The 72,089-nt window shown below is 38.0% G+C and overlaps 4 protein-coding genes, 1 long non-coding RNA gene and 1 pseudogene across 8 annotated transcripts in view; 3 read left to right on the plus strand and 3 right to left on the minus strand.

The window, feature by feature from the left end:
- Positions 1 to 11,082: 11,082 nt before the first annotated feature.
- LOC126784000 (monodehydroascorbate reductase, chloroplastic/mitochondrial-like) lies at positions 11,083 to 16,861 on the plus strand (annotated as a pseudogene).
- A 6,423-nt stretch (positions 16,862 to 23,284) lies between these two features.
- LOC126782910 (uncharacterized) lies at positions 23,285 to 25,592 on the minus strand. The gene is made up of 5 exons (XM_050508265.1): positions 25,417 to 25,592; positions 24,971 to 25,100; positions 24,686 to 24,886; positions 24,159 to 24,326; positions 23,285 to 23,937 (listed from the first exon to the last, which is right to left on the minus strand). The coding sequence occupies exons 1-5, from the start codon at positions 25,578 to 25,580 to the stop codon at positions 23,467 to 23,469; spliced, it is 1,134 nt and encodes a 377-aa protein (XP_050364222.1). The 5' UTR covers positions 25,581 to 25,592; the 3' UTR covers positions 23,285 to 23,466.
- A 333-nt stretch (positions 25,593 to 25,925) lies between these two features.
- Positions 25,926 to 35,911, plus strand: LOC126782906 (small RNA degrading nuclease 5). Its single transcript, XM_050508262.1, has 14 exons — positions 25,926 to 26,056; positions 26,295 to 26,351; positions 26,440 to 26,505; positions 26,840 to 26,973; positions 27,067 to 27,179; positions 28,042 to 28,149; positions 28,256 to 28,326; positions 31,289 to 31,348; positions 33,352 to 33,407; positions 33,952 to 34,012; positions 34,137 to 34,404; positions 34,851 to 35,032; positions 35,108 to 35,403; positions 35,663 to 35,911. Exons 1-14 carry the CDS (start codon positions 25,937 to 25,939, stop codon positions 35,784 to 35,786), a joined length of 1,716 nt encoding a protein of 571 aa, XP_050364219.1. The 5' UTR covers positions 25,926 to 25,936; the 3' UTR covers positions 35,787 to 35,911.
- A 1,377-nt stretch (positions 35,912 to 37,288) lies between these two features.
- LOC126782905 (scarecrow-like protein 1) lies at positions 37,289 to 40,965 on the minus strand. 3 transcript variants are annotated; one of them, XM_050508260.1, is made up of 3 exons: positions 40,656 to 40,965; positions 40,300 to 40,440; positions 37,289 to 39,216 (listed from the first exon to the last, which is right to left on the minus strand). In XM_050508260.1, the coding sequence occupies exon 3, from the start codon at positions 39,170 to 39,172 to the stop codon at positions 37,424 to 37,426; it is 1,749 nt and encodes a 582-aa protein (XP_050364217.1). In that variant the 5' UTR covers positions 39,173 to 39,216; positions 40,300 to 40,440; positions 40,656 to 40,965; the 3' UTR covers positions 37,289 to 37,423. The 3 variants fall into 3 exon arrangements, with proteins under 3 accessions (XP_050364217.1, XP_050364216.1, XP_050364218.1); XM_050508259.1 differs by having other exon boundaries at positions 40,300 to 40,965; XM_050508261.1 differs by lacking the exons at positions 40,300 to 40,440; positions 40,656 to 40,965 and adding an exon at positions 39,674 to 40,147.
- Positions 40,966 to 57,345: 16,380 nt separating this feature from the next.
- On the plus strand, positions 57,346 to 58,928 carry LOC126782912 (transcription factor MYB1-like). The gene is made up of 2 exons (XM_050508269.1): positions 57,346 to 57,554; positions 57,928 to 58,928. The coding sequence occupies exons 1-2, from the start codon at positions 57,386 to 57,388 to the stop codon at positions 58,833 to 58,835; spliced, it is 1,077 nt and encodes a 358-aa protein (XP_050364226.1). The 5' UTR covers positions 57,346 to 57,385; the 3' UTR covers positions 58,836 to 58,928.
- Positions 58,929 to 60,960: 2,032 nt separating this feature from the next.
- Positions 60,961 to 72,089, minus strand: part of LOC126782921 (uncharacterized) — a 22,566-nt gene continuing 11,437 nt past the window's right edge. The window contains exons 1-3 of one of the 2 annotated variants that reach the window (XR_007670820.1): positions 62,916 to 63,037; positions 62,403 to 62,466; positions 60,961 to 61,159 (exon numbers count right to left, since the gene is read on the minus strand). This is a non-coding gene — a long non-coding RNA (uncharacterized LOC126782921). Of the gene's footprint in view, positions 61,160 to 62,402; positions 62,467 to 62,915; positions 63,038 to 72,089 lie in introns of those variants that run through there. The other variant, XR_007670821.1, reaches the window with a different exon arrangement.

Here is a 72,089-nt window from a genome sequence, read left to right on the forward strand (position 1 = left end):
TATTTTGAGCAAGCCCAACATATAAAATCTATCCCTGAAAATCTGAAAAGGCATCTTAGGGGCATTACTTGCATCATCTGGGCACCCATCTTAGGATAGAAGTAGATAGCATTCCACTAGCATTGTTTTCCAACAGCACCTATCCCGACCAAGCTAAGCACTATCATGAGAGGAACATACACCAAACCATCACCTGACCCAACATTGGATGACAACCCAACAATGCCTGATATCCAACGATTTAGAGGAGCACTAATGGCTCATTTTGACCTATGGGATGACATCCATCTTAACATGTTTTTCCAAGATAAGCATATGAAGCTTTACAGCAACATCAGCTTACCAGGCCAACAAATAGATTTGATCTTTGACAAAATCAAACCACCAAGCAGGTGTATGAGTAATTGCACTCAAAATGTTTCCAAGTACTACAGAATACAAACCCCATGAATAATAATAAAGCATGCCGAGAGAATGTAGCAGATGAAGAACTTCACAATATTCTCAATATGATGGAAGACTAACGAAGAATCCATTGAAAGAAGATATGAGCAGTAAGAAAAATCAACTCATTGTTCTCACCGCTCAACAAAAGTAGCATTTCCTTTTGTTTTATTAAGAGTAGCATTTCCCTTTATTTGTATTTGGAAAAATAAAGCGGAAAAGTTAATGTAGACTTTTCAACTTAGATTTTTATCTACTAAATAATGTAAAACAATAGATCCAATAATCAATGACAGAGATGTAGTCTGCATGCGTTGCAGCGCTGCATAACAGATGTACCCACAAGAGCACAACTAGATTAATAATGGTTGAGCAACTTTGAGAAAATTATGGTGATGGTGAACTCTATTATACTTCTCATTAAAACGATATCTTTGTTAGAATAGAGTGAAACATGTCAAAGTTTATCCTCAACAGAGTCAACATTCCAAGTGAGATTGCAGCCAATTATAGAAAGAACAAAACAAAAAACATCCTGAGGTAAATATAATGAACACGATTAACAAAGAAATTAAAAGATCTCCTAATCAAGCGATTTGTTTCTTTTGTTGAACTAGATTAAAGGATGACCACACTTAAACAATTTTAGTTACAAAACAACTGCCACCTCTCTATTAAAATGCACAATGATATCTTAGGTTCCATTATACACTTGATTGAGAGGAATTATGGGATTTAACAAGGTAATTTTGGGTGTATGCACCTTACTAATGATCCTTGGTTCTCATGTTTCTGAAGCTAGAAAGAAAGGTCGCCATGGCCACCATATTTCCCAGCAAGACAAACCCCAACAAGACCAGACTAATGAACACAACAAAGTTCCTGGAAATATACCAACTCCCAACCTGTAATAACCCTAAATTTTAAACAATGTTAGTTTGATTTGGAATTCTATAAAATTTCGAATTTTATTAGAATGAACGTATTTGGTTGCGACGTTAGTAAATGAGAAACGGAAACGTTCTCGGAACGTTTAAATTGAAAAACGTTACATTTCCGTAACGTTTATATCGACTTTTATTCCGTCGATCGGTTGCGAAAACTTCCTTCACGAAAGTTGTAGAGCTCGTCGATACGAGTTCGAGAGTATGTGACGCGTTCTAATCGGACGACGTACGTGAAAGTTATTAACGACGGAAGTTAGTTTCCGATTTTGGGAGGGGGTATATAAGTAAATGGTTGCAACTAGGGTTCCCATATTTGGAAACCCTTTCACCCTCTCAACCCGCCGCTCTCTCTTCTCTCTCACTCTCTCGACTTTCTCTCTCTCTCCTCACGACTCTCTCTCTCTCTCCCCTGCCCTCCGACCTCAGCCCTCCGTGGCTCACACAGCCACACCCTAGGCCACCGCAAGCTCGACTTCCCTCCCTCCTGGCCCGGACGCGACCGCCACCGTCGCCAAGAAGCCACGCCGAGCTCCTGCATCTCCTGCAAGTTCGGCACCGATCTCCTCCGCCACCACCGAGCTCAAGGCGAGCTTTCCACCATCAATCAAGGTGAGATACATGCTAGGAACGATTGTGTGATTGCTGTAATGAATTTTTGATGTGTTGGAGTGAGATCGGAGGAAGATAGAGGGGGAGGGTTACCGCCGCCTAGCGGTGGCGCGTGGGGGAGCGTGGAGGGTGTAGGAGAGGGTCTGCCGCCGTAGGAAGGAGGAGGAAGAGATGAGGGAGAGTTTTGGGGCGGCGGTGGCGTGATACGCGCCGTGGTTAGCCTCGGCGCGTGTGCCACACGCGCCGCCGTGCGAGGCGGTGTGAGCATTTTCGACGGAAGGGTATTTTGGTAATTTACTGTGTACGGTAAATGTAAATGTAAATTTTATTTACGTATGGTAAATGTAATTAAATGTTACCTACGGTAAATGTAATTTATAAATTACTTTCAGTAAATGTAAAAAGTAATTTATAAAAGGGTAATTTAGTAAATTTTATTTACTGAATTTGTATTTACATTTAAATCGTACGTATACGTACAGAAATACGTATTAATATTTATACGTACAGAAATACGTATAAAATATTTATACGTACAGAAAATACGTATATAATATTTATACGTACAGAAATACGTATATAATATTTATACGTACAGAAAATACGTATATAATATTTATACGTACAGAAATACGTATATAATATTTATACGTACAGAAATACGTATATAATATTTATACGTACAGAAATACGTATAAATCGTATATTTGTACAGTAACCGTGAATAGTAACAGTGAACAGTAATTTCGTAAAACCGAAAATTGCTGAATAGTAACCGATTATTATTGTTTCGGCATTTAAAGGTTTACGAAACGATTCTAAATGCTTGTCTTATCTTTTCAAGGTGATCGCTAAATCGAGGAAAGGAAATATCATCGGGAATTGTGGAATTACGCTCGAGTCGATAAGGTGAGTAAAATCTCACTGAATTACGAATCTACCCTCGTGGTGATTCAACATTTTTGCAAGTGTGTTTATCAGATGAATTACAACATGTATATAATTTAATGGACTACATATATACAGTATAATGGTAATAAGTACATATATATATATAGTTCATTAAATTACGTACTGTTATTAATTCATTAAAAATAGTCATTTCAGTGACAGAAAAATTTAGCATGTGTATGTGATTCAAATGGTACGATATGATGTGAGATTATCGTACGTAATTTTCAGGTGTTTATGAAATATGACATGTATAGGATATAGTGGACTATGTATATATTGTATAAATGGTAAATAAATACGAATATATATAGTTTGCTATATAATATACTGTTATGATTTTATTGTGGTTATATCGTGAAAGTTTTAAAACGTACAATATGATGTGAGATTATTGTACGTGATTTTTAACATTGAGATTGTTTAAATGTTGATTTGTCTTCGGATGTGATTGGTACAATATGATGTGAGATTATTGTACGTGTTTGGCAAGTCGGAACCTAGCCTTTGGCCGGGCGAAAGTTACGATACAATTAGAGCTCTAGTCTGTCAGCCATAGTACTTCATGTGAGGTAACGGGTGGTTATCTACTCATGAGTACTCAGATTGTTTTGGATGTTGGGTAACGGGTGGTTACCCAATATCACCATAGTACTTCATGTGAGGTAACGGGTGGTTATCTACTCATGAGTACTCAGATTGTTTTGGATGTTGGGTAGCGGGTAGTTACCCAATATCAGAGTAGTACTGCATGTGAGGTAACGGGTGGTTATCTGCTCATGGGTACTCAGATTGTTTTGGATGTTGGGTAGCGGGTGGCTATCCAATATCAGCGGTGTATTACGAGAGGGGTAACAGATGTGTACCAGCGTTCTTGGTACCCGTATTATAAATGCATTGGGTAACCAGAAGGGTTACTTAATTTCCTCATGAGCGTTTTATTTCATATTTCTTGGGTCAACCAGATGGGCTGACTATTGACTCATGAGGGCATTTATATTTGTTGTTTTGTGATCTTTCGTATATATTGATATGCGAACTGTATTGTGATTTTACTCATACGAGCTATAAGCTTACCGGGTTTGTGTTTACAATCCCGGTGCACCAATTCGATGGTGTAGGGGATAATTCCGCATGTGCTGATTAGTGGAGGTTGGGTGACGACTACAGAGGCTTGAAGTCGTTCATATTCTACTTGCGGTGAGGTTTTTAGTGTGGACTTGTGTGTGAGAATTTGTGAGTGATCTGTGAGGATTATTACATTTCCATTTGTGTATGGATTATAATTTGGGTTGTAATAATTGGTTGTCTGAGTTGTATTGAGAACTCAGAATTGATCCGCTGTTACACTTTAATGATTTCTATTTATTTGAGATTATTTTGTGTTTAACGACTTTAGAATTCTGAGTTTTTAAGCTTGAAATTTTAGGGTCGTTACAGTTGGTATCAGAGCCTAAGTGCGTATTTGGCGATTATCAATACCATCCAGGAGCGATGATCCGACTGCAGGCGGGCTCCCATCACATGCTCCTCGGTATAGATATGTTGTCGGGTACGCGAGAGTGTTAGGAGCCATACCTTATGGTTTGGTCCTGTATAGAGTATTGTGACAACATTCCAATGATTCACCTTCTTCTGAAATTTCATGATTGATATTGGTTGGATCTATTTTGTCGAATTCGAGACTTCACATGTATGACTGAGTGTTAATTGTTGAATGGTGATGAATGTGGAAAATGGTCGTGGACAGGGTCGAGGCCGAGTTAGGGCTGCAGGCCGAGTCTGCAATGGGGAGAACCTTTATGAGGAGGCTGCTCCACTGGAAAGACAAGCGATTTTGTTGCTATCGTTAGAAACGATAGTCGTGTGTTGAGGTGATCAAGGACATGAGTGAGCTGCTAGTGCTGTCATTTCATGACGCTTGGATCATGTGGTAGCGGACCATTGGATCGACAGTATTGGGACTTACTCGGTAATGATTGAGTACTCTGAGTTAGAGAAGACGATGATAGCCACATTCATTTATTGATAGTTGGCAGTGGAGGGGTTAGGATTGATTCCCACGCCTATGGGAACTCTTTATGTGTCACTTCGCTTTTGGAGTGTTCCTCGAAATTGGAGACAATGAAAGGCTTATCCTCTTGTGATTGGAAGTAGAGAGTTCTCTGCTTATTTGATAGTGATTCCGGACCACACTATGATGTGATCTGAGGAATCGATTGGTTGAGGCCGCAGTACGCGGTGATTGATTGTTTTGACATGGTGGGTTCTTTCGTAGACCCAGGAAACCAGAGTGTCGTATCTCTGACTCGAGTCGGATAATGCCATGAGAGCTTGAGTCATAGCATATGTTGAGTATGTGGATCTGAAGTAACTATCACAGATCGTTGTGATGTTTGAGTAAAGTGAGACGTTCCGGAGACACTGTGTTATAGCACCTATAACGAAGACGCCGTATGGATGGGACAAATGAATTCCAAGACTTAATGACTGGTGCGATCAGTTTAGAGAGGCTACAATACTCTCTGAGTTTGACAAGCGATCCAGATACTGGAATGCTAACAGGTTTGAGTATATAGTTTCCTATCAGGGCAGAGAACTATCAAGGAGTCTTGACAGAGAGCGTTGACCCTATATTGAGGGATGTTCAGTGTTCAAATGTTGAGGACTAGATTTTAGTTATGCAACTAATCTAAGTTGAAGCCTAACAAGGTTGAGATATTATGTTCAGGTAAGAGATGTGTAGACCATAGGTTGGAGGTGGTTAACGAAAATTTTCGTGACTAACATCTCTAACGCTATTGGTAACAGAGTGGTAGGGTGTATGATACGTTCATAAAGTGGTAATACAATTATTGAATTGAGATTCACATTTTGTCGACGTGACATTCCAAACTTGTTTTGGTTCGGCTATAGACAATTGATGTTACGCATTGTTCTTGGCTGAGCAAGAAATATAAGGTGATGGAGAAATCTCAATGTGGTGATATGAATTAAATTATTTGCTAGATGAGCATTTAAATGAGAACGCTGATCTTTCAGGATTAAATTATTTTGGTGTTGGGGATTGGAACTTCACAATGCCACAGGTCCAAATGAAACGCAATGGCGGTGAAGTGACTCTATTGAAGGTAAGGTATGAGATGACCTTAGCTTAGTGGTGTTTTGATGAATTTTTCGTGACAAGCACCTTCCAACCGGTAAAGAAATGGTTGAGAATCAGATTTTCTTTTCAAGCAAGTGGTGTTAGTATTCGAGACTTAGATGCTCTTTTTCCCTCTATGCATCAAATTATTATTGTTGGATAAGGAGATGTGGCCTCAAGTGTTCAACAAGGGATAAATTTTACGATAAGAGAGTGATCAATTATATTGCTGCTTGCATAGGAGTTATTTTGGCCGAATGCATTGGCCATGAGGGTTCTTAATGAAAGTAAAGAAACAACTGTTTAGAGTGGTGGTATAGCGATCATCTTGGGTTAGTCTGGAGGAGATGGTGGACCCAATATCAGGATTCAGTTGTTGAATTGTTTACTGAATTTATTGTATTACGACTGTGGGAAAAAAATCAATACTATGGATGATGCCACTGGGGCGTTGTGTGGGACCATGTGTCATACATTTGAGGTATGCATGAACCAAGGGGTATGGTATATCTCAGTTGTGGTTGTGTTTATTTTGCACTGTAATTCCACCTAATTATCATGTTCCACTATCGGGAGATAAATATTTTCTTTACCTGTCCTGCGACTTGAAGCAGATAGCTGTAACTTCTTTTTCGACGGTGAGTTTTGGTGAGGGTGATAGGAAGCATGATGCGTCGCTCTTGTGATAACGGTGGTGATTCTCTACTGGCTTGTGAGAATAGTAGTCAAATCCCTGGGAACTGTTCGAGAGTAATTCTTAGTCAAAGGTAGGGTTATGTTGTGGTCGTGGACTCAGTGAGTTAAGACCCTTATCGAGTTACCATTACAAAGGAGGTGCTGGATGAGTAACATGCACAACAACCTTTGATGATTGTAAAAGATAATCATGAACGGAGATTGTTTGTAGATTGGAAGGAATGATAGATTCATGGTTCTAGTGATGGGTTGAGGTGAAATCATAACGGTACTGTTGTGGATATAAGTACGATTTCCTTGGAAACCGATGTGTGTGATGCAAGTAGTAGGTATATGTTAAATATTTATTTTGACTCGTGTTAGGTATTGAGAGTCTTGACCATGCATAGTGGGTGGGCAAGCTCATGACGGGAGAATTGTCTGATAACCGCAAGGGAGGGGTGAATTAGACAAAGGGGTATGTTGACATCTCTACCGAGACCACCATTATATTTTGGTGACTCACATGTGGCGGTTAATGTTAGAACACGTGACAGATTGGGTGTTTGGAGGAGAGTTGAGGCAATGGAGGACATGCTGAGAGCATATATGCTGGATATTATAGGTAACGGGGAAGATCATTTGAAGATCGATTGAGTTGCTTACAACAACCGTTACCATTCTAGCGTCGGCATGGCACCTTATGGGACTCCTTATGGTAGACAGTGTCGATCACCTATCTCTTGGGCCCTTGAAAGTCTCGAGAAGGTAGGAGAACTAGCATATCGACTAGCCTTGCCTACTAACATGTTGGGTATTCACAACTCCATCCACATTTCCATGTTAAGAAAGTAGGTACCAAATGAGTTGCATGTGATTGATCATAGCATCATGGAGGTGAAGAAAAATGCTACTTTTGTTATTAAGCCGGTTGGAAATTTGGATAGACCCACAAAGAAACTTTGGAGGAAAGAAGTTGAGCTAGTCAAGGTGCTGTGGAGTCACCATGATGAGGGTGATGCATCTTGGGAACTAGTGTCAGACATGATGACTAGATATCCACAGTTGTTTGTTGAGGGAGTTTGAATTTCGGGACGAAATTCCTTTAAGGGGGGTAGATTGTAATAACCCTAAATTTTAAACAATGTTAGTTTGATTTGGAATTCTATAAAATTTCGAATTTTATTAGAATGAACGTATTTGGTTGCGACGTTAGTAAATGAGAAACGGAAACGTTCTCGGAACGTTTAAATTGAAAAACGTTACATTTCCGTAACGTTTATATCGACTTTTATTCCGTCGATCGGTTGCGAAAACTTCCTTCACGAAAGTTGTAGAGCTCGTCGATACGAGTTCGAGAGTATGTGACGCGTTCTAATCGGACGACGTACGTGAAAGTTATTAACGACGGAAGTTAGTTTCCGATTTTGGGAGGGGGTATATAAGTAAATGGTTGCAACTAGGGTTCCCATATTTGGAAACCCTTTCACCCTCTCAACCCGCCGCTCTCTCTTCTCTCTCACTCTCTCGACTTTCTCTCTCTCTCCTCACGACTCTCTCTCTCTCTCCCCTGCCCTCCGACCTCAGCCCTCCGTGGCTCACACAGCCACACCCTAGGCCACCGCAAGCTCGACTTCCCTCCCTCCTGGCCCGGACGCGACCGCCACCGTCGCCAAGAAGCCACGCCGAGCTCCTGCATCTCCTGCAAGTTCGGCACCGATCTCCTCCGCCACCACCGAGCTCAAGGCGAGCTTTCCACCATCAATCAAGGTGAGATACATGCTAGGAACGATTGTGTGATTGCTGTAATGAATTTTTGATGTGTTGGAGTGAGATCGGAGGAAGATAGAGGGGGAGGGTTACCGCCGCCTAGCGGTGGCGCGTGGGGGAGCGTGGAGGGTGTAGGAGAGGGTCTGCCGCCGTAGGAAGGAGGAGGAAGAGATGAGGGAGAGTTTTGGGGCGGCGGTGGCGTGATACGCGCCGTGGTTAGCCTCGGCGCGTGTGCCACACGCGCCGCCGTGCGAGGCGGTGTGAGCATTTTCGACGGAAGGGTATTTTGGTAATTTACTGTGTACGGTAAATGTAAATGTAAATTTTATTTACGTATGGTAAATGTAATTAAATGTTACCTACGGTAAATGTAATTTATAAATTACTTTCAGTAAATGTAAAAAGTAATTTATAAAAGGGTAATTTAGTAAATTTTATTTACTGAATTTGTATTTACATTTAAATCGTACGTATACGTACAGAAATACGTATTAATATTTATACGTACAGAAATACGTATAAAATATTTATACGTACAGAAAATACGTATATAATATTTATACGTACAGAAATACGTATATAATATTTATACGTACAGAAAATACGTATATAATATTTATACGTACAGAAATACGTATATAATATTTATACGTACAGAAATACGTATATAATATTTATACGTACAGAAATACCGAAAATTGCTGAACAGTAACCGATTATTATTGTTTCGGCATTTAAAGGTTTACGAAACGATTCTAAATGCTTGTCTTATCTTTTCAAGGTGATCGCTAAATCGAGGAAAGGAAATATCATCGGGAATTGTGGAATTACGCTCGAGTCGATAAGGTGAGTAAAATCTCACTGAATTACGAATCTACCCTCGTGGTGATTCAACATTTTTGCAAGTGTGTTTATCAGATGAATTACAACATGTATATAATTTAATGGACTACATATATACAGTATAATGGTAATAAGTACATATATATATATAGTTCATTAAATTACGTACTGTTATTAATTCATTAAAAATAGTCATTTCAGTGACAGAAAAATTTAGCATGTGTATGTGATTCAAATGGTACGATATGATGTGAGATTATCGTACGTAATTTTCAGGTGTTTATGAAATATGACATGTATAGGATATAGTGGACTATGTATATATTGTATAAATGGTAAATAAATACGAATATATATAGTTTGCTATATAATATACTGTTATGATTTTATTGTGGTTATATCGTGAAAGTTTTAAAACGTACAATATGATGTGAGATTATTGTACGTGATTTTTAACATTGAGATTGTTTAAATGTTGATTTGTCTTCGGATGTGATTGGTACAATATGATGTGAGATTATTGTACGTGTTTGGCAAGTCGGAACCTAGCCTTTGGCCGGGCGAAAGTTACGATACAGTTAGAGCTCTAGTCTGTCAGCCATAGTACTTCATGTGAGGTAACGGGTGGTTATCTACTCATGAGTACTCAGATTGTTTTGGATGTTGGGTAACGGGTGGTTACCCAATATCACCATAGTACTTCATGTGAGGTAACGGGTGGTTATCTACTCATGAGTACTCAGATTGTTTTGGATGTTGGGTAGCGGGTGGTTACCCAATATCAGAGTAGTACTGCATGTGAGGTAACGGGTGGTTATCTGCTCATGGATACTCAGATTGTTTTGGATGTTGGGTAGCGGGTGGCTATCCAATATCAGCGGTGTATTACGAGAGGGGTAACAGATGTGTACCAGCGTTCTTGGTACCCGTATTATAAATGCATTGGGTAACCAGAAGGGTTACTTAATTTCCTCATGAGCGTTTTATTTCATATTTCTTGGGTCAACCAGATGGGCTGACTATTGACTCATGAGGGCATTTATATTTGTTGTTTTGTGATCTTTCGTATATATTGATATGCGAACTGTATTGTGATTTTACTCATACGAGCTATAAGCTTACCGGGTTTGTGTTTACAATCCCGGTGCACCAATTCGATGGTGTAGGGGATAATTCCGCAGGTGCTGATTAGTGGAGGTTGGGTGACGACTACAGAGGCTTGAAGTCGTTCATATTCTACTTGCGGTGAGGTTTTTAGTGTGGACTTGTGTGTGAGAATTTGTGAGTGATCTGTGAGGATTATTACATTTCCATTTGTGTATGGATTATAATTTGGGTTGTAATAATTGGTTGTCTGAGTTGTATTGAGAACTCAGAATTGATCCGCTGTTACACTTTAATGATTTCTATTTATTTGAGATTATTTTGTGTTTAACGACTTTAGAATTTTGAGTTTTTAAACTTGAAATTTTAGGGTCGTTACACAACCGTCCCCAGCAAGACCAGCCTCAACAAAACCCAAGTAATGAGCAGAATAAAGCTCCCGTTCAGGTACCGACTCCCGGCAATCCCCACCAAGACTTCATTGATGAACACAACAAAGCTCGAGCGGAGGTCGGTGTTGGTCCGATCACATGGAACGAGACGGTAGCTACGTATGCACAAAAGTATGCAGAATTGAAGATCGAGACATGCGAAATGGTACATTCTGAAGGACCGTATGGTGAGAACTTGGCTGAAGGTTTTGGTGAAATGACGGGTACACAAGCTGTGAAGTTTTGGATGACAGAAAAGGCTAACTATGACTATGCCTCTAATAAATGTGTTAATGATGAATGTGGGCATTATACACAAGTGGTTTGGCGCAATTCTACTCAGCTTGGCTGTGCTAATGTCAAGTGTAAAAATGGATGGGTGTTTGTAATATGCAGCTATTATCCTCCAGGCAACTATCAGGATGAGCGTCCCTATTGAAAACCATATGTATGGTGAGATACCGAAAACATCTAATGAGTGATGTTAATTACGTTGCATTATGTACCCATATATCATAAATTCTAGGGCGCTTTAATTCTTTTCAGCAACCATCAGCTAGCTTTGTGAGCTTTGTCTTTCTTTCTTAGCTTCCATCAGTTCCATGTACGAAAAAGATTTATTGCTCAAGTTAAACCTGCAAGTACGTACGTTTCTCTTATATATAAAGTTTTAGGCAAGGTGATCGATCATCCTCCGCCGTTGCTTAGCTGGAATCTAAGAGATACAATCTGCAACATGCATGAGGCTTCATCGTTATCTTTCTTCTTAGTTTAGTTAGCTGTACCAGGGGGTAGCTACAATGTTGCACATATGGTTTACAGCTTGTTACAGTCTAACACTTTTTTTTTATTAGTTGAGTGAAATGAGTATATATTATCATTGAAGGGTGGGGTTTGGACCTTTTAATATGACTAATATCCAAGAGCTTCAATTTAAATTGTCTAGAATGGTGTTCAAGACCTTGTAATATTCCTTTCGTTGTTCGAATTCTGACTTTCACGTACAAAAAATTTCATCCTTTTAAGTACATCGTGCATGAAAATTATGGCAAGGCACAATGCATCGATGTAGTTAATTGATCAAGATCTATTAGCTTATTCAGGAAAAATTAGCATTTGTAAGCTGATTGTGAAACTTCGTCTTTAGTGGGTGAGATGGTGTTAAACACAATCCTCACCTTCCATTATGTGACTGGAATTCCATACCACTGAATGATGAACTATCGTTAATTCGTTATCCATCGTACAAAAGGATCTATACGTACATACGCTTTTGTCGACCAGATTTGTTCCTCGATCAGCTTTGTTTCCGTTTACAACTCTACAAAAATAAAAGCCAAGAACTAATTAATTAAGAGGCGATCGATATGAAATTGTAGGTGGAAGCCAGTGCGACTTTCAGCTAACCAATTAATTTGTACCCAAAGAAAAATAATAATTTCCACGCTTGATTCAGATTCTTTCGTTTTCTTCACTAACACTGCTTGGTGCAGCGTCCCCCCAGAATTCGAAAGCATGATTTTTACTTTTGAATGTAACGTACGTACTGCTCATGTGTATGAAATTCTTTCTCGAATAATAAACAACAATATGAAAATACGGAAAATTCTATTATACACGTATTCCTTTGCTGGGTTTCGATCATCTCATGGCACTAATGCAAGCATTCTTCCTTCTTTGAGAAGTAATTAATTAAAAATGATTAACTATATCATCTCATGCATTCTATTATTCATCGATCTGCATGGTTACAGATAAAAAGGCGACGAATGTATGTTGAAGAGATTAAAACATTTCAGACCAAGAAAAAAGAGATTAAAACATAAAATTTAAAAGCTGCTGAAAATACCACGTACACTCGATCTAATCGTGGTGCTTGAGCTTGAGGATTGCCTTTATAATAATTAGCTGATTACCAAGAAGACTTGGGATTGCTTTTATAATTGTTATATAATTAGCTGATTACCAAGAGGACTTGTGTGATATAAAGGACACATGAATCTATTGTAGATTTTACTATAAATTTGTTTGAGCTCATAATATTATTGTTTAGCTGACGCGACAAGCAAGCTATTTGATGTCAAGGGCAAACGTAGTTGTATCCTTGGATAAATCTTCGTGTAGCAGGGGCCACATGTTTCTCTGTTGAAGCCAGGAGGTCCGGGTGGAACACGTACAATTGCAGCGGTGACAACATACCATGCATGCATCGGTGCAGCCTGTTGGAAATTGATTGGCTTATATTTGAGCCATTTGGAATTTCACATTGAAAAAAGTGAAGAGTCATCCTTGGGTTATAAGGATTGCTACCATACACACTAATGTCAAGGCCTTTTGTGGAAAACCCCATACCCGAACTCTACCGGGTGGCTAAAGTGGGGGGAGTATCGGCATTATTGGATCCGTGTGTGTGAGATTGTTGGCCGCTTCCGCACAACACAACTTTTTTTCTTTCCGATGATATACGCATCTCCGACCACATGACACTATGCAATTTGCATGCCCCAAGCATCAATTGAATTAGCAAATGAAATAACATACCGTTCGATATATTACACCCATGAGGAAGATACGTGTATATGTATTTACCAATTCTATACGTAGTAGGGATCAGGGGCTCTGGTGATGCAAATTTGGTAGGCCGTGGCCGGAAAATGGGGTGATGGGACTTGATTGCTGGAATAGGGGTGGATGCGTTCATCACAAGGGAAGGAGATGGTGCGTCGTCTAAAGAAGGGGATGGAGCCAATATATTGTTATCTTCAGGTGAGGGAGATGGTGACACTTCTTCCTTCGGTGAGGGTGGTGGTCGTGGTGATGCCTTACTCTTAGGTGGGGAAGGTGGCGGTGACCTTCTCCGAGGTGGCGCTGCTCTTCTTTGAGGTGGTGGAGAAGGTGGAGTCGAGGGTTTGATCGGAGATGGTGGAGCACGGTATGGGCAGGTGCACCTACCTGTACTCGACGTTACTACTTCGATTTTAAGGTCTGAGATGGTTTTTGCAATACCCACTACAAGAAATAAGGGCTATGGGAACATTTAGTTTAGGGACATTTGAACTAGTGTTCTTAAATCTCTTCATTTGGGGACATATATTAGCATGTGTCCTATTTAAGCAAAAGACACACTTATGTGTCCCAAAATTCTTGAAACATGACTACAATTGTATATAGGAACACTTATGTGTCCCTCTTTTGTATAAGTTTTGTTTGATGGTATACATGTATATACCCATAGTAGAATACCAAATTGATACCGTGAATCTGGACCATTGGATTGCTAGAAAAGGGATTTCAAAAATCCCTCGCCATTCTCAGTCATTTCTCTCTCATCTCTTCCGCGAGAAACCAATACCAAATCATTCAAATTTCTCGAAACCCTAGTTCTTGATTTGGGGATAACACTTGCCAGATTTACGTCGAAGCTCATGGGCCAGCTTCTCTCCCCGACGCCGTTACCACCTTCATCGATCTTGTCGCTGGGATTGTTGACGATTCGGAATCTCCAAAGCCTGGGTAAGCGATTCAGAGGTTGTATGCTCATTATATTTATACGTTTTATGGGTTTTTTTTTACTTTGTATTGCTTCTTGTGCTTGGAGATTGAGGTTTGTGTTTGCGCTATAAAATCCAGCAATTGGGATTGATTGAGATACATGAAGGGAAGTAATCATTGTTGTTGCCAAGCTTTTTTGGGTTTGAAGATCAAATCCTCAAGTTCCCACTCTGATCAAATTGATCGTAAGGTGAGCAAGTCTTACCTTATCGTTACCTTAATCGTAAGTTAGCTCCTTTTCCTCAGTAATTGTGCCCGAGTTTCTCTACTTCGGCAGCTACGACAACGTCTCTCACTCTGAGCTTCTCAAGACTCAAGACATCTCTCGTGTTCTCAATGAAAGCCTCCCAACGTTTTGGTTTTGATTTTCGGTTTCTGTGTTTGTGTGTTGGATTGTTACACATTGTGTCTATTTTGATTAATTGAATGCTTGGAGATTTAAATTAGCACAATTATCGGATTGAAACTAGTTAGTGAATAGCAACAATAATGAAGGATAAGATGTTTCACTTGGTAGGTGTTTTCAACTTCAAGGATGTTTAAGCGCGTAAACTACTACAATTTCCCCCATTAGCACCCCTTGCATAGACAAAAATCTTTAGTCGGTGGCAAAATTGAATAGTGGCACACTAATATAAAAGATCGGTGGGTATATTTTTCCTCCCACTGATCATTGGTGTGCATTGTATACAGTCAGGTGTAAGGCAATACTTGTTTATTCATTGTTGTAGGGGTTTAATATATGTGTTGGATCTGGTGGGGAGAGGCAGATGCCTGACTAGTATAAAGAGAAAGGGATAGAGGTAAGTTGATTCTTGTAGCTGCTATAGTGATATTCTTTTTGAATCGGTGCGACTGTGGTGTTTAAGTGTTGTCATGTGTTTTCAATGTTCTGTATTGATGTTTTATGAGGATCCAGTTACACATGTTGATGTCGAGAAAAAAACCCGGACTACTAATTAAGGAAAATTGTTGAAGTATGGATCACTTATAATTGCTACATGATGCACTATCTCAAGGTGCTCTTCGATAATCTTTTCCATTTATTGAGTAGTTTTGCTATGTATGCTGAGTTTTTCTAGATTATACATGCTTAAAATTGAACCAAACTGGTTTTTATGGATTATAATTTCTTCAGACTGCCGGAGAATATAGGAGGAAGCCAACCTGGTGTTCATTATATAAACATTTGAATGTTGGGCATTAACTTAAATACAAACTACAGTATAGTTTGTGTACAAGGTTTGGTTTGTTCAATAAGAGTATATCCATTCTTTTGCTAAGCAAGTATGTGATTTTCTTGGGGCTGTACAGCTAATTCATTTCTCTAAAACTTTACATATTATTTCTCAGGAGAAAGCACAGAAGGTGGTCATTATCGGTGGTGGTTGCTGCAGCAGCAGCTGTTTGGAAACTTGATACAACAGTATGTATTGTGTTCAATTGCTACATTTATGTCTGTGGGGATGTGGTTAAAATAGTTGGGAAGTGACACAGTTGCTAAATTTTGTAATTTGTCACATAATTTTCTTCTCTGTTCTTACTTCAATTCTGTTTATGAAGATTGTATTTCCAGAAGACCATCTTATACAGATATTGTTTACTCCTTCACTTGCCCGGAGATATGAAGAATTCTACAAAGAGAATGGTCTTAAGTTCTTCAAGGTTTTCCCTTTCTCTGGTACCTATATTGCATGTGAGAGTTTTCATTGAACCTGACTTATTAAGCATATTCAATTATGGACCAGGGTACCTCGCTAAAAATATAGAGGCTGGTTCCAATGGACGTGTAACTTGTGTGAAGCTTGAAGATGGATCCAGTATAGAAGCAGATGCGGTAAGTTAGTGTTTTCTACTTCATAGATATCTCCTGATATTAGGTTGATATATTTATTTGTTAATCTAATTTTGGCTAAACGCTGCAGCGCGTACATCTTGTAATAACTTTTTGTCCATTTTTCACCTTTGCAGGTAATTGTTGGTATAGGAGCAAAACCTGTTGTCGGCCCTTTTGAAAGAGTGGGATTGGCTTCCAATGTTCGTGGTATATAGAAACTGTTTTGAATTGATGCTGCCACAGTTGTTGCCTGAGTATGTTAGCTGTTTACATCCACTTAGCTGTATATTGAACTATGACTCATGCACTTTTAAGTATTATAATCTTGAATAAGAAATACAAGTAGTACTATAAATCATGTGTAGGTAGGCTTTTATGTTGTGCTACGTTTATGGCATATTTAAAATTTTAACTACAAAGCTATTTTTTCTGTCAAGAATCTTATGAAGTATAAGTAGAATGTCTATTTACTTATTCTGCTATCTGTAATTGCAATTTTTCAACCAAGGTTGACGGTCTGTTTACTTATTATGCTATCTATTTACTAAGTTGATGATGTGTTTCTGAAATCGATAGCGCTTAAAATTAGCTCTTTACTTTCACTCTCTTTACAGTATGTTATATCTATAATAACTTTTGCCTTCAAGTTTATGTTTGTTTTTATATAATTTATATTGTTAACATCTCTCTCTCTCTCTTCCTTTTATTATTTTGCCTTTCTTAAACTCAATGTACTGTATTCATGTAGGAGAATGAAGGACTTGCAGTTAAAGAGATGATTATGCATCCTAAATAGTATAGGAGGCAGTAGATATTATTTCATGTTGTATTATATTTGATATTGTATAAGAATCTAAAGGAAGTTAATGTTCAGAAAATGTTGGAGTCTTGCAGTGGTTGCATGTTGAACAATGTCAAACATGGACTGGTATGTTTGTACATTGTAGATACTGAATTTCTAAAGCATGCATTTATTTAGTCTGGATGATTGTGAAAATTGGTCATGTCTACTACTTTGAATACATGGTTGCCAGAGCAGATTTGTTTTATGGAATGTAAATGCAGGCTTTAACTACTAGAAATAAAGGTTGATCAGTTGCAGTAATTTTTCAATTGCATAGGAATACTGGGTTTCAAATTTTGTTGATATATTTATGAATATAAAATTTTAATGGCAAATATATAGAGATTGTGTGATTACTTTTTTATTGTTATGATATTTTATATATTTTATTGGGATTGGTTTGTAATTACTTCCTATTATAGGGACTAAGAGCAAAAATGTAGTTATGTTAATATGCACATATAAGTGTCCCTAATTGATGTAGTGTATCTATACACATGCATGATATTTGTACTTTAGTTTATGTTTGAGATACTATGGGACTCACTCTTTTATTTGGGGACACATGAATTAAGTGTCCAAGTTAGCAATAGGAACACCTTCAAAGGACACATTTGCACTAATTGACCCATTTGGCCAATAGAGACATATATATGTCCCTATAGCTAGCAATAAACACACATAATATATGTCCCCTCAAGCCTAATTTCTAGTAGTGACCACTGCGAAGGATGGATGTTCCTCCAGCTTTAGCTTTGTCAACAGGAGTGGGTGCGTTCGCTAGTGGTGAAGGTGATGATGGCCTTCCTTGAGCTGGTGGAGTTGAGGGTTTGATTGGATATGGTTAAACCGAAGAGGTGCTGGCTGGAGGACGGTTCTTCTCACCAGAAAGGCATCTACACCGACTTGAATTTTTCTTAGGGTTTGAATCTTCAGGTGTATGACCCTCACCCTTACTGCCTCCTCCACCACCACCACCACCTCCTCCTCCTTCTCCTCCACCACCACCACCATCTAGAGTTTATATAACCAATACAAGATCAGCGACAACATTATATATAGTTCATGCTCAGTTGCTCACACTAAAATGAACCTATCCATGATAACATCCTAAACCTTAGACTCCCTAGAGAGCTTAATCACAGCACAATTGCAGAAGAGATAAAGCAAGAAGAAGAAACCCGGAGCAAGTTTTTTTCTCTATTCATATAAAATCCCAAGATATAAAAGAAAATACACAGAAGCAAGACTATTTATAGTTTTGGAAATACAACAAATATAGAAAAATAGAATCCCAAGATATAAAAGAAAATACACAGAAGCAAGACTATTTATAGTTTTGGAAATACAACAAATATAGGAAAATATCTAAAGAGAAAATTCATATAAGCATATATCAATTCCAATCGTTGGAATCTGTCAATACTGATAGCATAGTCAACATCTCCCCTCAATCTTAGTAGGAGATAACACGCTGAGATTGCCACAGCTGGTCTTGACTTTGTCAAGTATTGGAGAGCACCAACAATGCAGTTTACAGAGTCCAGCTTGAGCTCATGTTTACAGAGTTTCAGAACTAGTTTCCTTGTGTAACCAACATTCTCTACATTACTACGATCTTATTTCTCCTTAATGACAAGTAAATTAGATAATCCCATTGTTACATCACCAAGATGAACAATTGCACTCTTAAGCTTCTCAAACCATAATTTCAAAAGAAGAATATGTAGATCCTCCCTTGTTATCCTTCTAACGACATCAATATCATGGCCATTGACATCATCACCCTTTTCCTTCACTTCGATGTACTCAGAACTCTCTTTGGTAACCTCTGTACTTTGAATTCCCACAACAATACCAATATTGACTTTCACAACTTCTATCTTTTTATCAGAAAACATACAAACAACAGAATTATTACAGGAAACTTGATAAGCTCCAATGAGATTTCTCATTAAGTCTGCAAAATGACCTGATGTGCATTGAAGACAACCTCTAAAAGAATACCATACCTTAGTAGAGATCCTTTGGAACAAGTTGTACATGTGAACATGAATGAAAACCCTCAACACATTAAACAATATTGCAAATAAAGCCAATGCGATCATGACCACTCTTAACAAGTTTGAATGGCTATACTTGGCGAACTGTAGTATCCAATGAACTTGATCAATATTGGCTTTCCATTGAATTGCCAACAAAGTTATCTACACCAATAGAACCAACATGGTTGTCACCAATATAATCATCAGCAACATAAACACTATCAATATTATGTCCACTTGAGTTAACACTTCAAAAATTATCTTCATCAATCATCACCAAAACCAATTCCATCACCAGAACTATTCACCTTATTACCAGAACTATCACCAACAAAACACATAACACCGACATTGATTCCACAAGAGTTAACATTTTCTTAACTACCACTATCACTATTATCACTGGAACCAAATCTATCTCTAGTACAACCATTCATCTCACTTTGTTCTCCCCCCTCAATCACAATAAGAGAGACTCCAATGTGGGTGTCACAAATGTCACTAGTAGAAGAACTGATTGGACGAACAACATAATCATTAGCTCTTTTAGTGTTTTCTTCTTCTTGAAATGCATACTCTAATCTACAATAATAGTGTAAGATTGAATGTCCCTTCAGACCACATATTTGACAAATGACGACATACTGAGACATCTTTGTTCTTTCAATAGAGAAGGCTAATATGTTATTAAGAGGAGCCTTTTTTTCTATGTCTCTTTCAGCTGCTAGTAATTGGATTTGCAAGTCTGCCATTGTAATTAGGGATATTATTTCTCGAATAATTGCTTTGTTGAGATTATATTCTGAAGGAAAACCATTAAGTATAATCACAACAATGCCTTCATCCTCCATTCTTACTCCCAATGCATCCAATTGGTTCCTTGCACGTGTGACTTTCTGCAAATATTTCTCAATTGTATACATTCCCTTTATAATTGTATATAGATCAGTTTTCAACTGCATAACATGTGATCTTGAAAATGTTTCATACCTATCATTCAACCCCATCCATGCTTCTCTTGATGTCTGGCTGCCCACCACATAATCCATTGTATCAAATGAGAGTGCAACAATCAGGAGACTTAATATAGCCTTGTCAATCTTCTTCCACTCTTTATAGTTCTTAGTTATATCACATGTAACTTCTTCATCATCAACTATCACATACTTTGTAGGAGATAGAGTACTGCCATCAATACAACCAAAGAGGTCATGCCCCTCTAAAAGGGTTTTGGAATTGGTATCTCCAAGTAATGAAGTTATTACCATCCACTATGCTCATCATCGTACTGAGCAACATATAAATCTGATATGAAGTTTGACTAGTCACCATATATGTCTTTCCGCTGAAACTCCAAGATCACTAATCACTAACCAACTGTTAAATCAATCTAAGAAACCATTCAACTATTGCCAAATGAGATGGCACTGAATCTGTCACTTGTACATCAACAGTATCAATGAAACTTCCAAATGCAGAATCATCACTTGAACACCAAAACTAATAAGAACCAATAGTTCAACCTCAGCAATCCACAACGACACAACCAATCCAAATATGTTTTCTCTGCACTTCTATTCCAGAATCCATAAAACACTGATCAAATTTTCACTGCTAAATAGAATTCACCAACCACTTCACCAAATCTTGAACCTAGCAGAACACCTTTACTTCACAATTATCACCAAAACTTTGTTCAACGTTCACAGTTCACTCTACAAACTCCACAATCCACTCCACATATTTACTTCTACAATTATAGATCTCTACTATTAACAAAGAAATGGCCTGATGTATCACACAACAAATTACAATCCATCCACATAACAAGCTACGAAAATTCTCAGATCATAGAAAAACTAGCATAATGGCTCACTGGAAACATGATTCTAGCTCCAGATGAAGGTAATAGCACTGAAAATCCAAATCAAGGCAAACAAATAGAATCAACTACAAGCTTAGCGAAGCCTCAGGATCAAAAACTGAAGAACTTTGCGATGCCTCGAAGATTGGGCATGAAATCGAGAACAAGGGGCACTGGGCTACTCCATTTAAAAGCTTTGGGACTTTGATTTCACAAGATTGGGCATGCAATCGATTGGATTAAAGCTAGGGTTTTGGAATTGGGGAAAACAAAACCGATGGCTACTGAATAACAGTGGAAGCTAGATAACATATAAAGCATCTATAGCATGAAAAAGTCCATAGGATCAAGAGCCGAAGCTCTGATACCATGATAACATGACATCTATAAACCCTAGAGAGCTTAATCACAACACAATTGCAGAAGAGATAAAGGAAGAAGAAGAAACCTAGAGCAAGCTTTTCTCTCTATTTAGATAAAATCCCAAGACATAAAAGAAAATACACAGAAGCAAGACTATTTATAGTGTTTGAAATACAACAAATATAAAAAAATATCTAAAAAGAAAATCCATATAAGCATTTATCAATGCCAACTATTGGAATCTGTCAATACTGATGGCATAGTCATAGTCAACATCCCACACGATTTTTTTTTTGGGGTCAATTTTTCACATCACTTCATTAGTAAACTAGTGACAAATGGGCATCCTTCTTTGCTTAGCTATATGTGACCCTCGTAGATTTATCTGACTTTCGTAAGCTAAGGTTCATACATGGATTGTCTGATCTAATTCAAGATGACAACATGCATGGATATAGAGATTAGTTAGATTAAAGTCGTTCTATTTCTAATTACTAGATGGTATCCACACGGGCATTGTGTGAAAATGATTAGAAATAGTTGATGATGTGCTGCAGAAGAGGTGTCTTTGTGTCATGAGTCATGACCTAAATCACAAATATGTGAAGTTGAAAGCTCGATCACCCTCAGAAAACAGAATAGGATTAACAAGCTGGTGAATCAGTATGATGATAATCCCTACGTACATTAATCTAGGTTTATATCTCTAATAGTCCAGGAACTTTTGGGCATCGATCACAATCCACCTATTAGTATCGTATTAGTTATGGTCCTTAAACTGCTTATGGAGCTTCCCATGGGTTGCGTGATAATAATCTTGGAACGTTTGGGTATATCGTTCCATATTGCAGTAAATACGGAGATCCGTATGAGGTCATAGCTTATAGGTATGCTGCTGGGTTTTTAAACTAACTATCCAGATCCATATGATGCCAGGACATATGCAACGAATGCAGGTAACAACTAACAACTCCGTAATCCGAAGCTAGATAGAGTTCCCAGATGATGTTACTGCTGCATTGATACTGTCACGTCTCGGAGCAATTGAGATCTTGACAACTGCTCAGAAGATTTGCATGGCATGGCGCAAAATCAATTTGTACCATTAGTCTATTAGAGTTAATTTACAAATTTGATGAGCATACGAAGCTCGAGAGATTTGCCGCCACGCCCTTGATCGTAGCTGTTGTAATCTGGTCGATATCACTATATCAGGTTCCAGAATTTAGGCAATGATTCACTTCTTGAGTATATCAGTGATTAGTAGTGTATATATATGCATCAAAATGAAGTGCCTAGCATATTTAGAATTTGTTGTGTGTGTATTTTGTGTTTGTGTAATGTCAAACATTGGTTTTGTAACTGTCTACAGTTAATAACCTAGACAAGGGTTTAAGTAAAGTGGCTTCCAAACTTCTTGCTGGAGAAATTTTAAGGTACTCACAGCCTCATGCGAAGCTTTAGAAGCAATAAAGCGTCTTGCCCTCTCTTAACATCGCTCAAGTATAAAGACGTATGACAGGTATGGCACACAAATAGCTCTTTGCCATACCGGACAGTTTATGCCATCTCCAGCTTTTCAAAAATCCAGACACAGATGAAAGCTTAGGCAATATATCGATTGGCTTGATCGGGAGGAGATCTGGGGACTATATATATTACACAAGTTAACACACTTGAGCTTGATCAGTCTGAACAGGACTCTCAATCATAGTATCAGAGATAATATCACCAGTCAGGAATATTACAGATCTATTAATCAAAGTCCCAGCTATCTTGTCCAAAAACTAACCTTAATTCTTTCTCTTCAGCAGAATATATTCATGCACCAGCTGAGGCAAAATTGATGTATTTAAAGCATTTGAGTAGTGACTACTTTCATAGACTTTCAATAAGACGTAGATATTGTTAGGTTAATAGTTTGGCCAAGTCTTGAGTACATAATTCTGCAGACACCTTTACACACTACACTTTCATTCACTTTCTCTCATCAAAGCAGACTAACAACCATGAAAATCTCAGGTTAAACATGCGAACCTCGTTCAGAAAGAGTAATCCTTCAAATCTGCCTTAGAGTCATCCATGTCAATGTCAGCTGCACACTCATCTTCTGTAAGAGGAGGAAGTTGCTTGCTCTTGCGTCTCAAGTTTTGCTTGTGCCACTCACTCTTGAAGTGATCCCTGAACTGCTTGGAATCACCAAAAACTGCATTGCAAGTGCTGCATTTACTTTGTCTCCCTTCTCCGGTGCCCTTCAAATTCCCAGTAGAGATGCTCTGTGCTTCCAATTTCTCACTCAATTGTGTGACTAAACCAGATGATTCCTTCTTTCCCAAGTTAGAATCAGCAGATTGGATGAGTGAGCGGGGTGGTTCGTCCTCGTAATCTTCATGCTGATCGATAACTGTGTCACCTTCTGCATGCACAGAGAGAGCAAGAACTTCATACTTCCCATGTAAATTCATCATCAAACCCTCACAGTCCCGATAGAAACCAGGATCAAGTTCACAAATCTACAAAATAATAGACCACATGATGAACAACAGTTAGAATTCAAAACTACCTCCCGCAATGTTGGCATTGATAAACAATATGAAAGGATGCAACGTAGTTTGGTAGTGAATAAAGAATTTAAATAAGTGCAACTTAGTCAAAGAGCAAGCTCGAAAGAATCTCAGTTTGCATGGCAGTTTAGGTAATGACGTTTATGAAAGTAAGAAATCCTTAGACGTACAATGGATAACAGATTTCCAGATGTATCTTGTGAAACAACAGAAGCATTCCAAGTTGTAAGCTTCTCCATGAGTGCTGAGACCTGTTGTTCAGGAACCTTGAGTCGCAACCTCATGGGAGACCGCTTGATTGGGAACTGCTTTTGCAGCTCATGAATGACTTCAAGGGCCTGCAGAAGAATAGTGTTAGCATTCTACTACATGCAGCATGAAGTATAAACATTGTACCTATCAATTGAACACGCAGACAGTATATCATATTTAACACCATTTTTAAATATTCATAAACACAGAGCATAATCAATCATATACTAAATTTTTAACTCAACTGAGCTTACAAGTGCCAGTATTATCCAAATTAGATGCAAAATTCTGAAGACACATTCGTACGACAGTTACATTTCCACTTGCAACTCTTTCATGACTTCATATTTACCATCTATGAAATTAAATCCAACTCAATATGGAACAGGGAGAAACCACTGCTTTAGTTCTTGCAAGAGGTACAGAAAAGAATACGTTCACTCACCTGCTTTTTCGAGCCACTGTGCGGATCCACATTAAAATGAATCTCATGCATCAACCTCTCAATCAAACTGATAGTGTAAGGGCGCCGAGTCTCTGGATTATATGTCTTCTGCATCACAATAGTGGCGATATCCCGAAACTGACTGGACAACTGAGACTCTCTCTCCTTCCCAGCAATCTGAAGCTCTCCTTTATCCAGTATCTACAACACAAAAACAAAACCACAAATTCAACACCGTAATCCACAAAGCTAATCGCAAACGTGAACAAAATCCACTTCTCTAACCTCCAAACAGATCTTCTCCTGATCATCCGAGCCAAACGCAGCGATCAAATCCTTGCTCTTGGCGAGAACACCTTTGGAAACATTCGAGTACACAGTCTTGGACTGCAACACCTCATCCAAATCTTTCTCCCTGTCTCAAAACAAAACCATTACCAGCTGCTTTAGAATTTCTTACTCTAGAAAACACCACTTCCTCCTACGAAACTAAAATTAACACAATGCTCATAATCTCTCCACACAAAGTCATATCCCAAATCATCAACCACAAGCGACCTCGGCATTTCGATTAACTTCAAAATACATAACAATCTCCACATCAAAACTGAGTACTATCTTAACCCAATTCACGAAGATAAGCTGAAAGCGCAAAGCAGTGTATCATATACAGTTAATAATTTGAGAAACAAGTTGAAAGAAGCTAGGGTTTAGAGAGAGCGAGAGCATACACGCCGGCGCGCCATGAGAGGACCTTGTTCTTGTAGCAAGCGATTTCGAAGCGGTTGCCGCGCTTCTTAAGACGCACCACCGCCACGTTGGTCAGCCTCTTCTGCCCTATCGGCTGCTTCACCCCTCCCAACCCTCCTCCCTTGTTACTTCCCCCCCTATTCATCTCTCTCTTCCTTTCTCTGCTCTGTGAGATGAAGAAGAAGAAGAAGAAGAAGAAGAAGCCCCTATTTCAACTTCCAGAATTGCTGTGGTGGCAGAAGAACACCCTATATATTAATCAAATGAGGAACCTCCCTCTCAAGCCCTTTCTAGTAACTTCACCAATCGCGTTGTCGGGTCGAAAAACGGCTATACGCTTCTTCTGGCCCATTTTAATAATTTAACGGGTCATCGGGTCGGGTAGGCCCAAATAAAATACAAAAGGGGTTCTATACTACTACCTCTTCTTCTTCTTCTTCTTCTTCTTCTTCTTCAGTTCTTCTTCTGAGTGTGAGAGAGAGAGAGAGAGAGAGAGAGACTATGCCTTCGTCCCACAGTAAATGCGAAGAAGAAGAAGCTTTGGCTCCGGAAGCAGACGACTCAAAGAGAGACGAAGCTAATGGCAAGAGCTCCAATTTCTACGACGTCTACGGCCCTCAGGTATACTCTCTTTCTCTGTTTTTGTATGTTGTTCTGTATTTTCGTAAATTCGTTATTAGGTTTTTCTGTGGTTTTGTATGTTAGCTTTCTGTTTCTGCAAGTTAGAAAGCTATTTGGATTCGATTTTCGGTTGCAAGTGTTAAACAGTAGTAATGCACTTGTGTATGTGTAACTTGAATTTGATGTTATGGAGAGCAATAGTGCATTGTGTTTAATGTTGTGTATGAATTTTTTGCAGGCTAAAGCAGGTGTGGAATTCAAGACTCCAGAAACTAGTTCTACTCTGAATTTCGAAGTAGGTTTTCTTAAGACCTGATTTTAAGTTGAATTTTTTGTCATTTGAGAAAGGAAAGAATAAGGTGGAGTTTTGTGTTGTGATGCAGGAGGTACAACAACTAGTGACGTGGGTGCTCGCTGATGGATTCATGCCGTCTTGGGTTTTTGTTAAGGTAAAATTTGAGCTGATTTACTCTTCCTGCTGTAATTTTGATCATTCTGTTATATGCATGATAACTGTTAATAAAACAAGGTTCAGCAGCTAAGAGTTGTTTGTTTCTTACTAAAACCACTTTATTCAATTTATAAGCCCTGAAGAGTTTAGCTGTAGATAATCTCTTGGCCGCCGCATCATGTAGGTGGAAGGCTGATTGTGTGAGATGTTACCGTGCCATATAAACTTATATGTGCATGTTATTTATTAAGGCCCTGGGTCGGTAACAAGGATTCAATGGAAAAGAAACAAAAACTCTTGGAGGTATTTATGGAGTGCTCTTATTTTTGCAGAACAAGCCCCTGATTCCCAAAGTGGTTATGCTTTATGTTCCAGGCCTGGATGCGGCTCTGTACTTATCGCAGCATCGACTATTTAAGGGTCTCAAAAAATGTTGTGGCAAACCTAGGCCAGTCTTAGCTCTCAGGTCAGAGATGAATTTTAATTTCCTGTGACTTTTGTAGACATTATTACCTAATTTTCTGTGCAATTCTTATTGTTTCGTCATTATCTATGCCAGACATATGCCACATGAAAATCATACAATTGATGCGCTCTTAACATGCAAACTGAAAAGAAAGAGGGAAGAAAGGGATCCAGCTAGGACAAAATCTAACCCGGAAAATCAACAAGGTTTGTAACATGTTCTCATTGACATTCATACTGAGTTATTGACCTTGTTTTTCTCGTCAATATCTTTATTTGAATACTAAAGCTGGAATTGGCTTGCATTGTATAATATTTTTAGGCAAATGCTATTCCAGCTTGATACTAAGCCGCAGGCACTATAAAACTTAAGTGGGTATCCAAGGTTACAGTAATATGCATGAACTTAAAATAGACAACCTATCAGGTTCCCTAGTTGTTGCATTGCTCTATTTGCTACTCTGAGACCATTCACTCAGTACTGCTAGTGTTTTGTTGGGAATATTGCTCTATTGTTTTCATAAATGTTGTTTTCCGTTACTAAGTGTCTGAGTTTAATGGGGTCCAATACATACTAGAATGCAAGAGTTTGAAAGTTCCCCATAACTCTCTTCAATGAGAAAATGCCATAGAGAAAATAATAATTTCTTATCCATATAAACAATTAGCTTGGCCTTGCATATGCCAAATAGAAAGCTTTCCCGTTTAGAATTCCTGTGTTCGTGGTATTAAAATGAGTTCCATTAGTAAGGATAGGTTCCAGACATCTTCCCCCTTTTTTGTTATCTATTTGAGCTCTACTGATTTGCTCACCCATAATCTTTTTACCTTGAATTATTAATTTTGTTACTATCATCTAATTGAGTCAAATATATGCAATTATCATCTTTTCTTCACTCATTTACATTTTTTTCTCACTCAATGCATACATCCCTCTATTAGACTATCTTGGTAGTGGAATATGCTAAATGCAACATCTGTTGATTTCTAACATTTATATATGTTATTTTGTCATATCAATATGTTAATATGTGTGAATCTTATACCAAATGATGTGGTTGTTATACAGATGATCCATCCCTTGAAGAACTTCTGAAAGATCTACCTTTCCCAATTACATTTCACACTCTTACAACAAAACAACTGGAAGATAATGGATATGTCTTCAATCAACCAGGTTACGTATCAAGTCCAATCAGTTTAAAATAAATTTCTCCTATTTAATTAGAGCTAGTGTCTGAATAAAATTAAAATACAATGGATATTTCTTCAATTTATTGCAGGTTTTCTTTCTACGCTTCCTGCTCCTTCTGGATCATCTCCTCATGAAATTTTAGCACTTGATTGTGAAATGGTATATCCTTCAACATTAGTTTTTGAATATAATGGCATGTATTGTTTTATTTCTATATAGTACTCGATAATTTTTGGCTTGTGGGGATGTTCATTATTGAAGTACATAATTTGCTATTATTTATACTCATTAGCCTATTCCGGTATGGGGTATCATTTCACCAGTGAAGATTCTACTTTTGTACTGTGGTACACAATAGTTCTTTTGCGTTGTGTAGTTACTCTTCTTCTTTTGCCTAATATGGAGTAATAGGAGTTTTAAACTGTTAATGATTGATTTTTTGTGAACCATTAAATATGATCATGGCAATGGGGCTTAGCAGTTCTTGAAATTTATGGGTAGTATATGCTTATTTTGTCGTATTCTAGACCTCTAGTATTATGATTTCATTGAGATTTACTGTATTCCATATCCGTGTGTAGTAGAATTTGTTTTGTGTAATCATGTAGTCCATGACTTCTGAGTTGGATTTGGTTACATAAAATTGGAAATATAAATGATATTGGAACAAAAAACAGAAGGAAACTATAATCTTCTTTCACTCTCGAGTAGCTTGGTTAGTTATTCTAGCATTTGGTGATGTAAATTTTTTCGTGTATATGGGTTTTCTCTATTTGTCTTTTTTTTTTCATTATGGTGTCGATACAATTTAGAATCAAGCTCTTTGTTAGTGATCTTGCATAGCCACTTAATTGGGCTGGGTTGGTGTTCTTTTGTTTAAGGGACTTATCTTTTATGTTAGAGGACTGGCATTATGGGAGGGATGGTTGATTCTTGTGGGACAGATTGCATCCATTGGTGTCTTCTCAATTGGGGAATGACATCATTGGAAAAGCAATAAGAATATATTGTCGTTATTTTGCTTGACACTCCTTTATATGAAATATAGAGTGCAAGTACGTAATGATTCATGTGAGGTCACTCTTGTAGTGAATCGGTCAACAAGTTAGTCAGAGAAACAGAACAAGCACATCAAACCAAGAGAAACAACCACAAAGAAAAAAAATACAAAAACACAGATTTAAGGTGGTTCAGCAAATAGTTTTGCCTACATCCACAGGACAGAAACACACACTTCCACTATATTATTAATGGGTACATAAGAAAGACTAAGAAAACAATGACTCTCTTCTCTTCCTACCTCTCTCCTCTCTGCCTTCTCTCACCCTCTAACCGATAATGGAACACATTGTGCTCTTTGTCTCTGAGATGCCTAAACCTAGAGCATAACCCCTCCTTATATAGCCATAAGGACAAACATGTTTTCTCACCAAATATGAATCATATTCCTAATAGTGGTAGGTTGTAAAGCCTCCTCCTATAAGTAAACCATCATTAATAAGGATTCCCTATCCTTACCAGAACATCATACTCTAAAAAACCATCTTAGGAAAAACACATGGGCTGGAAACCCAACAATCTCCCCCTCCAGACCATGAGGGAGGTACACCGGCGCGACTCCATCACCAGGAGTCCACCCAAGCTGACTTGATGCAGAATTATGTGGTTGGAGCATGCAGTTCCCCCTGATCGAACAACTCATCACCATGTCCCTGTTGGTGGAACAACTCTTGACCATCTTCACCCTGGTCAGAAAACCCGTTGGAAAATGACATTTGGGACCATTTTTCCAGAACGCCTTTCTTCCTTATATGGTCGTCACCATGACGCCGTATGTCCAAAGAAATATCACCCATTGCACTCAAGTCATCTTTATACACCAAGCTGTGTCTTGTACAAGGAACGACAAAACTCTCCACTAGCAACGTCCGACGATCGATTCGTCAACTTCCACTTCCCATCACCAATAAATTGGTGGAAACCTTGCCTGTCAAGGGCACTTGCAGACAGTATGTTGACACGTAGATCCGGAACGTGCCTCACATCCTTCAATGTCATATGGTAACCCAGATTAGTCTCGATGCAAATATCTCCTATTCTTGAAATCTTGGAGTAACTTGTAGTGCCCATCTTTAACATCTCAAAGCCAGGTGCCTTGTATGTACAAAAGAGCTCTAAGTTGGAACTAACATGACAACTTGCACCTGTATCCACGAACCAATCATGACCCTTGTCACCCACAAATAGACATTCTTGTAAAGTAAGAAGCTCATCCGAAACATCTGAAATACAAGTAGTATAGCCATTATCTTCACCATCTTGGTACTTGCCTTTCTTCTTGTTTTGTTTCCACTTTCGACACATCCGCTTCATGTGGCCATTCTCGCCACAATAGTGACAATCGCTACTGAACCTTTGACCCGAATTCTTGTCTTTATCCTTCACATAAAGGGCTCTTGCGTGCTCATTGTCTGTGCCAACACTTTCCTTCTTCGTTCTTCGTTAAGCATCAGAGAAACAGAATAAGCACAACAAACCAAGAGAAACAACCACAAAGAAAAGAATACCAGAACACAGATTTAAGGTGGTTCAGCAAATAGCTTTGTCTACATCCACCGGACAGAAACACACTTCCACTATATTAATAATGGGTACACAAGAAAGACTAAGAAAACAATGACTCTTTTCTCTTCATCTCTCTCTTCTCTGCCCTCTCTCACCCTCTAACCGAGAATGGAACACACTGTGCTTTTTGTCTCTGCAATGCCTAAACCTAGAGCATAACCCCTCCTTATATAGCCATAAGGACAAACATGTTTCCTCACCAAATAGGAATCTTATTCCTAATAGTGGTAGGTTGTAAAACCTCCTCCTACAAGTAAACCATCATCAATAAGGATTCCCTATCCTTACCGGAACACCATACTCTAAGAAAGCATCTTAGGAAAAACTCATGGGCTGGAAACCCAACAGTCGCATACCTATTGAGGAGCTCTAAGTTTAAAACCAGAGCTCTTTCTGTTACATCCTTAAATATTATCCCTGCTTTAATTGAAATTATACATTATAATATCTTGATATTTCTTTCTCATGTTATGCGGTTTATCAATTTTGTTTTCAGTGTATCACTGAATTGGGGTTTGAGCTAACAAGATCCACGCTGGTGACTATAAGAGGGGAGGTAAGTTCTGAATAAGTTTTTTAATTTATCAGCACTCAAGTTCTGAATATGTTGTTTCCCTCATTATGTTAAAGGTAGTGATGTTTGGTGTCATTTGATGCAAGAGTATCATGCCCTGTGTTTTCCACATTGACTAAATTAGAAAGCTGCATCAGTAAGTTCCTTTCAGTTTTTTTATAAAACTTGGGAAGTAACATTTGAGTAGCATGTAGTTCAACTGAGATTCTCTTCACAAAGGTGGATGAGGTTCCAACTCCATATCTCCCCTTCCTAGGATTTCAACAACAAAAAAAGTATAAGTAGAGAGTAGGAGATGCTATCTAATTTTATTGTAATTAGACATTCTCTTTCTTTCCTCATCCGCTCGTACTTCTTCCTTGTGACTTTTAGTTCCACTTTAGTCCCTTAGTGCACGTTTGGTATCCAGGATTATTCTGGGTCACTCTAATATTAATACTTGGGCTACTCACATTTGAGTTGGCTTACCTAGTACCAGGTTGAACCATGTTTGGTGAGCAGTACAAAGTAAGGTAGGATTGATACTAGTTCATGAGATCTGATACAATGCCAGAATAATGCCAGGAACAGCTAGGAGACACACACATAAGAATAAGAGTCAGACAATGAGCCTCTAGTTAATAGGTTTTTCTGAGTACAGAGTCGACGAGACCAAAGATCAATTCAATTGTACCATGCAAGCAAAGGAAGAGGCAAGATCTGATCTTGATCAAACACAGGTCTCCCTTAAAGTAAGAAATTGAACCCATATGATTCTCCTTATTGCTGAAAATCAAGCACGGGTCTCCTTGATCAAATTCTCCCATTTGTTTTAGTGCCTATTGGAATCAAAGTTAGGATTCCGGTTTTGGTGTGGTTATTGGAAGGTGAAAATGACTGGGTTTGATTGAATCTTTTTTAGTCTGGAGCTGAGACAGAGAAAGAGAAAGAGAAAGAGAAAGGAGGAGAGAGATGGTGTTAGCATGGGGTCTCAAAGAGGAGTACCCAGAATAACACCACATAAGGAGGTTGAGAAGAGGATGTGGTGGTATCTAGTGCCATTAACTTTCGTCCCTCTTCACAACAAATATGGGACAAACTTCTTAATACCTCTTATCTAAGGTTGTACCACTTAACACGGTCCACCAAACGTGCACTTAATGTACTAGAATTCAATGATTATGAAGAACACATGTATGGTTAGCCCACTGACACGTGCACAATTTTTTGTTAATGAAGAATATGCATACGTTTTAAGTTAATCATGTTAGGATATTTTTGACTAGTGGTCTGGTGGGATGGTGTGGGAGCAACTTTCATAGAATTGGTTTTTCAATGGAACTAGAAATGTAGGAGCATCTAAATGCATTACTTCTAATTATAGGGTTGACAAGAGACTAATATGGGACATGGCCGATGCTCTGGGGCATTGGTGAATTTTTGTGTCTTTTTTCTTTAGTTAGTTGAAAACATATATTTCTGTGGCTTCTACTCAGTGTATTTAGCTGTTTTCTGATTTGTATGGATAGTATTTTGTATATAGAGGTATCTGGGTCATTTGTATTCAATACTAACTTACCTTGCAAGAATTTGAAAAGAGTCAAATCACACTGCATTTGTATTCCATAAAATTAATCAATGAGCTGTACATATGAAGGTTTTGAATTGTACAAACAAGGGATTTTCTCTGATATCTGATATGTCTACTCTTTTATCTCAGATATGTGGACATGCCTTGTTGTTATATGTTTTTAGCATCTTGTTATCCTTTTTTGACTGAAGTATTAACTTATTGATAACACAAATGTTGCATATAAGCCTTTTGGGTTTCCTGCTAAGACATGATATTAAGATGTTGTGTTTTTTGAAAACTTGACTGGGATATATTAATCTAAGATTGAATAATTTGAAATTTCAATGTCACCATAGTGGCGTAGTCTTTAAATTCTTGTTGTCTCTTACATGTGTGTTTCTATAAATTTTTAACTATCCCCTATGATTTTCAGGTTGTACTCGATAAGTTGGTTAAACCGACAAATGCCATAACAGATTATAACACCAGGTAACTTCCAATTGGAGCTTCCATCAACCCTTCAATATAGGTGCGAGTCCTGAGACCATATCCTGTGGCTGATGATATTTACGAGTAACATGCTATTTCCTTTGTTTGAATATGGTTTAATATGCTCCTCCCCCTCCCCCTCCGCCCCCTTATTTAATCTCAAAACCCAAATCTACATTTGTATCCTTGGAGTTCGACTCTGGTTGTAGGAACTCATCTTAGTACCACTCGTTCTTGCCTTTATCCTAGTGATACGGTCTGACAGTCTCTTCAACTGCTGACACTTTCCCCTCACTTTCATTTTAGGAAATTTAGCGTTTCTTTTATGTTAGTTATGGTTGGGTTTTTAGTTGTGTTGGGTTTTTAGTGTTGTTGGGTTATACATGCATTTATTAGTATATCATCATCCGCAAGCCAGCTTATTCTATCAGTTATAGGTTAATTACAAGTCTACCATTTGATTTAATGTAATGTCAATGAGATTTTTGAATCAGTATAGGCAGAAGGAAATATTGAATAGTTTGACAAGAATCTTTCTATGCAGGTATAGTGGAATCACGCCTGAGATGTTAGACGGGGTGACTACAAGCCTCAAAGATATTCAGGTCTGTTACTTGAGTCTTGCTTTTCATAGTGTACACATGCATGCAGTCATGTACTTGCATGGTTGTGGATTCACATACTAATTTGATAATTTAATGTTATGTTCCGTTATATTTTTATATGCAGGAGGACTTCCTAAAGCTTGTTTGCAAAGAGACCGTCCTAGTTGGGCATTCGTTGGAGAATGACTTATTAGCTTTGAAAATCTCCCACAGTCTTGTAATTGATACAGCAGTATTGTACAAGCACCCTGGTCAGCGATCTTACAAAGCTGCTCTAAGAGTTCTTGCCAAGAGATATCTTTCTAAAGAGATACAGCAGTCAGGGAATGGTCATGATAGTACTGAAGATGCGAGAGCTGCTATGGAACTGGCGCTTTTAAAAATTAGACATGGTAAGTGACTATCTCAAGCATGTGTTATACCATTGACTAGTGAATTTTTGTGCTGCAATGAATCTGGCGCTTTAAAAGATTAGACATAATAACGGACTATCTCATGCATGTATTATACCATTAACTAGTGAATTTTATGGTGTTTGTGGAGATCAAGGGGTGTTGTTTGTTATTGATCTATGCATAGCTTGCCAAACAGTTTGGGATGTCTCTATATTGTCATCACTAAGACCTTTTGTTGCCCATCTCTACCTCATCAATTTTCCTAGATGACACATTTCATTATGATGAGCATACCTTCGATTTTATATAAAAAGATCAGAAAATCAATACCCGATATCAGAATTTGGCATCTTTCCCGAGGAATTTTTTCCCCAAGTCGAGAGATGCTTTTGGTGTTTTATGTCTGGTACTTATTTATTTATGCTTTTTTTTTGTTGGATAAGGACCTGACTTTGGTACAGCGCCATCAGTTTTCCGGAAAAAGCTACTAAAAGTTTTAAGTGATAATGGAAAGACCACCTCTATCATTGATGATGTTGCTGTTGTGAAGCGCTATGCCTCTGAATCATCTCATGCATTTCCTGTGGCCTCTGATGTGGAAGCTCTATCTAAAGCTGTAAAGGAGGTAAACTGCAAAGTTTTCATATTCACATTTGCTACATATTTGTACAGGTTTGTTTACCTCTGCTATTGGTTGTAGGCAAGGAACGAGAAGGTGCACTTTGTCTGGACTCAATTCTCAGAACTACAGCGGTTTTTAAAGAATCAAGCAGAGGATGCTGAGAAATTGAATGTAAGACTTGCTCAGATGATAAGCATGCTTACATGCCATAAGAAATCTGGTGATAAAAAAGGTATTAGATGGAGTTTGACGCCTGAACTAAAGGAAATTCTTATCTGCTTGGACACTAGAATACGGGCTCTCTATGCTGAATTACCCACCAATGCCATGCTTATCCTTTGTACCGGTCATGGAGATATAGCAACTGTAGATAGGTACGTACCTTACACCTTGACAATGCATAATGTTTATATTTCCTTCATGGATTAGTTTTCAGTAGCCTTTAGGGTTACAAGTCTGTCTTCCACCTCGTCGAACTGGACGACACCAATCAGCTAGTTTTATTTCGTTATGTTAGTTTGTGCAGGCTTCTTGTCACATTATGAAAATAGTCTGAAGTTTGTTTGTTGCATGCCTAGTTGACTAGTTGTGGTTGATTCATTGCTGACCCAGTTTTCTTGTTTATGAATCAAGATTAAACAAAATGCTCTCGGAGCGTGAAGAAACCACGTTGTGTCGGGAAAACATTGTAAAAGTTTTAACGGAACTCAAAGCCCAAGCTGAGGTAGCTTTATGTTTTGTGGGTGTGAAGAGTTGAGTATTTTTGTCCCGAGTGCATTTTATAACCTTGTAACCTATACAGTTCTTATATAGTTTTGATGTACTATACTCCATTGTTCGAACGTATTGCTGTTTCAATATATATTAGATGGAATTATCTCATTTCTACATACTGCAATAGTTCATTAGGCAACCAGAGATGATTTTTTCCCGCCCAATTTTACACTTAAAAAGTGATCCATTCTTATACGGGCAACATGGGATTGGAAATACCAAGAAAAGAAGAAAACTCTGTCGAAGATTTTGGTTCTGTAGGATTTGGGATTTGAATTAGACATTAAGATCGTACTCTTTTCTTTTTCGAGGTTATCAAGTAATAAATAAGAAAATTGAGTTTCAATTCATACCTCTTAATACGGCATTTAGACCTATTTCTTTTTTTCAAGTTAGTTTTGATTTTGTCAATGTATGTTAAATTACAAAAAAGACATATAAGAGTAAATCATATAAAAAATAATAATTCTCAACTTACCTAATATAAAGTATGAATGTAGATGATTCTCTTTCATATTCACCGTAGGAAAATCCCAATTAAGAATAGTAAATCGAATACAATGATTTCAATAATTATTTTTAAAAATATATATGTTATTGCTACTGCATCAATTACAAGAGATTTTCTCAAATAAGGGGGTTCTTATTTATTTAATTGGCGTGGAATTCCATTTTTGAACCACTTTCGGTCGAATTGTCTCATTTCCACTCTCTAGTATCTAAATAATATTATGTAGATCATCTATGCAAAATTTTAGCCAATTTGGTGATCGTTAAAACCCTCAAAATTGAAAAATAAATTAACGGACTGAATTCTGTCAAACATGAACCGTTCAAATTTTAATAGAAAAATGAAATTTTAAGGGCCTTAACGATTACCAAATTGGCTGGATTTTTGCAGCGATGATCTACACAATATTATCTAGGTACTACATGGTGGAGACGTGGAAATTCGATCAAAATGGTGTAAAAATAGAAATCTGCACCAATTGAATAAATAAGGACCTCCTTAGCCAAGAAGCCTTGTCAATTACAAATCTATGTAGAATTTTTCATGAACTTCGGTTTGTGTGAGAAAACATACAAAAATCATTTATGAGATGGTAGAAACTTTCATGTTGCTTATATGGTTGCATGTCAATGAACCCAAAGAAATTCAATTTTATTATGAATTAAGGGAATTAATGAAAGATAAATTAATTTGAGAAGATAATGTAGTTATAAAGATTTTTGTATTGTATAATAAATAAATTTGAAAAAATTATAAGAAAGAAATTAATGGATAATAATTTGATTGAATATACCAATTTAAAAAATTGGGCAATGTGAGAAAAATAGGAGGTTTAAATAGCAATTTAGTTTTTTATAAAAGTAAAAAGGAGATCAATTGAGTAAGGGGTCTAAGTACCCATCTTGGAGATATGAATAGAAACTCGAAAAAGTGCAAATACATATTCTGTTACAAGCATAGGCTTCTTAGTTACATCAATGTTAAATAGTCATAAGTCCTTATTTATGAACTCTGAATATAATCAGCATAAGTCTTGTTCTCACACACAAGATTACAGTCGTCTGAATGAAAGCAAAGCAGTAGAGCGTCACGATAATCCGCATCCACCATTACCTCCATGCTGAAGCAACAATCAAGTTTTTGTCTTCCCATCCAAAATGAAGAGCACCCATTTCTTCCTTTATCTTGTACCTGTCACAGTACATTCTGATTTGTTCCCGAATTGAATCAGTAACACTTTTACTCATAGGACAAGCAATGAACCCGGCCATGGCCATCCTGGCCCTCCACTTCCCAGCGACCTCATACCGCTCTATCCTTTCCTCCCCTTCGCATGCAACGATGTTCACTATATCCCTTGCAAGGCACTGTTTTTCAACATTCATCCTATCTTGGCTCTCCCTTGGTATAGCTGCTTCAAGGGAATCAAAAACGGCCGAGTAATAATTGTAGGCTTCAACGAATCTTGGGAAGAATGGGGTGGTATTGGTATTCACATCTTGTTCCACCACTGTTACTAGTTTTGGCCTCAGGCTCTTAGCCAGCCGGAGAAGCTGGTCTCTCTGGTTAAATGTTGAAACACTCTCATCAGGCATGTGGTGGAGCTGAAAAGCAAAATTTACAACGAGTGCTTCCCCTGACCTACAGTCCAGCATTGAAGGACTGACTATGGAAGTCTTTGAGGCAATTGCTCGAAACTCAAATGAAACACCAAGTCCTTCTGCCAGCTGCTCTAGCCTTTGCCCGATGGTATTAAGGCCCCCGACAGGACGCTGAACTGTCTCAGGATCATCAATCCCCGTCAACCTCAAGTGTGGTGGCTTGCCGGGCAGTTGAGCAAGTGTTTGTATGAGTGTTATGTACTGATTTCCCTGGTTTATGTCAAAATCTAGTATATGGACTGTCTTTTCATCTTTCGTAGCTTCCATAATAGCTCCATTTGCTGCCATAAATCCAAATTTAAAGCAAGGGCACACCTCAAAAAGTACTTGCATGGCTGCAAGGCGATACGAAGATGGGGGTTCCTTGCATTTCAAAGCTTTATAGAGAAATTTTCCCGAGGAAGCCATGCGAGCTGCAAGGCCTTCCACCATATATGCTGCAATCCTCTGAGGAGGATCTCCCTGAATTGAGACCAGCTGCCGAAGCTCATTTATCATGGTTGATGCTGCTTCAATATTTCCCTCTGAAAGTGCACCAGCACAATCAAAGAGCAGCTGCTTGGGTGTACGAGGAGATGTTCGTGATATTTCTTTATTGCTGCTGATGCTACTTAGATAAGAATCAGATGATGAAGACTCCTTGGGTGAGTCATGAAGCAATGCACTCTGGATTGGTTCAGTCCATTCACCATCAATTTCCATGTTTTGACCACTACCAATCATCTCTTCGTCTTGTTCATCACCGTTATCCTCAAGCAGTGCTCTCTCCAATTCTTGGAGCTTCAGTCTCATCTTATCATCACCAAAGCTAATAGCATCTGGACTTTGACTATCTAAGTAATCTGAGTCAATGCTGGTTTGGTAAACATCATGAAGCCCTGTGGACACGAAAGAAGTACTAGATGGATTTTGAGTGGTCAAAGAGGATGCAGATCCAGCACTGCGTGGATAAAATGAGGCACCATGCTCACTAAACGAACTTCCAGAAATGCTAGAACTGGATGGAAGTGCAACTTCTTCACTTGGGGAGTCTAGGAACTCATAACTCTCAGTGGAATAAGAATCAGTCGTATACATGGTATTATTCTTATCAGCCCCAAATGTTTGACTGGGAGTGTCATCGCTTCCTTTCAGAGAATAGAGTTTGGATTTTCTGTACGATGTGGCAGACAGCTCCACTGGTCTGACTAAAGACATAGTTTCCTTTTATTTCTTCAGTTGTTGAGGAATATAATTTAGATCTGCACCACAATACACACAGATAAGATGGTAAATTACTTTTTTAACAACTCTTATTTATATTGTAAAAATAAGCAAGAAACTAGATTGGTACAGAGAAAGTAGCATAAGAAAACAGTTCAGCTTTTAATTTATAGTATATAAGCGGAAGTGAGTGTCTTTGTCAAAAAGAGAGATTGAGAGTTCTATCTAATGAGCAAACTCATAATTTCTAAAGATTGACGTAGTTTATACTTTGTAATTAATGTTAGTGTTATACCAAGCAACTAGCAATTGCACTAGGAGCATATGTACTTTGTAACAGAACCATGTTCAGTTCTGTACAACATTATTACCACTAGGAGCATATGTATCATCCATTCTAGAAGTTAAGTTATCACAGAGCAGGACTAATCACAGAAACATAGGGTTCAATAGAACAATAGTGATCGAACAATCAAAGGATTGAGAAGCCCATACATTGTGAAACTGTTGGATGAACTGATGAAGTGACCCTATGGGGAAAATGTTCTTGGCAGCTCACCGACTCAAGGAAACTCATAACACAGCTTAATTGGGAAACGCACCCATTACTGATGACTTTCACCAAACTTCCATATTGAGTTAAGGGTTGTCAAAATATTTGGCGGATTAGAAACTCTTGTCTTCCTTTAAAGTGTTAATGAAATTCCAATATCAATTTCTTCAATCCTTGTTTAAAGGCATACATAGTTGAAGTTATTTTGCAGAAGTTCCCACGAAATCCTCTTTGACAGAAAGGAAGGTATTACTAATACACAGCAGGCCTTAACTGGTCACAGCGCAAAGTATTTAGTTTTCATAGTCACTTTGAGCCAACAAGAAGAAGTTCAACAAATCCAGTAACATGCAGATAAGAACCTTGTCAAAGAAATCCAATGCAGAAAACAGAGTCAAGTATAATTCTTTTTTAGATTACAAACATGCATGAGAAAGATCCATGCCTAAATTCATTGATTTCACACACTTTCTGTAATCATAATAAGCAAACAATTGATCATAAAAATTCAGTTCTTAGGAGAATTAACTTCAGGATATTGAACAGAAGATAAAGAAAAGAGACATACCTGATGCTGAAATATGAAGAGAGGAGCAAAGATCATATGAGCAACCAGTGATGATGCCAACTCAGTGGAGAACCCAGATGAAGATGAAGCAGAGAAAATGGTTTTGGACTTTGGAGTAGAGGAAGAGCTTTAGGATTTGACCTTGGGATGGAGAGAAATGGCCAAATCAACTCCTTGTAGTTGATGGTGTATAAAATATTATCAGATTGTGAAGTTCGGTAGGTTGAGAAGCAACAAACAAGGTAGAAAATACAAAAAGAAATCACCCAGAACAAAATGATTAACAAAGAAGAAAAAAACCCAGTTGAGGAAAAGTTGAATATTTAAAGATGATATTTGTGAGGATATGTAGCTACCTATATCAAGAATCTGACCCAAGAAACCAAGACCCCAAAATAGTGAAGAAAATTCCAACCATCTGGAAAAAAAACAGTGAGAAACAGAGTTCCTTCCACCCAACAATTCCCTTCAAAGGAAACTTCTCCAAGTTGCTTCAGATTCTCAGTTCTATTCAGTCTGCATGTTTATACCAACTTGGGGCTTTTGACTAAGGTGGTTGTTGACAGTACAAATGTGTGTTGATCACCATTATTAAACTCTGGTCAGGCAATCCTGACTCTACAATTTGCATTCCAAATAATGAAATAGACGGTGGCAGATCTGGGTCTTGCAGAGAAAGTCGAGGGAGTTGGGTAAAAAAGTTATACTTGGACCGGTGGAGGTCATAGGTGTGAGAACAGTGAGAGCTTTGTACGGTAATGGTTGAAAAATGGGACCAAAAATTTGGGTGTGCTTCGTGACGACGACGATGATAATGATGAAAGACCCGAAACAAACATAATTATAATTGAATGCCTAGTCATGGTGTGGCTGATATTCCTGGCGATTATGAGTTGATAGAGCTAAACAAAGTCAAGGGTTGAAGTCACTCTTTTTCTTTTCTTTGATATACAAACTTTGAAGCTTATCTAGAGTTCTAGACTAGTCATGCATAAATACACTAGTTTCATGAAATGGGGTATGTTAGTTTTATCCGTTCATGCAACAATACATCATTACGACCCTAGGGGATAATTAACGCCGCGAAATGATAGACGAAGTTCTTGTAATTGTATCAGTTGTCTAAAAGGTGGGTCATGTGGAGGAAAGAAATCTTTTGATGATTTATGTTAGAGCATTTCCAGCAGCATTATTAATTTGAAATTTTTTAACAATTTGTTAAAATTTTAGGTAAATTGGAACTCCAACATAATTGCTAAAGGATTGCTAAATTTGTTAATTGCTTATCTATTGTTAAAGAAGTAGTTAAATATTCATTTCCTACGTGTCAAACTACGATTTGATAAAAATAACATTTAGCCAACATTATTGGAGTAACATTGTTAAATCGATTGCTAAAACCTAATATTATAATTAAATATAGTAATTTGGTAGATGCTACTGTTGGAGATGTGAACTTTAGTACATACAATGACATTTTAGCACTCTAATGCTTAATTTTAGAACATAATAACGTGGGTTAGAGATGGTTAGGGTTAGTTTAAGCATTTCTGCCTATGACACCTTGGATTGGAATTGGTCTTAGATGACGAAAAAGATGGAGGTAAATAAAGAAATTCCTGCTCTATGGCGCCAAATAACTGCAATCAAAATATTACGGAAGGTAGGCAATGAGTTTTTTTTAGGGGAATAAAGTAACTTAATTTGGCATTAAGCCATGCACGACCACAAGAATCAAATATAAGAGGTGACAAACCACCTCTCATACAAGCTAATCTAAGAAAGCGAATAAAGGCGCAAAAACACGTTTATTATACAACTGAAGTTTGAAAAAGTCCGGATAAAAAACAGAAAACACTAAAACTAAAACTAAAGCATAGTAACTCCTTCGAAGTCTAGTCTAACGATTTCTAACACCTACACATCAAGCCCAATGCATCAATTTGTGTACTCTCAATGTTTAGTAAAATCAAAAGAAGAAACTAGAAAGAGGATCTTTCCTGGTACAGGTAGGAAATTACTCGCCCTCCGCCTTCGCATAGAGGCTTGCAGTATCGTCCTCATCTCCTGAGTCATATTCCATCTCTGCCACTGGCTCCTCCTCATGCACATCTCTTTTAGGATTGGTCTTTCTAATAAACGCTGCCAAAGTCATCTCCATCTCTGTTGTCTCATCCATGTTGAGCTGCCGGTTGGAAAAATTTTTTTTGTTCCTCCTCCCACGCGGACGACCTGGCTTTGGTGGAGAACGACGAATACTAGCATTCTCGTCCTCGTTGCCTTGAGACCAAGCTTTGTTGGAGAGAGGTTGACTGCTCCAAGCTTCAAACTGTGACTTCCTCTCTTCTCAGATGGCCCTGCAACATCCTCTCGGCTGCAGCGCCCACTAGAAACTGGACTTAGTCACGAAGGAGACTGCACCTTCCTTACTAGAATAGGGCATTGCCTCACTTCCATAGCAGATTTCGCAGGTACACGGCTCTCAGACTGTGGTGGAGGAACTAGGGCTTGGGGTTCCAAAACCCTAACCTCCACAATCGGCACAAGAACCACCGGTTCAGTCACAGAATCCACATGTGCAAAGGGAAGGTGACACGAACCCTAACAATCCCACAGCTGAAATTACGTGTATCAGTCTTCAACACAGGACCTAGGGTTTCCCCTACACGACGTGCCACCGCTGGAGTGTGCAGCGCCGTCTGGAGGTTTTTGATCTTTACCCAAATCCATACAAAGTCGAGTGGGACTGCCATGATATTGATAGGAGCACTTTGTGTGACGTTCTTAACATGTTTTTACCTCCAGTTGTATTTTTCTTAGCTTTTATCGTTGAATTGTTGAGTCATTTAGTAGAGTTAGGAGTCTATGGTGGCGTTGGTTGCATTTTGGTGCTAAAACAGGTTGAAACCACAGAAATTGTCGAGAATCCTATTTAGAATAGGATTCCTTGTGTAATTAGGAAACCTAGTTAAATTAGGAGTCTTCATTAATCGGCATTTATATAACATCTGTGATAAGTTGAGAATCATATATGCATTAGGAGTCATTTTTGGACTAGGAAATGTACTATTTAGGAAAATCCTACTTGAACTGAAACGCTTATTCCATAAATTTTCTAATCTTATTCTCATATTCTAGTAACTTACTTGATCGAGCAAGTTCCCTGTTGTGAAATAGAAATTTTTCTAATCTAATTAAGCTTATCTATCACATATGTTTTTTTAAGACAATATTTATCTAGGTTAGGAAAGTTTATATAAATTATCTTGTCTTTATTCTTGTCTTTTATTATTTTCAGATTTTAAAGATGAGATTGTGTAGCTATAATGAAGGAAAAAAAGAGAGGAAAATTCAAAGCAAAGGAGGAAAATAAAGAAATAATGAGACACCTAAAAAGGAGAAAAAGAAGGAATTGATGAAATGAGATTGCACTCATCAATGACAAAAAAAAGTGAAAGAAAAGAAAAGAAATAAAAAGGAAGAGATAATGGAGGGATTAAGTAAATAAAAAAAGATAATGCAAGAGAGAAAGAAGTAGACACCTAAACAAAAAGAAAAAGAATGAATTTATTAAATGAGATTGCACCCACCAATGACAAGAAAATAAGTGAAAAAAAAGAGAAAAAAAAGGAAGAGATAAATGATGGATTAAATAAATAAAAAGAAATCGTGCAAAAGAGAAAGAAGGAGACAACCAAATTAAAGGAGAAAAAAAATTGATCAAAGGAGATTGCACCCACCAATGACAAAAATAAATGAAATAAATTGAGGAGAAAAAGTCCAAGCTATAATATTCAAGGAGCCAAAACTCTTATATAAATAGCACATCATTTACAAAGAAAAATCTTCACTTCTCCTTAGCATTCAAGAGCCAAAACTCTACCAAAACACCACCATAAACTTCCCTCACAAATCAGCCAAGCCGTCCACCCTAAAACCATCAGTATCTCCACCGAGTTTCACATATTGCAGCCGTACCTCTAAGGTTCATACAACGTGTGATTCTCGCAACTCATCTTCATGGCTTCTTTTATTTGTGTTAATCTATAATTCTTTGTCTATGAAGATTGTAAGTTATTGTTTATGTGGAAATATTGGTTTTGTATTTGTTTCAGAAATTTCAGATTGTATTTGATATGTTTTTGAGACTATGTCGAATCTATGTTCTTATAATTATTGAAGTTTGTATTTCTATTGTTGTGTTCTACTCTTCTTTTACTTGCTCTTAGATAATTTTCAGATATGTGCATACAAATTTAGTGCTTGAATGCAACCCCTAAGATTGTATTTGAGTGCTATCTTCATCATCCATAATGACACAAATCGAATCATGCCCTAAGTAGGCTCGGTTTGTGTTAATGAAAGTGGGAAATTCTCGAAATTTACATGTACCCCATGGTGAGTGATGCCACCATGAAGCATGTCTCCAACAAAGATTTGGTGCTTAAATGTAATCTTGTTTGATTTCTACCATAAGTGTTGTTAAACTTGATTGCATGCAATTTAGGTGAGGCCCTAAGTCAACCTAAACGTCAATAGAAATCTTACATGATGAAATGTTCCCCTAAGGCTCTAATTGTATTGGTGTCTAAAAATATGTAATAAGATGAATTAGAATGCATGATAGAACCAAACTTGTGATTATGTGGTGCATTGGTGAATTTGGTTTAGTTTGGTAAAAACAAGTCGATCATGTAAATAGTAATTTAGGTTTTATTTTAGTAATTAATAATCAATCTCAAACCCCCCATTATTTGTTAACACTAAAAGTTTAGAGTTCCCTTCAATTCCCCGAACTGAACGATCCATGCTTATTCTATACTAACGATAACATTTTACAGGGTTAATTATGTGACGCTCACGCGCTCTATTAGATATCAGAAAATCCATCATAATCGTTCAACAAGATCATGACAAGCTAAAATCCCCAAGGGCCACCCGCTTTCACACGATTAACATCGTTAAGGTTTATGAACATAATTAATAGATATCAATCACCTCTAGTTTGGATCTCCACCAGAGCGATAAGCCTCCACATGGAACGGATTGCTCCCCTGAAAGCATCAAAGGAGGCTGCGTGAACCGTGTTGAGTTTCCCCACAAGGTAGAAGCACAGAGCAACAAAACCAGCCTTAGGGCATTTGAGATTGACCAAATCAACCGGTTCATCATTGGAAAGAGAGAGCTTGGCTGCTAGACGCGCAGCCATGGAAGCAACATAGGAAAAATACGTTGCCATCAGTGGAATTGGCGCCGCATAGCTCATAATTTCGTGAAAAAAAACCCTAACTCTAGGCAGAAATCTTTAGAGAGAGATTGCGAAAAAAGAGACGCGGTATTTTTTAGAATTCTTGCTATAAGTAGGCAGGCAATGACTTTTTTCATACAAATGCGTGGAAATATTCTCACTTAATCTGGGCCTTATGACTCCCAATTGAGCTCGAATCAAAGTATAGAAAAATAATATTGCATTATTAGAAAAAAGATAAAAAAAGCCCACCCTATATAAAATTTAAATAAATAAGGACATAAGTCTAAGCCCAGAATTATAAGGTCTTAAAACTAATTAATATTGAAATGTCTAAAATATCACTGATTTCATGAAAATTATCATACTAGATAAATAGTAAATTGTATAGTACCAATATGATTGGTCAATTGGCAATTGGTTTTTAATATATGTAACATGGACATGTGCATTCACTCACGTATCGCGTGTCAGACATGAACATGAACACAATACGGCCAGATATGCATGCATGTACAAGCGTATGTTTTTCCGATATGTTATGGACACGCGTATTCTCCAAATTGGACACGCAAAGGCAATAAAATCAAATAAAAATGCACATGTTGTGATTCGAACTTGGGTTGTCAATGCACATGGGAACTCCTTAGCCATTTCTACTTAAATGTTTTTGTTAAAAGTTATGCGCAATTTAACATATATAGCAATCCAAATAAATCTATAGAATATAAATCAATTTTTTTGAAAGTTTATCAATATCTTTTTTTATAATGTCGAATTTTCCTCAAAAATCAATATATTTAGTCTTTGGTTTAACTCTTTGTTTAAATGATTTAAATTAAGAAACTATATCACTTATGTTTCAATTTTTTATTTTTTAATATTTATATATATTAAAATTAATAGTAATTAATGTGTTCACCACGTGTTTGTGTAAAAAAAAATTTAATTTATCGTGTCCTCGTATTGTATTGTGTCGAATACAGACACTCGTATCTGTATTCGTGCTACTTAGGTGTTAATTCATGAGTGCAGCCTTCTCAAATTACAGGGTAAGAGAGTGTCGGCACATCAAACACATTAATGTATTTAACTTTTCTTTTTTGGGATTTTGATAAATACAATAAGTAGACACATCTATAATAAGTGGAAGAAGAAACGAGGAGAATAAGATATTTATAATCTTCGAATGGGAAAGGAATCACAGAAGTTATCATCATGCATGGTTGGCAGTTAATGAAGTGATTTGAGTGTTTAAGAAAGATTAGGCAAGTTGTATTAAATTAATTTTTGTTGTTCATTACTCATTAGTTATCATTCTTCCCTTATCTTATGACTGCATTAACAATTTGGTATGCTTCATTTATGAGAAGTGAGAACCGATTCCATACACCAAGGTTTCATATAATATTGAAACTTCTTTACCACCATTATTTTTCATGTTGTAATTTCATAGTGTAACGGTCCATCTTTTACAATAATGACATTCTACAAAAAGTGTATCAAATTTGAGAATTTTCAATTTTTAAATTGATATGAAGTATATAGATTCCGAAGAGGTTGAGAAAATATGGAGAAGGTGGAGAAATAGAGTACTCGGAAAAGGTGAAAAAATAGAGATTAGATTATTACTCCGAATAATTTCGATGGAGTTACCTATAACAAACACTAAGGGTACTTGGTTAATTGCATTTACAAAATGTACTTGATTATCTTAGAATTAAAAAGCTCAAGACGGTGTCTTAGATTAACGTATGCCTCATCATTTAGCATGTGGATCCGAAAAACCCGCGGAGGCCCACAAGCCTGATGGGCTTTTACTCGGCCCGGCCCGAGAGAAATACTGATTCCGTGGGTAGAGGGCCAGACTTAGTTTAGAGGTGTGAAACCCGGCCCGCCAAAAGCCCGTAAGACACGGCACGTAAAAGCCCACTAAAAAATAAAATATTATACATGCATATAATATATTATACATATATCAATTATATATCTTTTTTTGTAATTATTATACATAAAAAATTATATATGTTAATAATACTAGATTTAAAATTCTATATTTATTTATATTATAACTTTATACTAGATTTAAAATAAAATTGTACATTATGAAATAACTATTTGAAGTATATGAAGTAAACTTCTCGGGATTAATCTACACGAGCTGATGTTATTGGTATTAATATTTAGGGACCATGTTAAAACTTCATCTAATTCGGACCTTATCTGACCATCAGAATTTCTGGTAAACCGAAAACACCACTAATATGCCCTAAGCGAAGACCCATTACCAGGATGCGAACGTCAAAAACCATTTGCATATATAAAATCATCTAATTTTTATCACCGATCGTGCGCGGTCGCACCGATGAAACTCATTTGACAAAGTCTCGGTCAATGTGGTTTTAATATCTCAAAACAATGCCTCTTTTTTGTTGACCGTAGGTACGGACAGTCAAACTAAGTCCAAAACGGACGCAATTTTTACGAAGTCCCTAAATAAATATACTTATCACATCTGCTGATGTCGATCAACCGTATTTCAAACTTGAGTTGTCGATCGCGTAAGTGTCCACTAATGTATCATAACCTTTTTTATATTTGGTTTATAATAAAAGTATCGCATTATGAAGCGACTAAGGAAACATTTCGGGATCAATCAATACCAGCCGATGTGATCAGTATATATATTTAGTGACCTTGTAAAAAAATTATCTAATTCAGACCTCGTTTGATCGTCAGAATTTCCGGTAAACCAAAAACACCACTAATATGCCCTAAGCGAAGACCTATTACCAAGATGCGAACATCGAAAGCCGTTTGCATATCTGAAATCACCTATTTTTTGTCACCGATCGTGCGTGGTCGTACCGAGGAAACCCATTTCGCAAAGCCCCGGTCAATGTGGGTTTTAATATGTCAAAACGTCTCTTGTTTTGTTGACCGTAGGTACGGACGGTCAAACCATGTCCAAAAAGGATGAAATATTAACGCGGTCCCTAAATATATATACTGATCACATCTGATTGTATCGATTGACCATATTTCGAACTGGAATTGTCGATCGCCTAAGTGTCAACTAATGTATCATAATCTTTATATTAGGTTTGAATAAAACTATCGCATTATGAAGTGACTATATGAAAAAAACTTTTCGGGATCAATCAAAACTAGCCGATGTGATCAATATATATATTATGTAAAAATTTCATCCAATTCGGACCTCGTTTGACCGTCGGAATTTCCAATAAACCAAAAACACCACTAATATGTTCTAAGAGATGACTCATTAGCAAGATGTAAATGCTGAAAGCTGTTTACATATTTTTTGAAATCACTTAATTTTTGTCACCAATCATGCGTGGTCGCAATAAGGAAACTCATTTGGCAAAACCCCGGTTAATGTGGTTTTATAATGTCAAAATGCCTCATTTTTGGTTGACCGTAGATACGACGGTCAAACCATGTTCAACATGGACAAAATTTTTACAAGGTCCCTAAATATATATATCGATCACATCTATCGGTATCGATCGACAATATTTTGAAATTAGAATTTATTTGTGATTTGTTTTTAGAATGTTTCTAATAATTCTATTATTATTCCAAACCCTTAAATAAAAATATTTTTTTTCTAATATAAGCCCGCTTTAGATGGACGGACTTTGATCTTCATATTTATAAAAATATCCGACCTGATCCGACCCGTTACTTATTTAAATTTACTAAGATCCGAGCTGGGTCGGGCCGACTTGAGCCCCAGATCAACGTAATAGTATCCGCACCAAATTTGAAACTTCCACCAAGCTACGTACAATTTACAATTTATTTCGGAACTACTGTATATTCAGTTTATTAATACATTTGACTTCTCTATGCATATTATCTAGATAGGTTTGAGTAGAGATTCACAGTTTCACACGGCATAACCGCTTGATAAGACAAGAAGTTAAAAAGACAATTAAAATGTTGATGAGATGCGGAGAACGTTAAACTTTGTTGGTGTTTTAAATTGAAGGTTTCATGAGTGCAGTTTGACTGGGTTTATGATTAATTGGCATCATCCTAGATCTCTTAATTTTGGTTGGATCTCAATCATGCATGCTAAGTTTTTTGTGCACGGCAATTGCTTATGGGCCTGTATAGCTCTCGTTTAAGATGGGGAGCTAGCCTAAATTATGGATGAAAATCTTCGATCAGTTGTAATCAATTAATTAAGCACAAGTGCACAACAATGACAGCATAAAATGCAAAACAACGTCCACAAAACATTACAGGGTTGTGAAATTGAACGGCTGACCTCTGTTACCATTCGATTCAGTGTTTACATTTGCCCGGGAATATATATATATATATATATATATATATATATATATATATATATATATATATAGTTGGCTCGAGACAAGGAGGCAAGTCCGCCAACAGGGTTAATTAGACTTAGACCCCGTCGTATTATCTTCTTGGGAGTAGGCACTGGGCCGTGTACGCACGATCCAGGATTTCCAGGCTGCGACCTAATTTAGCTGATTATCAAGGGGTGCCTATGATCGACATTTACAGAAAAAAAAATGGAATTCTCTTGCGGGGCGTCAAACAGCAATATACCTTGCACCACCATGCACTCTTTTCAGTAAGTTTAAGTACATGTCGATATTCCGAATTGTGAGCCGCCGCCATACAACGGAGATTCTCTCCCTTTTTTGTAGCTCATTTAATTTAGTAAGCAAACTCATCCATGCATACTGATATACAGATAATGCATGGTATCATCCTAGCTAATGTCTTGCGATGTCAACTCTACACCTTGGAATTAATCTAGGGTTCTTATCCTTTCTCACATCTACAAACAAATAGTTGTAGTACTCATTAATCCTTTATTAATTGATGTGTACATATATAGACGATCAAGAGCGGACGTTCGCATTGCACCAAAAGTGCGGACGTCGGCGATTCCGGCGACCGGTGATGCGCAACGACGGCGCGGATGGTGTCGGCCGTACTCCCCCTCCCGGTGTTCCATCGTCGTCCCACGACGGTTGAAATCTGTAAATTTTTCACAAACTTGAAATTTCTAAAAATTTACATATTCTGGTTGCTGTGGGCCCGCGATGGAGCTCTAACTGGCACATATAGGAGCGTCGGGAGGGGGAGCACGACCGGTACCATCTGCGTCGTCATTACGCATCGCCGGTCGCCGGAATAGGCGAATCTGCACTGTGCAGACGTTCGCTCCATAACCATCCTATATATATATATATATTAAATGTATTAAAAATACAGAAAATATTATACTCAAAGTAATCCTTACGAGACAAAGTAGATAAGAGGTTACATTGTTTAAGATTGTAACTAAAAGAGACGTCATTTTGTATATAACAATCGAGGGACAGAGACATCCATATAAATATATAGATTGAAATTGTAACCAGTATAGAACTATATATAAATTGATTATTTTAAATATTTGCGGCATAATTGAACCGTAAATTAGATAATTATTTAGGTTAACTAGTAAGTAGGAGGTCTTCTATATCCTAAATTGTGACTATAGCCTTGTAAAAAGCATGCCACAAAGCATGCATGTAGTTCCTGCAACTGATAACATTACTGATCGATCTAAGTTCATCATCTTCTTGCTAATTTCTGGTAATATTGCAGATTCTGACCAAATACTGCTCAACTAATTAAAAGGCTGCGTAATAGTACCACATTAATTAATTTAGACCTAAGTTTATTACTTTGGAAACATTTCTGGTTATATACCACATGATTAAGAATCATCTGGCAATAGAAGAGGCAGGTTTAAATGTTTAATGGAGCAAAACTAATCTAAACTCATGATGAACGGTATGTACCTTAGACAAAGTCTAGAGATTTTGTTAACTCATGATGAACCCCAGATAAGATAGAAAGTAACCACTCAGTTAAGGTAGCTAAACTGTTATAATCAATCTTAATTACGTCGCAATCTGACTTATGAATAATGTTTTATATTAAAAGGATATAACAATCTGCACTTCTTCAGTGGAGAAATATCGCTACGTGTTAGTTGAGATGAGACTTAATTACCTCAGAAAAGCCAACTAATTTACTGTTCTTGACTCCAAACAAAACATAATACTTTAGTGGGGTTTTGGTAGGGGTTGGCTATTGCATAAGCATATATGTATGCATGAGACAACAAGCTAAGAAATTATACAGGTCTTAACTAATATTGCAAATTCTTGTGGGTTACTTCATACTATGTTGTGTTGGATAACACGTCACACTACTGGAGATCAAACTCTCTGAATTGGCTGCATGCCTGCATCTGAGAATTTCTTTGCCGTTTAAGACTTCTCATATATATCACGTTTGCTAATGCGATAACAAAATTAACAGACACGTACCTCGATCATGACTTGTTCAAGAAAGTAATTAATTGAATAATACGAACCCTAATTGAATGTTACCTTGGAACTATTTCAGGGAAAAGGATGCAGCTGCTATTGTTCTCTTGATTCAGCTGGTAACCTTGTTTGTAATTTTTTGATATCTATCATGTTTTATTCCCTGTTAATCTTTGGGACTGTTACTTATTTAACTGAAAGAAAAAAATTCTATTTTGTTTCTGAAAGCACGTACAAGCCGGTATGCTGTAAAAATCCAATTAATGAAACCAAACATGCATCAATATGATGAACTAATATATGAAGGGAACGAGAAAGAAGCTTATATTACGTGGATGCATAATATAGAGAGTTTGATATCTGAATATATAGTAGTCAAAGTTGTTTGGTTAATTTTTTCATCAATGTCTGCGTGATGATATAATATTTGTATATGAAGGGTGTGGGTTGAGAAGATTTGGTTGCTTATATGGGTTTCTTGAGAAGGTGAGAGAAAAAGGTACATAATGGTTTTCATATAAAGACGTCTGAAGGAAATGGATGTTTGTCTCTGCAAGTAACTGAAATGCTTTGCATTTACTGTTTGAAAGCTCTCGCAAACCCTTCCCTATATGCTCCTGGAGAGTTAGCTTAGGGGGAGAGAGAGAGAGATGATCGAGTTGGCATATGTACCTCAGATCGAACAACATAAAAAAGAGTTTTCGTAACAGTTGGTTTGTTCTTAATTGATTGAGGATGAGAAGCAGCTTTGGTGAAGATTATGTAATACCGCATGATATATACAATTGAGTAATACTGGTGATGTGATTAAAGCCCCATGATGGACCCTTGGACACACACTTATTTGGAAGTTCTCTAACCGTATCATTTTCAACTAGGAGTATCAACAATCACATTACACCCTGTGTGATCTAGATATATATTGATAATTACTTGACTGCTTAACCACCATTATGCATGCATATGTGTTTACTTAGCTTTCGTCCACAGTGCTGCATATATGTCTTTCTCTTAATTAATAATTTTTTTTCATACTAGTTATTAATTACTTAATTTTAGTATAATTACTTGACAATTGATCCATTAATTTCCAGTAAACGACCGAATGAAAGAGTTACACTTTTGGCACTCCGTGATAATACTATCATTTAGGGGTGGACACCCCGAAAACTGAAAAAAAAACCAATATGAAAATAAAAAAACCGAACCGATTATGTTTGGGTTGCGATTTGGGTGTAGTCACTCATAAACCAAACCAAATGAAACCGAACCAATCCAAATAACTCGAAATCAACGGTCAACGTCATCGTTTTGGTATATTTTTACTTTTATTATTTTAAAAAAAGTAAAACTATAGCCAACATAAACCTAATTAACTTAATCAGTCTTGCGGCCTCTCTTATATCTCAGACAAAAAACCTTACGGTCATCTTTCTCTTTCTAAATACTCACTCATTAGTTTAGCGTTATATTAATAGTTCACTTCATTCCGCAATACCAGTCCACATAACTCCCTCTCTCCTCCCTTTTCTCTCCATTTCATGTCGCATCTCTTTGTACCGTGACTCTAAAAATTGAATTTTCTAATCAATGATTATTTTAATGTTTCATATCCTCAACGAATAAGTATCAATAACGACTCACATGATACGTGAAAGAAGGTTTAGATAAACCAAACGACCTACACGATGAACTTAGTGAGGTTCATTTACCTAAACTCATAGAGTGCGAACATTTTACTCCTCAATATCTGATTTTAATGCAGTCGAGTTTTTTGTACTTGAGCTAAATATGGATTGTGAAGATGTTAGAGTCAATTAGGTATAGAATAATCAATTAAACTTTTTATTTTTTATCTTTATGTTAAATTTTGTACTTGAAATTAATGTCTAATATTACGTATTTTACATACGGGTAAAACCGAAAAAAATTGAATCGTGCAGGTTGGGTCAGATTGTGGGTCACAATCTCTAAAATGAAAAAACTGAACCGAACCGAACTGAATTTTAAATTTAGGTTGGATTATGAGTTTTGTTTAAAATCGAACCGTAGTTACACGTGTCTACCCATAGTACTATCATTCATCATGAGTTAATTACAGTAATAATCAAGTAATGTTCTGACTTCTGAGTGTTAAAAGTTAAAACTGAAGAATTGTATATGGAACCATTCTGCTGGTACTAGTCGGAGAGTGGTTATTCTAAATGACATGTACAGTAGAATGGTAGACTACGTTGGTTTAGTTTCATGCTAGTCTTGGTTTGTTTGGTTTCATGCTAGTTGGTTTGGTTTCATGTTAGTCCACGGCTGCATGAAACTTGTTTTTTTTTTTTTGAAACTGGTTTGGTTTCAAATCTGACCATTCATTAAAACTGGACAGCTGAGATTTGTTTGTTAGGCAATATTAGGAGAGGATCCCGGTCCGCCGATTTACAGGTGTTTATAGATTTGGAATGTGCAAACTCTAATGTGATTGCATTGTACGTACTGCAGGTGTTTGACCTGTTAGGAAGTCTTGTTTTTGTACTCTGTTGGATAAGGGACAGACACAAATATACTACCCGATAGGAGCTCATGTATTTTTTTTTCTTTTGGCAGGAAAAAAAACGACAAATGATTTATGCTACACCGATTTAGTACTATGCACGTCACCAATTGACAGTTAAATTAGTTGTAGAACTACCGTACGGTAGGTTGAGTCCGAATTAATCTAGCAAATACAAGATAATGAATTGTCAAAACTAATAGGGGTGTAGAAGATACAAACTAGAGGTTATATACGTAGGAACCTTATCTCATAAAATACGAAAGAATGGTTTTATTCGAATGCTGCATTTACGTGTATCTCCATTAGTCGTTACTAGCTAGGACATGGATTTGCTTCCTAGCTAGTGTATGATTAGCTAATGCTGATGTTAATAGATGAGCTAGCTAATCTTTCAAGCATGAATTAATTGGAAGAGAATTAGGTGTTTTCAGTTCTCACTTCGTGGGATGTCAAATCTCGATCAATGAAGAAATAATATATGATCATTAATTTGGTATAGATGATTTCTCGAAATGTTTTTATTTGACTTGCCATCTGCGAGGAACAAAGTACGGAGAATTGGAGCTAGAAAGGCAGACGGATTACCCATACTTCTCTTCACGTTGTACTTGTACGCCATTAGTAGCCCCAACCTAGGTAGTCCACTAGTCCACCCTTTTGTTTAGCTAGTTTTACAGGAGAAACATAGATCAACATACATGATAAGAAACAAAAAAAAAGAAGAAGAGAGAGACGCAGAAATTTCATACACAACTTGACCTAATCGCTTAGGCTTTGGACAGAAAAATTTAGAGATAAATTGATCGGATCAAATTGGTTCTATCTACACTAGCTAATTTATAGCGCTCTCATGTACAGGTTTAATTTAATGTGAGATATCTTAATTAATTGTACCTAAATAATAAAGAAGGGGGCCGGGGGTGGAATTTACAATCTACATTCCATATCTTGATTTTTCTTATTTCAAAATTTACATTTTATTTCATCCTTTGATGATAGTAAGAATTGATATATATATATATATATATATATATATATATATATATACACACGGAGTTTTTCAGGTACGGAGGTCTGTACCTTAAGCTAAGGTACGTATTTTATTTGTTTATCAACTTTTCGATCGATTTTTCACATCTCCACCGTCTAATATCTAGGTTATAATATATAGATCATCTCCACAAAATTGCAGCCGATTTCATGATCGTTAAGGTATCAATCTAATCAAAACCAATAGACGTATTGAATTTGCCGAACTTGAACTGTTCATATTTTGGGTAGAAAATCGAAGTTATGAGTACCTTAACGGTGATGGAATCGGGTGAAATTTTGTGGAGATAATCTATACGTTATATCCGAGATATTGGACGGTGGAGATGTGAAAACGCAATCTCAAAGTTGGTTAAAAATGAAAACCCGTACCTTAAATTAAGATAAAGACCTTCTTACCTGAAAAACCATATATATATATATATGTATATATGTCAAGAAGACAACAACTATACATTTATGTAGGTCAGTTACTGGAAACATATGAGGACATATGAGGCTGACAATTAGGGTATGTCTTAAATGCGAACCTAACAAGCTAAGCAAATATACTAATTTTATAACTATATATAAGTACACCTCCTGTAGTAAGTATATGTGACTGTATATGTACCAAAAGAAGTATGTATGATTGTATCAGTCACAATAATGCACAGAAACCTTCTTTATCTCAATCTAATTACACCTTGAATAGCCTACTTATCACTTAAGTACATATAAGCTGCATTGCAAACTAATTATAATGCTTTAACAAACTAACTACCCAATAGTATCAATTTATTCTTGGTATGCCAGCTTGAATATTACCAAATTGGAGAACTAGCTCGTACCAACTTTCCTTTACATTTGATTATCATATGGTTTTACGACTTTTACCTCAAGCCCATCTACCTCTAAGCTGCTTCCAATGAAAGGCATCATGGTCTAAAACAGCAGCGTTTAATAATTTACAGTACGTAACGTTCACATGGACATGTACCTTTATACTTTCTAAAACTGTGTACCAAACATGCATAAGGCTATTACTTATTCATTTCCAAAAAAAAGGCTATTACTTATTACCATTATCAGTTTTGTCGTACAAATGTACTCTGAATAGTCTGAAATATTCGAATCGATGTAAAAAGATTCATAGTGGCAAAAAGAAAATAAGGACTGAGATAGCATCATGAGTTCCGCAGGAATTTTATATGTTTGTTTCTCTAGTTATCACCAATAATTAAGTACATTACGTCTACTTGAATATAATTATATAATATGAAATTATTTGCTATACAAGTTTCGACATCTGTACACTTACATACTCACCGTTCTTGAAGCAATACGTACATCGTACAAGGAGAATTGTACTGCTAATTCAGTAATAAGCTGTCTAGATTTTTATGTTTGATTATAATGAAGTACATGCAAATTAACGGCCTAATTTTAAAGATAAATTTAATAATTATAGCTAGGTGTCATGTTCTTGTGGGTGTGTGAGAGGGAGAGAGAAACAGGTATATATTGTCGATGATTGGTGTCTTGGCCAATGACATAAATATTAACAAGATAAAAAAAAGAAATTAAGCAAGAAGAAAGATAGGGTCATTTTGGCCGTAGAGTACATAATAGTTTTTAAATACATATTTATAGGTTAATTAGCTCAATGTGTCGTGTAAAACCAACAAAAGTGACTGCCCATCCATAACCCTAAACCGACCCCTCGGCCACTTTCTTATTGGATCATCATATTTTTCTCGGTCTTCTATATATTGTTCGTTCTTGCGGGATACCTTTACTGTGGTCTTGTATAAATAGTTGGTTAATTAGACAAGTATTTCCAACAAGTGTTAAGAAAAAGTTTAATTTGCCATGGATGATCATGGAGCTTCTCCTGCTGGCTCTGCAGATGAGTCAAAGTCGACGTCTTGCCCAAGAGGACACTGGAGGCCCGCAGAAGATGAAAGACTCCGGCAACTCGTCGAACAGTACGGTGCCCAGAATTGGAACTCCATAGCAGAGAAGCTTCAAGGAAGATCAGGTCCCCCCCCCCTCTCTCTCTCTCTCTCTCTCTTCTTGAGTGTTTAATTATGTGAGTAGTCGAAATATGATAAAAGTTGGATTGAGAAAAGTTTGTATATTCTTTCGGATTGAAGAATAGCTAGCTTATATTCAACTTACCCTTGCATGTATTGTATTTTTCTATTTTTTTCTTCCAATTCTGATATCCTCAGTTTTCCAACCTAATATTCGATCTGTATGAATTACTTCCTGAGGATATTTTCAAATCATGATTAATTTGAACATTGTCATATATCGTCATATCGATCTCTAATTTGTGTTGGAAATTAATCGAGGAAATGATTTACTTTTTTCTGAAGCTTTTTCTAATTTAGTTCTTTATTTTGTGATAGGGAAAAGTTGTAGGTTAAGGTGGTTCAATCAACTAGACCCAAGAATCAACAGAAGGCCGTTTAGTGAAGAAGAAGAAGAGAGGCTTCTAGCAGCTCACCGGATTCACGGAAACAAGTGGGCAATGATAGCAAGATTATTTCCAGGTCGGACTGATAATGCGGTCAAGAATCACTGGCATGTTATCATGGCCAGAAGGCAAAGAGAGCAATCTAAGCTTGTCTGTGGGAGCAAGAGAAGCTACCAAGATTTTTTAATCTGTAATGACAGTATTATATCAAACACCTCCTCATCAATTTCCAACACTTTTGATTCAAGGAAATTGAAATCATCAACTGGGTTTGATCAGAATCAGAAGAGTACCAGTACTGTGTTTGAATTTAGAAACCCTGGTAAAGGTAGGGCAATGTCGTTTATGGATTCATCAAGGCCTAAAAGTTCTTCTCATAATTGGAACTTTGCTTCAAGGACAAGTTCATTATCAAATCCCAACTCCACGTCGTCACCGGGCTTCTTGAGCGCATCTGATTTATCTAATTACAAAGTTTCGGAGTTCTTGAAGAGTAATTCAGATCATCTTTTCATTCATCGATTTAATGGAAAATATTCAACTCCAGCATTTGTGTATGACCGGTATAGAGGTTCCGGCAGTAGTAATACCTTTGGAAGCTCAAGTTCCAGGAGACTTAACGTTCCAATTAATTCTCTTGGGTACCTCAGTAGTAGTACTAGTCCTCTAGAAGATATTCATGAGCAGCATGGAAGCAGGAGAATATTGAAGAGAGAGTACCTGAGGGCTGCATCATCTACTACATTTGAAGACCATCTTCATCATCATCACGACTCATCCATCGAGCATAACAAGGAAGTTCCCTTCATAGATTTTCTTGGTGTGGGGATCTCTAGCTAGTTTCTTGATCATGCAGCAAGAAAACCACATCATTTAATATGCTATTTCTTATATTACATTATTTTAGGTATTTGAGATGGATGCAAATGTTTAATCAGGATACTAGAAAATAGAAATAATATGTCATAAATTAACCTATACATTTATCTAGGAAAACATGAGGCGCGATAACTGAGATCTCTAGCTCTTATCTCTATTACGTGCGTAGTTGGATGAATCAAATATATATTCTCTAGGCTTGTGGTAATAAGAATCCAATCTTTTGTCCTTATATATGGTTAATTAATTAGCTTAAGGATAATTAAGGTAGTTCATTTCATGCTGTTTGTCTCACTTCAATCAATGCATGTATTCGAATTATGGAAGCAAGGGACTCCATTGAAGGATAACTTGTACATATGGAAACCCTATTCCAAAGGAAATGCTAGCTGTAGTTGTAGTTGCAGTTGTTAAATTCTTACCTATTTTTCACAATGGATATTTTTGGACATATTCAGTGATTTTCATCCATCATGATCCATCTGCATATGTATCTCATACCAATTTCATAGTCTTTAAGTGGTCATGCACCTTGAAGCTGCATATTTTCTCTTGACCATTAATTTCCATAACAGCTTTTGGAAAAATTTATTCTATTATTTCTGCTCTTTGCCTCATATTTCCTCTTGTGCAATCAGAGCCTTGGAAGTCTTCTTCGGATTCCAATTTTTCTTCTAACATATGCCCAGTTCAATAATGTTGAAATCCTAAACATACCGTTGTTATAGATTCATAAATAGTTTGTGCAAGTGATGTGATGCATGATTTGCCATTGAAGACTCACGCACGCCAACCCTAGCCTATTACTGCATGTCTACATTTTGAAGAATGTCATACTTCAAAACGTAGTATACTTTAAGTATGAAATTGTATTACATTTTCTAATGTTAACGTTAGGTCATTTATTAACCACCTATACATGTCAAAAATTTCAATCATTTGTAGAATTTTCATTTAATCCTCTATAAAATCGTGTAACGATCGACCGACGAGGCCTTCTATAGTCATACTTCAAAACTTTGTCGACCTTTTGTATCAAGCTCGTGCAGTTGCACAGTTGCACTATATATGAGATTTTAAATTATCTTCTTTATCTCCTCTGTTACATCTCATGCATGCAGTATTTATTCATTGTATAAATTAAAGACGCACGACCATTAGTCTAAGCAGTAAACCATATATAATTATATATCAACCAAGATATACGTGTCTGCAGAATGTTCGATCTTACAATGTCTACTCCAGACTTCGAGAGCACTGTATATAACTTCTACAGTATTGAACGCCTCGCGGTCGATAAACACATTTGGAAATCAAACTCTGCTTCCCTCGGAAGCATTCAAGTTTCTGCCTTAATCGCGCGCCAACTTCAAGCTCAGTCTGATTCCGCCAGCATTATCGCACCCAAATCAATCATGGAGTCGATGATTTCGATCAATCCCATATGCATGCCCTGATGCCCGGCCGTATCAAATTAGCAAAAGGAAATTAACAATGTATGATGCTACACTCAGAGTACCAAGAACTCACGACTTAGCATAGTGAGCAAGGAATATATAAGCACTGCTCGTGAATATGCTGCCAACAGTTTGGTCCTCAATCAACAAATCACTAGTGGAAGTACATCTCTTTTAAACTGGAAGTATGTTTTCCTTAGAGCCGAGTTTGCGTGCTGTGAATAAAACTTTTGTGGTTCTTATTCTAAAAGTGGAGTATATGAATCAGTTGAGGCCCGTCAGTTTGTGTAATGTGATCTATACGATTGGGTCGAAGTGCCTTGCTAATCGCTTGAAACCGATGTTGGATAATTTGATTTCTCATTTTCAGAGTGCGTTTGTTCCCAGCAGATAAATCTCAGATAAATCTTTGTTAGCTTTTTTAGATTTCTCACTGTTTGAAGAAGAGGAGGAGCGGCAAAGCGGGCTATTGTGCGCCTAATTAGACATGAGTAAGGCTCATGGTCGAGTGGAGCGGGGTGTAACGACCCCAAAATTTCGAGCTTAAAAACTCAAAATTTCAAAGTCGTTAAACACCAAACAATATCAACGAATCAAAATCATTTAAAATGCCAGACAGATCATCTCTGAGTTCAAAATACAACTCAGTTAAACCGATTATTACAACCCAAATTATAATTCAATATTATAACAAATGGAATTGCGTAATCCTCACAACAAACTCACAAGATAGTCACACAAAATCCTCACACAAGCTGGAGATAAATAACTTCAAGTCCTCTGAGCGGTCCGTCAATTCCCGCTAATCCACACCTGCGGAGTTATCCACTACACTATCGAATTGGTGCACCGGGATTGTAAACACAAACCCGGTAAGCTTTACAGCTCGTATGAGTAAATGAAAATATAACTCGCATATTAATATATATACGAAAATCCACAAATCAAACAAATATAAATGCACTCATGAGTTAATGGACGGCCCATCTGGTTGTCCCAAAGAAATATGAAAAGAAGTGCTCATGAGAAATTAAGTAACCCTTCAGGTTACCCAAATGCATTTATAATACGGGTACCAAGAACGCTGGTACACATCTGTTACCCCTCTCGTAATACACCGCTGATATTGGATAGCCACCCGCTACCCAACATCCAAACAATCTGAGTACCCATGAGCAGATAACCACCCGTTACCTCATATGCAGTACTAAGGCAGACAGACTAGAGCTCTAACTGTATCGTACCTTTCGCCCGGCCAAAGGCTAGGTTCCGACTTGCCAAACACGTACAATAATCTCACATCATATTGTACCAATCACGTCCGAAGACAAATCAACATTTTAACAATCTCAATGTTAAAAATCACGTACAATAATCTCACATCATATTGTACCAAAAATCATGTCCGAAGACAAATCAACATTTTAACAATCTCAATGTTAAAATCACGTACAATAATCTCACATCATATTGTACCAAAAATCATGTCCGAAGACAAATCAACATTTTAACAAACTCAATGTTAAAATCAAGTACAATAATCTCACATCATATTGTACAAATCAAAATCACATGCTCGATATTTAAATCTCGTCATCGAAATGACATAAATCACGATAAAATCATAACAGTATATTATATAGCAAACTATATATATATGTACATATTTACCATTTATACAATATATATATAATCCATTATATCGTATACATGTCATATTTCATAAACACGTCCGAAGACAAAAAAATCGTCCGAAGACAAAACTCGTCCGAAGACAAAACATTTTAACAAACTCATGTTAAAACCACGTACAATAATCACACCTCATATTGTAGAAAAATCACATCACATGCTCAACATTTAATTCTCGTCATTCGAAATGACCAATTCCAATGAATTCATAACAGTATATAATATAGCAAACTATATATATATGTACTTATTACCATTTATACGATATATATGTAATCCACTATATTGTATACCTGTCGTAATTCAATATTAAAAACTCTTGCAAAAATCTTGGAATCACCGCAAGGGTAGATTCGTAAATAAGTGAGATTTTACTCACCTTCTTTCCTGCGTGCAACTTCCACGACCCTGAAAGTAATTTCCTCACTCGTTTCGTCAGTCACCTAATAGCACGATAAATGCTTAGAAAATGATACTTAAAATATCAGGTGACGAGTTCAGCACAGCTAAATGTTGTTCATAAAACATTGTTCACGGAACACTGTTCATGTTTACTAATCACTGTTTTTACTAAACCACTGTTCACAGTTACTGTTTTACCAAAACAATGTTCACAGTTACTGTTTTACCATGGTACTGTTCACAGATCACTATTCACAGTTACTGTTACATATCACTATTCATGCGGAGTTACTATTCATTCGGCGTTACTGTTCACCGACCGCCACCAATCATCACCAAATTTCACCACCACAACCTAAACAACATTTCCAACAACTTCCTAGTTGACACCAAGGTCTAAATCCGAGTCTAAACAGTCCAAACAACAAAGAACATGAAATCGGCACTATTCACAAACCCTAGAAATTGAAATTTTGATTCGGGTACTTACACTTCGATTTGGCTCGATTCCTTTTGTGGGAATGTTGCTGGGACTGAGACAAGCAAAACCCCCCAAGAATCTGGAGCCATGGTGGCCGGAGGAGGCGGCGCCGCCACAGCAGTAACTTCCGGCGGTTGCTACACCGTGTGTGGTTGTCGCCGGAGTGCAAGGCGTAGCCCAAAAGATGGAGCTCGTCGAGCCCGTCAGTTTGATAGGTGGCACGACACGAGGCGACGTCGGATGGTGGAGAAATCGGCCGGAGAAGGTTTTTTGGGTCAGGTGAACAGTACCCGAGCTCGGATGAACAGTACCCCGATCTGATTTTTACAAAAAAATCTGATTTTCTGATTTTTAATCTCATCTCCTTCCTTTTATACTATTTCCAAAATCGGAAACGAACTTCCGACGTTAATAACGTTTGCATCCGACGTCCGATTCGAACGCATGACGTGTCCACGAATTCGTATCGATGAGCTCTACGACTTTCGTGAAGGAAGTTTTTGCAACCGAGCGACGGAATAAAAGTCGATCTATACGTTGCGGTAACGTTACGTTTTGTAATTAAACGATCCGAGAACGTTTCCGATTTTGTTTTGAAATGTCGCAAACCTCCAATTGTCGTCTTGAATTAATTTCACAAGTTTAACACTTTGAAAATACTCGACATTTAGTTTCTAAAAATTCGGGTTATTACACGGGGTTTCGATGTTGGTTGGGTAAACTGGATTATCGACTGTGTCAGAACTGTTTCTTATTCTTTTATTATTAACGGTGAGCCTAGGGGATTGGTTTGGCCTTCGAAGGGATTGCAATAGGGAGATTCAATTTCGCCTTATTTGTTTCTATTATGTGATGAGTTGCTCTTGAGGAGAATTTTACATGCAGAACGGGTGGGAGCTTTGCAGGGAGTTTCAGTGTGTAGGCAAGCTCTAAGTATCAGTCGTCTTTTCTTTGCGGATGATTTTTGTATTTTATTAAAGCCAACAAGGCTGAGGTGAAAGAGATCAAATTCATTCATGCAGAGTATGAAATGACTTTTGGTTTTTCAGACAAAGTGTTATTTCTTTTAGTAAGAATGTTCATCCGTTTATGCAGGAGGGTATAGCTTACATTCTAGGTGTTGAAAAGGTGGAAAAAGCATGATAAGTATCTGGGGTTGCCTACGGAGATTAGCTATTCTGAGGAAGAGGCTTTCGGGTATCTGAGAGAGAATGTCAGAAACAGAACCCAAGTATGGAGGGAGAAGACTTTGAGTTTGGCTGGTAAAGAGGTTTTGATTAAAGCAGTTGCTCAATCCATTCCTTCTTCTGTTATGAGCTACTTTGAAATGTTGAAATATTTATGTGATGATATGTATAGTCTCATGACTCGGTTTTGGTGGGGTAATGGGGAGAAGAAGAATAAGATTCATTGGTTAGCTTGGGATAAGCTTTGTCGTTCCAAGTCTCAAGGAGGTCTAGGTTTTTGTGATATGCATGTTTTTAATCTTGCTCTTTTGGCAAAGCAAGGTTGGACACTAATCCAAAATCCGGAGTCTGTTTTGGCTAGGGTCCTAAAAGCTAAATATTTTCCCTAGTGCTCTTTCATGGAGGCTCTTGCAAAGGGAGGTCAATCTTGCACGTGGAAAAGCATTCTCTCGGGTAGAGAAGTTTTAAGTAGGGTTTGCATTTTCAGGTAGGGAATGTGTAATATCTCACATCGGCCAACGGAGAGGGGGTGATGCGTCTTATATATACATGCCCACCTCTATCTAACGCGAGGTCTTTTGGGGGCTCAACGGCTTCGGAGGAGAGGAGAACTCCGAAGTTAAGCATGCTTGGCCCAGGGCAATCCCACGATGGGTGACCCACTGGGAAGGTGCTTCTGAGCTCCCAAAGCGGACAATATCGTGTTACGGCGGAGCGGTCCGGGTAGTGACATTTAAATTATAAATTTGGGTTGTAATAATTGGTTTTTCTGAGTTGTATTGTGAACTCAGTAATGATCCGCTGTGCACGTTAAATGATTTCGATTTCATTGAGATTGTTTTGGTGTTCTAACGACTTTGAAATTTTGAGTTTTTAGGCTCGAAGTTTTGGGGTCGTTACAGTTGGTATCAGAGCCTAAGTGCGTATTTGGCGATTATCAATATCATCCGAGAGCGATGATCCGACTGCAGGCGGGCACCCATCACATGCTCCTCGGTATTGATATGTCGTCGGGTACGCGAGAGTGTTTTAGGAGCCATACTTGATGTTTGGTCCTCTAGGCAGTATTGTGATGATACTTCGTTGATTCATCTCATTCTGAAATTTCATGTTGATATCTATTGAATCTATTTGATTGAATTCGAGACTTCATGAGTATTGACTAAGTGTTTCATTGTTGAAGGTGATGAACACAGATAAGGGCCGAGGACAAGGCCGAGGACGGGCGAGAGGCCGAGGTCGAGGTCGGACCACAGGCCGAGTCCGCAACGTGGAGAACCTTTATGAGGAGGCCGCTCCACAGGAAGAACAGGTTGAGCATGCTGCTGCAGTTAGAGATGATGGTCGAGTGTTGAAGCTGATCAAGGATATCTGTGCACTGTCAGCGCCGACCTTTCATGGAGGACTAGATCATATGGTAGCTGACCATTGGATCGAGGGTATGGAGACTTATTTTGAGATGATAGAGTGCACAGAGATTGAGAAGAGAAAGATAGCTACATTCTTTCTAAAAGGTGATGCTCTAGACTGGTGGAAGAGCATGAGACAGACAGTGGATGTGACTACATTCACATGGGGAGGTTTCACTACCATTTTCCGAGAGAAGTATTTTCCAGCCTCAGTACAGGAGGACTTAGAGCTGGAGTTTCTGGCACTGGTACAGGGAGACATGACTGTTAGAGAGTATGATGCTCGATTCTCGCAGCTGTACCGGTATGTCAGGCCTATGGGTATGACCGCTTTGGCTTAGAAGTATCTACGAGGGCTGAAACAGGAGTACAAGACCATGATATCAGTCCTTTGCCTGACTACTAAGGAGTTGATATTTGAGAGTGCCATGAGCTTGGAGCAGGCTGATAAGACTCGAGCAGGAGATGTGGAAAGTAGGGATGCAAAGGGAAAAGGCAAGGCAATCTATTCAGGCAACGAGCACTCAGGGCCGACGGGTAGGTCATGGAAGAGGCCAAGACCCCACTATCAGGTTCCGGCAAGGGCAACGCCCCTAGCTATCAGGGCTGCACCAGTCAGATCATTGGTAGCGGTGAGGTGTTATGGCTGCAACGAGATGGGACATTACGCCTCAGCATGTCCGAAACCGAAGAGAGCAGGCTGCCACAGGTGCGGACAAGTGGGACACATAGCTCGAGATTGTACCCGACCTCTTCAGGGTAGGCAGGAACGGCCGCAGAGACAGCTACCAGTGGGCCAAGCTAGAGTGTTCGCAGTGGGTCAGCGAGACACAGGGGTGGAAGGTACATTATCACTTTTTGACTACCTTTCTAGAGTACTGTTTGATACGGGAGCATCGCATTCATTTATTGCTAGTTCAGTAGTCGAGACGCTAGGATTGATTCCTACATCTCTTGGGAACGCTTTATGTGTCACATCACCCCTTGGGGTGTCCCTTGAGTTAGAGACAATCTGCAAGGCTTGTCCGATTGTGATTGGGAGTAGAGAATTCTCTACTTCGTTGATTGTGATTCTGGACCACACCTATGATGTGATCTTGGGGATCGATTGGTTGAGACCGCAGCATGCGGTGATTGATTGTTTTGATATGGTGGTGTCATTTCATGTACCTGGGAGCCATTGTTTTGTTATCGTTGCCTCAAGTCAGATAACGCCATGAGGTCAGGAGTTTTGGCACATGTGGAGTCAGTGGATAAGAAAGTGACTATTGCAGACATTGTGGTAGTATCTGAGTTTAGTGAAGTGTTCCAAGAGATACCGGGACTACCTCCTCGAAGAGTGGTAGATTTCTGCATTGATGTGGTACCTGGTACAACACCTGTGTCAAAGGCGCCCTATAGAATGGGGCAGAATGAACTTAAGGAGCTGAAGGTGCAGATCGATGAGCTATTAGACCAAGGGTTCATTAGACCTAGTGTTTCACATTGGGGAGCACCGGTGTTGTTCGTGAAGAAGAAAGATGGTTCTCTGCGGTTATGTGTAGACTACAGAGAACTGAACAAGGTGACCATCAAGAATAGGTACCCCTTACCTAGGATTGATGACTTGTTTGATCAGCTCAAAGGTGTTACGGTGTTCTCTAAGATTGATTTGAGATCCAGGTATCATCAGCTCAGAGTGAAGGAAGAAGATATATCGAAGACAGCCTTCAGGACCCGGTATGGACATTATGAGTTTTTTGTCATGCCATTTAGTCTAACGAATGCACCAGCTGTCTTTATGAGTTTGATGAACCAAGTATTTAGCCCGTACTTGGATGAGTTTGTTGTGGTGTTTGTGGATGACATTCTGATATACTCCAAGACACAAGAAGAACATGTGGTGCATCTGAGGACAGTGTTGCAGACCTTGAAGGAGGCGAGACTGTATGCCAAGCTAGAGAAGTGTGAGTTCTGGAAAGAAGAGGTCAAATTCCTTGGTCATGTTGTCTCAAAAGATGCAGTACTAGTGGACCCGTCAAAGGTAGAGGCAGTAAAGAATTGGAGTCTTTCAACGAACCCTACAGAGATTCGTAGTTTCCTCGGTTTGGCAGGTTACTACAGGAGGTTTATCGAAGGGTTCTCTAGTATTGCATCTTCATTGACCAAGTTGACTAAGAAAGATACTCCGTTCGTGTGGACGGATGCATGTGAGGAAGCATTCAGCAAACTAAAGACCAGATTGACCACAGCCCCAGTGTTGACGATTCCATCAAGTGGTGGTGGCTATGTCATTTACAGTGATGCTTCGCTCTAAGGTTTGGGTTGTTGCTTATGGCTCGAGACAGTTGAAGATTCATGAGAAGAATTACCCGACACACGACCTAGAGCTTGTGGCAGTTGTGTTTGCCCTGAAGATTTGGAGACATTACTTGTATGGTGAGAAGTTTCAACTCTTTTCAGATCATAAGAGTTTGAAGTACTTGTTCTCACAGAAGGAGCTGAATATGAGGCAGAGGAGATAGATGGAACTCCTCAAGGACTATGACTTCTCATTAGAGTACCACCCAGGGAAGGCAAATGTGGTGGCCGATGCCTTAAGCAGAAAACCGAGAGGTGTAGTGGCTTCACTTATGGTCCAGGAATGGTTCATGCTCGAAACTGCATCGGAGTTTGATTTGGTGCCATCGGAAGGAGAACCAAGGGTCTTTCTTGGAAGTGTCACGGTGCAACCCACATTGATCACGAGGATCATACAGGGTCAGGCGCGGGATAGACTCTCACAAGCTAAGTTGGCAGATCTTGTAGTTGATACGCTTGATGGGTGCCCTTCGGAGTGGAGAGTTGGACCCGATGGAGGGTTGAGGTTTGGGGCAAGATTGTGTGTCCCAGATTGTGATGATCTTCGGGAGGTGGTCCTTCGTACGGCACATCGATCACGTTATACCGTTCATCCAGGGAACACTAAGATGTACAAGGACTTCTGCAGGCAATTCTGGTGGAACGGTATGAAGAAGGATGTAGCGGAGTTTGTATCGAAGTGCCTTATATGTCAGCAAGTGAAAGCAGAACATCAACGACCAGCTGGCATGTTGAAACCACTGACTATTCCTCTTTGGAAGTCAGAGCAGATATCTATGGATTTTGTGACCGGATTGCCTAGATCGAAGAAGGGTCACGATGCCATATGGGTGATTGTCGATCGGTTGACGAAGTCGGCTCATTTTCTCCCAGTGTCGATGAAGTACTCAATGGACGTGCTTGGGAAACTATATGTGGATGAGGTAGTGAGACTTCATGGTGCTCCAGTTTCTATTGTTTCTGATCGAGATGCACGTTTCACTTCGAAGTTCTAGGGTGGTTTACAGAAGGCGATGGGCACTACCTTGGATATGAGTACAGCTTTTCACCCTCAGACGGATGGACAGACGGAGAGGGTGAATCAGGTGATGGAAGACATGTTGAGAGTATGTGTGCTGGATTTCAAGGGTAGCTGGGAAGATCATTTGAGATTGATTGAGTTTGCCTACAACAACAGCTACCATTTTAGCATCGGCATGGCACCTTATGAGGCTCTTTATGGTAGACCATGTCGTTCACCGATCTATTAGGCCGAAGTTGGTGATGAGGCACTGATGGGTCCAGAGGTGGTTCAGGAAACCACAGAGAAGATCTCGATCATTCGGGATAGAATCCGGACCGCTCAGAGCAGGCAGAAGAGCTATGCAGACTTGAAAAGGAGACAAGTGGAATTTGAGATCGGCGATCACGTGTTCTTGAAAGTTTCACCTATGAGGGGTGTAGTGAGATTTGGCAAGAAGGGAAAGTTGGCTCCGAGGTATGTTGGGCCCTTTGAGATACTTGAGAAGGTGGGCGAACTAGCATATCGACTAGCCTTACCTACTAGCATGTCGGGCGATCACAACGTCTTCCACATTTCCATGTTGAGGAAGTATGTACTAGATGAGTCACATGTGATTGATCATAGCACCATTGAAGTGAAGGAAAATGCCACATTTGTTATTGAGCCGGTTCGTATCCTGGATAGATCCACAAAGAAGCTTCTGAGGAAAGAAGTTGAGTTAGTCAAGGTGTTGTGGAGTCACCATGATGAGGGTGATGCATCTTGGGAGCTAGAGTCAGACATGATGACCAGATATCCACAGTTGTTTGTTGAGTGAGTTTGAATTTCGGGACGAAATTCCTTTAAGGGGGATAGATTGTAATAACCCTAAATTTCAAACAATATTTGAGTTTGATTTGAATTCTATAAAATTGTGAAATTTAATTAGAATGAATGTGATTGGTTACGACGTTATGAAACGAGTAACTGATACGTTCTCGAAACGTTTAATTCGAAAAACGTTACGTTTCCGAACGAATATATCAACTTTTATTTCGTCGCTCGGTTGCGAAAACTTCCTTCACGAAAGTTGTAGGGCTCGTCGATACGAATTCGTGGATATGTGACGCGTTCTAATCGGACGTTGTACGTAAAAGTTATTAACGTTAGAAGTTGTTTCCGATTTTGGAAACTAGTATAAAAAGGATGTTTAATCAGCTAGGGTTTCCAAAAGTGGAAACCCCTCATTTTCTCTCTTCTCTCCGCCTCCCTCTCCCTCTCACTCGATTCACTCTCCCTCTCAAACCAGCTCCGGCGATCTCCACCTCCACTTGTCCGTGTCGCACACCGCCGGCCTAGGAAGCTTCGCATGGACGACCGCAGCAACCCTCGAGCTCGCCATACCTCCCCACGCCGGCGCGAGTCTTTTCGCTCCAACCCGAGGTTTTCAAGTTGCATCGCCGCTGTCATGCATCTCTCCGACGATCTCCGGTGACTTCAGGCGTGGATTAGGTACGGGTGAGTTGAATTGATTGATTGTATGGTTGTTTGGTGTGGTTTTATTTGTGAGAGATTGTGAGGATTATTACATTTCCATCTTATGTAATGTTAAATTATAAATTTGGGTTGTAATAATTGGTTTTTCTGAGTTGTATTGTGAACTCAGTGGTGATCCGCCGTGCACGTTAAATGATTTCGATTTCATTGAGATTGTTTTGGTGTTCTAACGACTTTGAAATTTTGAGCTTTTAGGCTCGAAGTTTTGGGGTCGTTACAGAATGAGCTAGATATTTCTATTTGGAACAACCTGTGGCTCCCTAGACCTGTTGATTTTAAATCGTACTATGTTGTTATGGAAGGCACTGAGGATATGATGGTCTTGATTTACTTGATTTTGAGAACAAAGTGTAGTTGGTTGATATTTTGGAGGAGCTTTTCTTAGCAGGTGAGGTAGATTTAATTGCTCATATCCCTTTGAGCATCATTTGAGCCTGAGGGACACAACTGACATAATGATTTGGCATCATGATCGAAAAGAGGTTTTTCTGTACATAGTGAGTATCATGTGTTTCTTAATCAAGTGGTTATCTTCAATGTGGCGTTCTCTTCTCATGATGGTATTGGTGGGGTTTCAAAAAGGCATTGGAATATGGTGTGGGGTGCAAGGCTATGATGCACGGATACGTTATAAAAGTGGAATGCACGTATCATACCCGTATCAGATACATGTATGGGCAAAATACGCTACATACACATATCCCTTGGTAAAAATACGCACCCAAACTATGTAATGAATAGTCAACTTTGTGGATACGATCAGAGTACATTTTGGATATGTATTTGGGGTATATTTGTCACTGTCACATTAAAAACTTAAAAACTTGATAAAACCTACATCTTCAGAGTTCAGTCGTATTGCTTTGATTTCAAAGACATAGAACGACGCTCATCTCCCAGAAAGGCCAACAACCACCTGAGTCAGAGGGAGGTTCCAACCGGAGTCAAGACCACCGCGGGTCAGTTATTTTGTTTAAATCGAAGGCTACGCCAGTGGAAGTAGTAGATGGGGTGCGGCGGGGGAAGATGCGAAGCGGTTCGAGGATTTGGGTTGGGGTGAAGTTGGGATGGTCAGTGAAGAAAGCAGTGGTGAGAGAACGAAGATCGGAACTGGGAAAAAGAAACGACATCATTTCACGGTCTGAGGATTTAGGAGTCAACCGACTTTTTCAACAACACAGGCGGCCTTTTCCGACTTCTTTCAGTACGTTTTCAATCTTTCAATCTGGGTTTCAATCTTTCATCAGTAGAATTTATATGTTTGTAATATTAGGATTTCAAATAAGAAATTGTAGGTTATGACTTATGAAGTAGAAGAACTAGTCTTCATATTAAGTCTTACTCAAATTGTACTCAAATGGATTGATTGATTTGAATTAAGTATTTAATTTATGAACTTATATTTATTGTAAAATTAATGGGATTAAGGTATTCTAATTGTTTGTTTGATCGAATTTTAGAATTTATTATATATATATATAATTATTAAAAATTATTTTATAAAACGTATTCAAAACACTACATTTTAGAAAAACACGTATCACGTATCATGAGGTAACCGTATCCCGTGTCCTGTACCCATACTCGTGCATCATAGGTGCTAGGGTCCCCCCAAAGGTGAAACTTTTTGTTTATAGGCTTATTAGAGGGTGTGTCCCCACCAAAGAGGCTCTCGAACGCAAGCATGTAGAGATGATTGAGGTTAGTT

The sequence above is a fragment of the Argentina anserina genome, chromosome 2 (genome assembly GCF_933775445.1).
Source record: "Argentina anserina chromosome 2, drPotAnse1.1, whole genome shotgun sequence".
NCBI classification, from domain to species: Eukaryota; Viridiplantae; Streptophyta; class Magnoliopsida; order Rosales; family Rosaceae; genus Argentina; species Argentina anserina.

What these genes read in the sequence shown, in the direction of transcription:
- LOC126782905 (XM_050508260.1), bottom strand. Translation starts at nt 39,172, where the DNA reads ATGTCTTTAGTCAGACCAGTGGAGCTGTCTGCCACATCGTACAGAAAA.
- LOC126782906 (XM_050508262.1), top strand. Translation starts at nt 25,937, where the DNA reads ATGCCTTCGTCCCACAGTAAATGCGAAGAAGAAGAAGCTTTGGCTCCG. An exon ending in CAAGCCTCAAAGATATTCAG is followed by an intron (nt 34,013 to 34,136) that starts GTCTGTTACTTG and finishes TTTTATATGCAG; the next exon opens with GAGGACTTCCTAAAGCTTGT. An exon ending in GATATAGCAACTGTAGATAG is followed by an intron (nt 35,404 to 35,662) that starts GTACGTACCTTA and finishes TTATGAATCAAG; the next exon opens with ATTAAACAAAATGCTCTCGG.
- LOC126782910 (XM_050508265.1), bottom strand. Translation starts at nt 25,580, where the DNA reads ATGAATAGGGGGGGAAGTAACAAGGGAGGAGGGTTGGGAGGGGTGAAG. An exon ending in ACAGTGGCTCGAAAAAGCAG is followed by an intron (nt 24,327 to 24,685) that starts GTGAGTGAACGT and finishes ATTCTTCTGCAG; the next exon opens with GCCCTTGAAGTCATTCATGA. An exon ending in CTGGAAATCTGTTATCCATT is followed by an intron (nt 23,938 to 24,158) that starts GTACGTCTAAGG and finishes ATTATTTTGTAG; the next exon opens with ATTTGTGAACTTGATCCTGG.
- LOC126782912 (XM_050508269.1), top strand. Translation starts at nt 57,386, where the DNA reads ATGGATGATCATGGAGCTTCTCCTGCTGGCTCTGCAGATGAGTCAAAG. An exon ending in GAAGCTTCAAGGAAGATCAG is followed by an intron (nt 57,555 to 57,927) that starts GTCCCCCCCCCC and finishes ATTTTGTGATAG; the next exon opens with GGAAAAGTTGTAGGTTAAGG.